The sequence below is a fragment of the Mytilus californianus genome, unplaced genomic scaffold, assembly GCF_021869535.1.
Source record: "Mytilus californianus isolate M0D057914Y unplaced genomic scaffold, xbMytCali1.0.p SCAF_9, whole genome shotgun sequence".
NCBI classification, from domain to species: domain Eukaryota; kingdom Metazoa; phylum Mollusca; class Bivalvia; order Mytilida; family Mytilidae; genus Mytilus; species Mytilus californianus.
The window spans coordinates 22128371-22189318 of NW_026262745.1; the positions used below are offsets into that span (position 1 = coordinate 22128371).

General features: G+C 31.8%; 1 protein-coding gene across 1 annotated transcript; it reads left to right on the plus strand.

Moving 5' to 3' along the window:
* Positions 1–17906: 17906 nt before the first annotated feature.
* On the plus strand, positions 17907–60034 carry LOC127715820 (protein mono-ADP-ribosyltransferase PARP14-like). The gene is made up of 10 exons (XM_052221961.1): positions 17907–18183; positions 22493–22735; positions 23374–23610; positions 28064–28291; positions 28857–29780; positions 33594–34088; positions 42526–42647; positions 47081–47308; positions 59204–59425; positions 59969–60034. Exons 1-10 carry the CDS (start codon positions 18132–18134, stop codon positions 60032–60034), a joined length of 2817 nt encoding a protein of 938 aa, XP_052077921.1. The 5' UTR covers positions 17907–18131.
* Positions 60035–60948: the final 914 nt, after the last annotated feature.

A 60948-nucleotide genomic window follows, 5' to 3' on the forward strand; every position in this document is an offset into this window, starting at 1 on the left:
ATTACGTTTTTAAATAAATTGAAACCCAAAACGTCATTACAGACACGGAGTTAACTAACGAGTAGGGATGTAAACACCGTAAGATGGGATCAAAGGAACATCACCGTTAAAAAAAGTGGAAAATTAACAGTAGGGAACGAAATATCATATCTTGAGTCATATATTTTTGTGTGGAGTGTAAAACTGATTTCTAAAACAGTTATTTTGTTTATAATTCATTTATTTAAAATATTTTTCTTTGGGTAAATTTTGGTATATTTTGAGAATTATTGATTATTTAACAAACAAAAAAATAATCAAGATAACGGTAAGTGTTGTTGAATTTATGAATCAAATAAAATGTAGGAGGATCTTTACTGAATTTGGCCATAATCTGTGATTCATAGCAATCCATGAACATGCCTACAAACTGTCGATACTCTTTATTGGCGGAACGTACATAGATGTTGTCAAGGAGAATATTTAGGGCTTTAATTATCTCAACACAATTGCAGTAAGTATATCTAACATATGTCTCTTTCATTACAGGACATTGCTTTATATGAGTTGCAGCAAATAAAATTGCAATCAGATTTTTCAAACAACCAATTAATCAAATAGGAAAACCTTTGTTTGATAAGGTTGTGTGGAAGTCAGTGTAGAGAGTCGAAAAGTCAAAACTGTAACTAAATAAAATGAACCATCAAAAGCACGTTATTTTTCTTAAACATCTAAAGGATTTTTTACACTCCAAAAATAGTTAATTCTGTTATTTGCATATGCCTTATTGAGATGATAATAAGCTCTTTGACTTTGGTAGTAGTTACCAAACCAGTTAAAAGCACTGAAAGATAAGTTTTAGAACACTTACTAGAGACCAAGATTAAACGATATTTTATGGGATTTTTGTATTATATAGTTTAGGTTCCCAATACATAGAAGCGACCTTCAAATGTTCACAAGAGGCCTTAACCTGAGAAGGGGTAATGATATGATTGGGATTATGATGGTTATGTGTATTATTTACTCTATACAACCACCACATTGTTGGCTGCTTTGTCGGTCGGTACGAACACAAACCGCTCTGCGAGTACTTGATGTTTGTTTCTTATTCTAGAAATAAGCGTATTGTTTACCCTTTTATTTATTTCTATATTATTTTCAAAGTGTGTTATTCGAATATCCAAACTTACTTAAGGTCAAGTTTCAGAAAATGTGCTATGTCACAGATTTTGATAGAACTATACAGAAATTATTTTGGAAGCATTCGATGAGTAATATTTCAGAAAATAAGAGATGGATGCATTTTTTGTTATTTGCAGTAATAGTACAACGAGCCAAAGTTGTATGAAAATGTTTACCAAAATTTGTGACATAGCCCATTTACCATGTTTACTGTTCTTTGACCTTAAGTCAAGAGCCTGTAATTCAGTGGTTGTCGTTGGTTCATGTCTGCCATATTTGTTTTTTGTAAATGAATAGTTATAAATCAGGCCGTAAGTTTTTCTCGTTTGAATTGCTTCACATTTTTCTTGTCGAGGAATTTTATAGCTGACTACAAATGTATATTGTATGGGCATTTCGCATTGACGAAGGCGATACCGTGACTTATAATTGCATTTTAACTCTGGTGGATAGGTGTCTCATTGGCACTCATACCACATCTCCTTATTTTTATATTATCTAGATATATTGTATTAACATGTTTTAGATAGTAAGACCTAAATTGCTGAAGTGCCTTAAAATTTGCGGGCATACCATTCCTAGAGCAAACAGCAGTTGAAAAAACATGCAAAACAACTGCATTCAATGCATAATTTATTTTGAAATATTTTCCTGTAACCTAAAAATCTTTCATTCTCCTGTGTTACTTATTTCCTTTGAAAACACAAAGTTGGTGTACATTTTCCGGAATATGCTGAGTGACGACGAATGCCATGCGATAACTTACCGTCGAACAGACATGTGATAATAACCGGAAGTGGTGAATATATTTTTCATATTAGCTGGCTAAACATCATCGGAAAAAATGATATTTACGTAAATGTAATGCCGTTTACATATATACTGTAAAAATCATATGTTATTTACTCTAAATATATGATGATATAGTGATACCAACTGGCCGTTTCTGTATTGGCCGTGGTACAGATTCGAGGTTAACTGCATTAGTCACGAGACTCGGTCATATAATAACATGAATTATGTTTGTCTAAAAAAAGACATCTACATGATTACACGCTAAGTCGAGATTTTGAACGGACCATTTCATTTTCAATCGACAACAGTCCGCAAGAGATTGTTTCGCCATAACCCGAAAAATTCTATTTAAGCCCAAAATTCTCTTTGTACATGTAACGACGTAAAGCTATGCCACAAATAGCATTTAAACTCCACATTTACCCCCCGTTATAAATAGTATCTTCGCTTACTTCAAGGTCATAAACAAATCAACTATAAAGTGGTTCTACAAAGTAAATAGAAAAACATTAATAACGAAGCCGTGATTTAAATGTCTATAGATACGCTTAAAAAAATGCTTTCAAACACAGAGCTATCTTTTAATAGTATACCTTCAATTTCCAGGGTATTTTTACAGAGTTCAGTTGTTTCGTGCGCTTCTCATAAATAAGTTAAATAAACAGTTACTTCCTATGTGTTTACTGAAAGTAGATAACATCAGTTTAATAATGTTAGTAAACAGATCATTTGTGCTTGTATTTTGTATAAGAATGTATTATATTTTGATGACGAGTACTGATTGTTCCAATTTTCAACATATGAAGCTGACTGCATGGTATAAATCACCAATCCTGTTCTGAAGAAGGATTATGTTGTGTTAAGTTTTTTTATTTTATGTAGAACAAAAATTGGGTCAAATTCCACCTATTTATATCCCCTTTTCACATAGTATTCATTATGAAGGTCGGGCATTTATATTCTATTGAACAACCAGTTAATAATGAGCAAACAAATTTTTTATACATTATGTTAATATATAATGTATTTAATCACCAGTAGATAATGCTTTAATAAGTGCTTGCAATTGTGACCATTGTAAATAATATCTTTTCAAAGTTTACCTGTCGTCGAAGTGTTTGTATCGATTATTTTCCAAACATGTCTAATACTATAGATAATAATAAGACCATAGATAATATTCAAGAACCATTTGTCTTGGAAACTCAAATTTGGTATCTTATTACGTATTATCATGACACATTTTGTAATATATATTTATATATTACATACATAAATATTTTTATCAAATTGAACTAGATTTCCAAAAAAATAATATTTATCAAGAGTACTTTTTCAAAACCTTAAAAATGATTGTCCTATATAGACATCTTGGAAAAATATCATTCCGTGAATTTCTTTTTTCTCAAAAATGAAAATAAATTCCAAGTATTAGACATGCGCATTATATGAAAATGACCTTACATTGTTGCGCGTAGGCCATTTAATGCAGCAGGAGGAATAAAGTATATATGATTCTCCTACCGCACAAGGTATGTAAAATTACTGACATTAACAAAATCATTATATACTCATGAAACAGACATGCTTCTAAAGAGAATTGTTTTAGAATTAAAATGAAAATGCAGGAGCTAAAATTTGACCCAACTTTTGTTTAATATACATTTCCATGTAACGGCGATGAATGACCACCTGAGAGCACAAAATGGCCTCGTACGAAGTTGGCTAGACTTTATCACGAAATAACGTTTGATACAAAATATAGACTTTGCAAAAAAAGGAAAACAACATGTTTAATAATTTTATGCGTTCGAAGCGCTTTTCTGGATTTACCTTTATCAGGAACGCTCCAACCGAATATTTGAAAGCCTAGGCTGTATGAGTACCGAAACAGTTGAAGAGCTTTATGACAAAAAATACCTAAAAAATAGCCAAATCCATCTAAGACCAACTTTGCCTGAGGGAGTTGAAACCTCAGTTTCTTAACAGTTTCAAAATTTATAGACGAGAAATTTTAGAAAGATTTGTTATAAATCATGTCAGTACCGAAGTACTGACTACTGAGAAATTAGAAGGACAAAAAGTGGTATGCTATTTTAAAGGTTATCTTTATTCAGCAGAAATGGTTATATGTTGCCATGATTATTTTTACATTCATGCTGTATTACGTGTATTAAAACAAGCAAGTATACCATCATAACATTTATACAGTACACAACTACTTTAGATCATTCTTTTCTTGATAACAACATCATACTAAAATGATTTTATAAAATATTTTAGAAAAAATTGCCGAATTTTGGACAAAGAAATCCATATATATATTTGTCATTCCAACGATTAATTATGCATTTAGTAGTTATAATATGATCTTTCAAACACGATTAGTTAATATATTTTATGAAGAATCTGACGCCTTTTAAAACTTCCTCGTTCTTTGAAAACTAAAACTAGGACAATAAGTTTACAGATAATAAATTGGTCAACTGATTCAGATTAAACGTTTTGTTGCAGGTCATAAATTATTACAGCCACGTGACCGTCAGTTACTTTCTGTCCTGAAATTGAATATCTATTTGTGCTAAAACTAATTTTGCAACTACCGCACAAAAAGTTGCCGTACAAAGGATTGGTTGTTCTGTTTAGTTCCTTCTCGTTTTTGTTTGTTTGACTTTTTTCTGGCAATCTCGAGCATCACTCATGAAGACTTATCCAGAACAAGTGTCATGCTTACGGTTTTGGTTTTGGTTTTTTGCATTCAAACGAAGCAAATGTGTATTTATTTTACCTCATTATGTTAATACTAAGGTAGTTTGAAACATGTTCTATAACAAAAGGTACTGACCTATTCAGTATTGGTTTTCAAGATTAAATTCGGAAGAAAGTATTATTACTTTGACAGTACAGAGTCAAAATTAAGGAATGATACAAAACCATATAATGACACGAATGGAAGGTGAACGTTGAATGGGTACAGTAGAAAAAACTAGTATTGAACAAATATCGGTCTTGTAAATGGAACTCTTACATGTTCACACTTCTCCAAAAGGACACTATCAATTATGAGTTTACAAAAAAAACGTTCTGGTATGATAAAAAAAAAGTTATAATTAACTAGTTTTTGTATAATGTGTTATTTTTCTTCAAAATATTCCAGATGAGGAGAAAAGCAGGCGATTGTATTTTTGTGAAATTATTCTAAATATTTCTATACAAACCAATTTCTAATGTAGCAAGAACAATTTATGTTTCTTCTGACGCATCCGGTCTCACTATGTTTGGAGTTCATGCGATTCCATAAGTTTTTCTTTGTTTCCTAGATTTGTCTCCTCCTGATCAAATTACTAGATTTGAATATCGATAAGCAACTGTCGCCTTAAGGGCATGCCATACAGTTACAGGGGAGGTAATGACGTTGCTAACGTAAAATGCTTTTTTTTGCGACGTCATACTGCGACATATCGAGAAAATATGCAGTTTTCGAGTGATTTAAATCATTACCTTGAAAACGAGTACATGGACCCCTCATTTTTTAAAATGGCTTTTGACTTGATACTGTATAAAGATTATTTGTTCAAATTTTTATAAAAAAATCATCGATGAATTTTTTTTTAAAGTAGATAAATATGCAGCAAAAAATGCCGTTTTTTTTCTAAAATCATGAAAATTTAATATAAATGAATTATTTACAATGAATTGTTACATAAATTAAAAGTATACTTTTGTAAAGAAGATATTCCAAATCTTTTTACAAAAATTCGCATGTATTTATCTTTTGAAACAAAAATGTTAGGTATGTCTGTCCAAAGGATAGAAATGTACAAGAAACCGAAATTTTAAATAATGTTTAAAATTTCGACCCCATTTATCACTAAATTTAGCAAATGAAGGTATATTTTTTATTATATAATTGAATTGACCAAGTGAAAAATAACTTGTATGCAAATTTTGGTAAAAAAATCACCGTGGGATCAAAACTGTATCGTATGCCTTTAATTTATACTTTTTAGACCAGTTATTTTCCGATGTGCAGTTACCACAACGAATAGACGTTTCATAAGCAAACAGTTGCAGTCTACTTGGAGTCTATCCTATTCTCTTTTAACCATTTTTTCCGACCAAAATCCGGTTATTGATTTAAAATCGTACAGTGGGTTAGCGGACGACTAAATGTAGTCATGCTTGATTTATGTGATTACTCCGGATTTTAAGACGGTGTAGAGTTCTGAATGTTATAAAATGCATATTCATTGCTTCTCTCTGAAAATTATAAAGTCAAACTTACAATAAACTACACCTTCCTTTGAATATTTTTCTTTTCATCCATAACAAATTATTAATTGAAAAAAAATGTTTAGGAAAAACCAATTCGTACTAAATCAGTACACCTACTAAAATTGGAATAATAACAGAATTGGCAGCAAAACTGAGAATTTTTCCATCTTTTGTCATTGGAATAAAATCCAACAGTAAGATTATGAAAATGAAATAACCCTATGCCACCCTACAAGAATTCTTTTGTCAGTGTGATGTAATTTTTATCAAAAGTCAATAAACAATCCTATGAGGATTAAGAAAATAGTTAATGTCTGTTTGAATATAGAAATACCCCTAAATACAACCGCAACCATTTGCAAGTAAATTTAGGGAGACAAGATTTAAATTTTAATACTCTTTATCTTTTAGTTCAACAAGGATAAACGTTTTTAGACGAATCTTCATTTGATAATTGCGTCTGCTTCAAAAACTGTCAACTTAAAACTTTAAACTGTGAAAAACAAAAATATTAAGTTACGGTTTAAAATATTTTTTTATGCAAATGTTAAGATCCTCTGACAATCTCTTTAATTTAAAATTTTTATGTTTCGAGCGTCACTGATGAGTCTTTTGTAGACGAAATACGCGTCTGGCATACAAAATTCTAATCATGGTATTTATGATGAGTTTATTTACAACCACTGGGTCGATGGCAGTGCTGGTGGAGGTTTCCTCCTCGAGGGTATCACCAGTCCAGTAGTCAGCACTTCCGTGTTGACATGAATTATCATTGATAAGATCATACTTAAAGATTAAAGATTAACTGTTTACAAAACTTTGAATGTTTCAAAATACTAAGGATTTTCTACCCCAGGAATAGATTACATTAGCTGTATTTGTCATAACCTTTCGGAATGTCGGGTCCACGATGCTCTTTAACTTGGTACTTTATTTGGCCTTTTAAACTTTTATGATTCGAGCGCCACTTTTGAGTCTTTTTTAGACGAAACGCGAGTTTGGCGTACACAATTTTAATTCTGATAACTATGATGAGTTTATTGGCACGCATTGACTAGCTAAACAACAGATTTGAACACAGCACCAGCGTTTTGATTTATTAAAAGGCGATTGTTTGAACGTGCATATGTCCACTAAGTTCTAATTGGACCTTAATCTTGATGGCATCATCTAACTTAATGTATGACAAGGAGCATAAATCTCTTCAATTAATTGATTTCAATTTCTATTTTTCTTTTTTGTCTTAAGAAGAGGAGAGGTGCAAAAAGTATTTTCTTTCATGAATTCATGTGAGCAGCAAAGCCAATAGGACTAACTCTATAGGGAGTGAAAATGGGGGTGGGGGTATTATGTTTCTTGATCTCTCATACTAGATAAAGCATTTTTATATTCATAAGTAATAATATATGAGTCAACACAACAAGCATAACGAATACTACAGCATAGCAAATTAGAAAACTCTTAATCATGATGGTTTCTGAACTTGTAGATAAATTTATCAATGTCATTAGAACCTATGCAACCAAAGTTACATAAAGAATAGCAAAATTTATACGATTTTTTGTTTTAAGACAGCCGCCAATTTAGTAGTGAGTGGATTTACAGCTCTGCAGTTTTTGGAAATTAAAACAGGTTTTTGAAGAAAATATATTTATGGAAATCATATAATGTTTTGAAATTGACAAACATTTCAGATTTACGATTTTCTTGGTATAGTGTTGAAAGATTGATTTACTATAGTGGAGATATATATTTTGGAATAGAAAGATTTTGTAATTTATTTCTTTTTCTGAGTAGTGTTGTCTTCATTAAAACTATGTTAGGGGACAAAACTCAGAAAGGGGTAAAAAGTGTACAAACAATATTAGCAGCTAAAAAGCCTTTGAACAACGACTCTTCTAAAGACTGCAAAGGAAAACTTGCAAAAACAGAACAAACCACACCATTCAGATGTTGCAAATGTGAGTGAAGAAGGGATTGACCTGACTGATATTCAAAATGATTAAAGATTCTGACCTTAACAGTGTTATGGTTAATATACACCAAATAGGATTCAAACGTTTTGTTAGTGATATTGTTCAGAAATTATTTTGAAGAGAAAACCAACGGTAGGTTTGAGTGTAAAGTAAGGGAGGCAACTGAAAAACGTGAGCCAAGTGATTTGCTAGCCATCCATGGATTATCTGGGAAAAAAGGTAATCAGAAGCCTGTTATTGTGGGTTAGGAATACTGACATTAAATAAAGGCAACAGTAGTATACCGCTGTTCAATAGTCATAATTCGATTAAGCAAAAACAAATCCGGGTAAAAAACTAAAACCGAGGGAAGCACATCAACTAGAAGAGGAAAACAACGGAACAACAGTAACACTGAACTACAACAAAAGTAAACGCCAACATACATAGAAACGGACTATATTAAAACTGAAGGTAGAACCAAAATCAAATCAAATAAGCTTTATTTCAAGTCGGCAAGTTAGATAACAGTACAACAAAATCACAAAGCGAGCTTTTGAACAGACATACATAATAAATTATGGACGTGCATATCACATACAGTGCGAGCAGACACAATAGGACATCACAAGACATACAATAGTCTACACATACACAGTTATCACATAAAAATGAGTTGTCAAGCACAAAAACATGTATAATTAAGTTAAGCAAGCACATAAAATAGCAGCAAGAAACTATAAGCACTTAAAATAAGCAAAACTCAAGAAGTAGAATAAACCACAAAATAACAGCCAATAAAGGAAATACGTTTTTTTGGTACACTGCTGCAGTATACATGTATAGATGATTAGGTCAATATCTGCCGACAACACATGAGTATGATTAAACACTCCAGCATGATATCATAGATTTAGATTTAGTGACATTTGATCACTGTCTGTATCATCGGTTGGAGGGGGGGGGGGGGGGGGGTGTGTAGTTCCAACGAACTGGAGCAGCATACCTAAAAGTTTATTTACCATATCTTGTTGTTATCACTTGTGGTATCTGTAAAAGATTAGAGTATCTGAAATAATATCTTTGGCATTGTTGATTATTGAAGTCATCTAGAATTAAACTCATCTTAATGCTTAATTTTTTTTTGAATCTACAGATCAAGTTATTTTCGGTATGATCAATAATAAAATACAGCTGCTCATTAACTGCCAAAAAAGTGCTCTTCCAACTTGGATGAAAATAGCATATTCAGGTCAAATGGTGGAAACATTTGTTTTCATCCCTTTAGTTAACCATACACAAGCTATAAAAAACGTGTCTCAGATTTGTGCTATATGACTCCAGTTAGAAGATATTTTGATTTTAATTTCTGGATGCCATACATCATTTCATCTTTCATCTTTATAGACCTATAAATTCATTCAGAAACAAATTATCCCAAAACTGGGACACGGTTGTTTAGAAAATACTCCCTTTAATCACATATGTCAAAGCCAAACAAAAAGTTTCTGTTTTCATTTTTGATAGCAATTCTCATGAAAAATTGTTATGAAAAATCACTTAAAACCAAATATTCCCTTATGAACCCCTGTAAATGCAAAATAGCTATAAAAATTCCTCTGGAAACACCACGGAGGTGTTATAACACCATTATTTTATACACTTGAACTGTAAATTTTGCATTATTTGTGCACTGTTCATCCCTTAACAACAATTATTTAGCATTTGGCGGGAGTTATCAAGATCATCCCTGTCTGAAAATAGACTGTTCCGCATGATTTTTGAGGTATTGGAAATAAAACAAATAACACATAAAAACAAAAACTGTTAAAATGCCTAAAATTCCTATAAACAGAAGGCACGTGTACACCTTTATATAGGAGACCAAAGAGAAGAATGTATACAAGTTTAATAAAAAAAAACTCTTTCACTATTGTTTAGGTTATTTGTTAGAGGCTTTCAAAGCCACTCTTACACATTTATATTTATCAATATATGTCTTCACCTTAGATTTTTTCCCTCTTTATTTTATTCCCTTTTTTATTTCTTTGTTTACTTCCATAGTTATATAAATTACTTTTGATTGCAACATAATAAGATAAGACCACATTATTTATCGTGTGGTCAGGGATTACAAGCTGGACACTTGTTATCAACAAATGATTGAAAGATTAGCTCCTCCCATATGCCTTTATATATATATGTATATTATAAGTATTTACCGTGTGCTTTTATATACATAATTCAATTATTATCTTACTCCCTGATGTGACATGATAATGACTCTAGGATTTTTTTTTAATGTTCAGATGGATAAATACTTTAAAATGATGTGGTAAAAAAATTTCACTAAAAAATCCTTACAAGACTGTAGTGCTACCTTAAATGACATATATTTATACCAGTTCTCTTCAAGATATTAAATTGCTGAACAGCTTTTTTACATATTATTTTATTATGGTTATCAAAATTAAGCATACAATCCATATCTACACCTAAAAGCTTGACTGTTTCTTCACAAGATATATCAGTATTTCCAATTTTAAAAGAAGAAGAATTACACGTGACTTTTTAATAACAGCAATAATCTGGAATTTGTTAGAATTTGCTTGCATACGAATGAAATAAAACCAGCCAATCAAAATATTGCTATCAGATTCTTAGACTGTAGTTAGCTCCTTAGAATTCGGAGAAATAAAAGGAAAAGTATTGTCGTAGTTGTATAAGTGACCCGTTTTAATAAACTAAAAATCATCGTTAATGAAAACATTGAAAAATAACGGGCCCAATATTGATCCTTGTGCATACTTATCTGTATATTTGACCAGCTACTTACAATACCTCCTATTTTTATCAGTTGTTTCTACTAAACAATTAAGAAAATAATGAGATAGTAGCAATTTCAAATAAGCCATAGAAGGACAGTTTGCAAATAAAAATGTCAAGGAGTAGGCAGTAAAACGCTTTGGACAGATCCATGAGAGTAGCAGCCAATTATTCATTACGTTCTAACGCAAGTTTCTAAAATTCCAGGATTGTTTAGTAGAGTTGTTTGATAGCTATGTCCTTTCTTGAATGCACATGCGTAGTTATTTTACAGGAAAGTAGCACTCTTCTTAAATGTCGGTTCAACCTGTGCTCCCTTCAACTAATCTAGAAAAGAGCATGCTTCAATAGATAAATTTATCATGTAGGTGATATGTTTAACAACTGCTGGTTGATATAACTGAATAAAAAACTGTCATGCAAGTGGAAGCTTTAGCTAACTATAAAACCAAGTTAAATCTACCATTTTTTTTCTTTCGGAAAATGCCTGTTCCAAGTTAGGAATATGACAGTTGTCGGAAAATGCCTGTTCCAAGTTAGGAATATGACAGTTGTTTTCCATTCGTTCAGTTGGTTGATAAAATCTTACTTATAATTTTGGTTTTATGGACTTCTTTCAGTTTAACTTGGAGTTCGGTTTTTTTGTAAATACTTTTTTAGTACAATATTTCATTAGTTTCACAGAAGGTAGTAGTAGAATAAGATTTGATCTTTTTGACAATATCGAAAAAAAAAATACGAAAAAGTAAGTTAGAAAAGGAAATTATTATTTCAGTCTTTTTTGTATAACCAGCAGCTAAAGGGTTTAAGTTAATTTTTGGTATACAAAAAACTACCCATGAAAAAGATAAATCCAAGCGTAAATAAGTTTTGTATTCAAGTTGTGTATTACATTATCATGTTTATATACCTATATAGAATTATTTTCTTTCAGAACGACAGGTCTTTCTTTTGAAGAATCAACCCGGACGATACCAAGTTTCAATGAAACTTTGCTTCAAGGCATAAAATAAATTATTTTCCTTGATTAAAATGCAAACTATAATTTACTTAAACATTCAATTCGTTTACGAGTTATCGTGTGTGTTGCTGATTAAGGCAGAAACAATCCTGTCTTTCGTTTATTAGACTGAAATACAAAATATCGCACATTTTAATTTTCGAAACAAATAATGTGAAGTTTTGTTAATTTATCGCTACAATAAAGGGACATTATTTGAGATGAATTTAATAGTGCAAAAAACTTTTCATAACACTTTTAAAACAAGCCATATTTAACACATTCGTGTGTAGGATTAATTCACACTGTATATATATTGGAAATCGTACTTTGACCTATGGATATTCGTTTATCGTTTTTACATGTATCACGATTTCGTGCTCTACTCGTGTCTTTTCCTAACTTTTTTACATGTATATATACATTTTACTCTATCAAATGATCAACTGACCAAATATTTCGAATTTCTACAGAATAACAGCTACTTACTTTATGATAGGGTGGGGGAGTATAAAATTTAATTGTGACTAAGTTCTCTGTTTAAAAAAAATGTATTGCCATTCAAAAGTGAAATACACAATTACTCTGAACATTTCGTTCAAAATTGTTTAAAACATCATCTGCTTTTCCGCGATGAAAATGTCATGAAAAAGAAAAAAAAAACATAGCTTCCCCCTTTCATAAACTAAGTTGATACAATAAATTACTTACAACGTGACTTGTATTTTTCATACACCGTAACAATTCATTGGGCCTTGCTTCATGCAGCTACAGTTATATTTCCATTGTCACTAGATAATGATTGCTAACGTTTATATCTAGAATAATTAGTGAGTTTTAGTTCACATTACAAATGAGCCGTAGGGCGTATGAAAACCTGAACGCATCAGAAAAGAATATCCTACTTTAGTCGATTAAATGGGATGCAAATCCTGCAAATCTTTGCAGAAAATAATATTTTTACGGTATATAAGTCAGATAATGCATATTTTAAGGTTTTTCTTGTAGTATAACACACCTCGGGGTATCAGGATTGCCCAAAGAAAGAACTCCCTACTGTCGGTCTTTCATTTGATCAATCCTGACACCCCTCGGTGTGTTATACGACAAGAAAAACCTTACAATATGCATTATCTATAACATATAAATAGTGTGGAGAGTCTAAGAAATATAACGTTTAATAACTTTTTAATGAAATAGAAATTAAACTGTCATTATACATTAAACTAAATACTTAATCTAATCTCATTTTTCAAGACCTTTGCTAGATTTTTTCATAATTATTATATACCATACTGTAAATTATTTTATATGTTCAATGTTGAATGACAAAAACATAAGCCACATCTTATGTTTGTATGTGTGTATGTTTATGTATGGTAAATTTGTTATTATTGCATATTTGTACTTATTAATTTGCTTATATGGTGTACAAGATATTACATTATGTTCACTCATAATCATGGATAATAGTGTAACGATATTATCTATGAATGTAAGGGGTAAATTATCAAATTCCAAAAAGGGTGCAGTTGTATTTGATTGGAGTAGGAGTAAGAATATTCAATAGTATGTTTCCAGGAAACTCATACTAGTAATAAAATTATTGAAAAATACTGCGAGGATGAATGAGCGAAATAAATGCTTTTCAGTTAAAATGACAGTAAGAGTGCAAGTGTCATAGATGAAAATGCTGTGTTTCACAAGAAGTAATTTTGAATAAACTAAAAAATAAATCAAACTGGATAGCTGAAATTAATTTAGTAAAGAAATCAAGAGCAAAAGATTAGGCAGCCATCTTAAAGTCGGAAAATTCTATAAACAGTATTGTTAATATAAAAAGAAACCAATTTATATGGAAAAGTTTACCTATAAAATTATATCGCTATCAAACAAAATTGTATATAAGTCTCTGATAGATAAAAACAAAAAAAGATACAGCTATTGGGCAACAAAAATGGCTGCGTATACTTTATATAGATAATGTGTTTTATCAAAACAATTAATATGCATTTTTATTCAAATAATTGAAAGAAAATAAACTTAAAACTTTGAGGTGGAAATTACAACACATATTCTACCTACAAAGAAACTTTTATTCGGTTTCAATGTCAATGTTTTTTCAATTTTTTAAAATGAATTCAATAGAAGAGTAAATGAGAAAATTCAAAATGATATTGTAGTGACCATAAGAAAATATTTGAACAATGAGTGATATTATTGAATATATATTTGATATAATATGAATTTTACAACTAATTACTGCCCTGAGTGATTAGTGAAATGTAACAGGAAACATCAGGAACTTGGACTCCTGAAGGATATTGTAACTAGCCAGAAATTGAAATAAATATTTAATTATGTTGTTAAAAAAAGAGTGCTAGTGTCATTTTCTTCATAAAGAAATGCCTGTACCAAGTCAGGAATATGACAGTTGTTTTCATTTCGTTTGATGTGTTTGAGCTTTTGATATTGCCATTTGATAAAGGACTTTCTGTTTTGAATTTTTCTTGGAGTCGGTATTTTTGTTATTTTACTTTTTAATGTTGAATGATTTTGTAGTAAACTTGTAAAAGATAATTGAATCTTTGTATAAAACACCGTCGATATTATCATAATTATGTTTTAGAAGACTGGCAGCCGACCTTATTCACAGACTTTTCTTAATGCAGTCTCCATCAGACTGACATGTACTCGATGTCGATGATATCTGATAATTCAGTAATTAAAATTCATAAATGAATACAAGTAGATGAAATAATGTTGTTAAATATATTTAAATGATTCCGATAATTGTGGAAACTAGATGCATTATGTGCTGTGACACAGAACAAATTAAATCAACGTGAAGGGAAATTTTATCCGAAACCTAACAAATACAAATATGTGTTGCAGTATCTTTCTTGATATTGATCGGACAAGTTTACAACATTGTGTTGATGGTGCGATTTGATAGAAAAATCCTTGACCTATATCGCTATAATAACACTACGGAAATTCCTTAAAACTTTTAAAAATGAAGTTTAAGAAGAATGATAGATAAAATAATTGTTCTACTTGCATTTTTAAAAATCTTTTAGTACAACTTCCTAGATGACATCAAAATAATATAAATAAATGCAAATTCCTTTTTATTGTGATAACATAAATATTTGAAAAAAATCTATATTATCTAATCTTTCATTTGAGAATCAATCAGACATTTTGTCATTTAAGATATCCAAGAACATAACTTAGGTGTCTAAATAATAAGTACATGGTCTATAAAGACTTTCATGGTTGCTTATTCTATCAGATTACTCACACAATTAAGATTTTTTTTCAAAAACCATTACTTTTATTTAGAAAAAAATTTAGTGGAGGCAACTGGCGTACATTTCAATTCTTGAACAAAATAATGTAATCACTAATGTGAGAAAAATTATAATATTGAGACGATTTAATCAGTTTCCAAAGGAAAAGGAGATTTCATATATTTTCTTCAGGCTCAAATTTTAATCCTGGTATCTATGATAAGTTTGTTTAGACAGTGTTTTTGTCAATTAAAAGAAGAAAAAAATATATATATATACAATTGTCAAATTTTATCTACAACAGATACAACAATGTCTAAAATGCTACGAGTGTCGAAAATTCCATTAGAGGCAACAGAAGATGCTTTAACGTTCTTCTTTGAAAACACAAGGAAATCAGGAGGTGGCGATGTAAAAGAAGTAGACTATGACGAAAACAATCACACTGCGATAGTCACTTTTGAGGAAGATGATGGTAAAAGCTATTTATAAATAGATAATGTTTCGAAAAAGATAATGTTGAATAAAATAGGACCGTAATTTGATAAATTCAAACATTTTAAGAATCGGAATATAAACTTTTTTCATTATTAACAGATTGAATTTTCTTCTATGTACCTACCTCTCGAAAACTATATCAGAATTATTTCTGATATTATACTTTCATTGGTTTCAAATAAATAAGACATATCTGTTCATCCAAGGCACATTAACAGAGATTATTAACCATTTATATGCTGAAATTTTAATTTTTTAAATTGAATTCTCGTACATATTTATTTGATTCTTATTGACCCAAAAAAAAACAGAAATGGGTTGGCGACTAAATGAAACAAAGAGACGTTAAAGGCGCCTTCTGTGACTGGTACGAAACGAAAATAATGCTTTATTAATTTCATGCGTCCGAAGCGCTGTTGAAAGCCAAGGATTTATAAGTTCTCAACCCGTGAAGAAGTTTGTTAAAAATCATGTAAGCACAAAATCACTGACTACTGAGTTGATGATACCCTCGGGGACTAACAGCCCACCATCCGTAGTATTGACCAAGTGCTGGCAAATGAAAATAACTGTCTAAATCGCTTTTACACCATCTTTGCTAGCCAAGGGTTACGATCCACTTCCCTCCTCTCTACCCTTGGCAGATTAAGCCAACATTTGTGATAACAATGTTGCGCCATCTATCGGTAGATTAAAGTAACGCCCATTCCGAATACATTATTCTTGACCAATGGTAGCTCTTGAACTCTTCAATTTGGAGGTAAAAACACGGTAGCGTCTAGATTCTACACACTTGGTAAAGCAGGAAACGAAAATATACGTTGACATTCATGCATTTGTGCAAGAAACATACACAGGAACTTCTATTAGTTGATTAAAAACATTCAAATTGTCACTAAATATAGTCGTATGTTTATGCATGTAAAGACTTGTTGCACAATAAGCACGTGGCAATTGTTTACATACACTTTCTACATTTACACGTGATCATGTTATAGGCGCTTTCTGATTGGATGCAGCGAGTTTCGACTGCAACCAATGAAAATCATTACCTTGTGTCTCCGAAATTCTGTCTCAATTCGCCAAGGGTGGAGAGGAGGGAAGTGGATCGTAACCCTTGGCTAGCGAAGATGCTTTTACACTGGACGTTCAGCTAACAATCAATCAATCAACAAAGAGATATGATAAGAAGTATTATTTGGTCCCTGATATTTCAAATATGTCAAATTCAATCAAGCCTTCCAGATATTGTAAATTGTGTTGATAAATGTACAGGTAATATACTATTGACACTCTAGTGTAGAAATGTCACATGTGATGTCATAATGATGTCATTAAAATGTTGAAATTGACATACATTTGATTTAATTAGCTATTTTAGTGTTTTGACAAAGTAATTGTAAGCCAATGGTTCGTCTAAAAAGTTATTTTTAATTTATTTGTAAAATACGTCTTGTTGCAAAATGTAGTTTTGGATAAGCGGAAGACCATTTGTTTTTCTAGAGGTTGTCGCAGGAGGATTACTTTCGAATGAAATGTTCATTTATTTTGCGGTCCAAAATTTTTTCCTGCATAGTTTTTCATTTTGTAGGACAGATTATTCATTGTTGTCCTGTCTTTGACCGATTTAGTTATTTATAATTATTACCAGGTCAGAATATTGGTAGAATCATAATACGTTTTGGTTTTAAATTCAAAGGGACAAAAAGTGGCCTTATCATACCTTCTTCTCTAGTATATCGCGTTTGGGTTTTTTTCCGATACAATTACAAAATATTTTAGTGGATCTTTTTTCTTAACCCGCTTTGTTACGATTGTTATGTATGGTTCCTATTACTCACTTCACGTGTAATTATACCGACTTTATACAGTAGTCTTTATTTACTTCATTATTCACCTGGCCAGTATACAGTACTGAGACACAATCTGACAGATAAAAAACATTACTCGATTAGTAAAAATGTTCATATATATTGTTAACATAATAGTAGTTCTACTTAGTTAATAACACAACAGGTTTATTTCCATTTACGTAAAGCTAGACAGTAATTCTTAAATGATTAAGAAACGTCTTATTGAATTATATTTTCAGTTGTCGAGCGAGTGCTCAAGAAAACTCCTTTGCTTTTTCAAGGAAAAGTTATTGAGGTTGAAGCTCATTTGCCAGATGCCTTTGATGATTCACATCCTGAAATTAAGGAAGCAGAAAGTGACGCAAATTCCTTCGCAGTTCATGTTAGCGGTTTTGACACAAAAAAAGTGCCTGCTGAAACTTTGTCACTTTACTTTGAGTCCAGAAGAGGTGCTAATGCTGACGTCATTAGTATGGAAAAAGTAGACGAAAATGCATATATCCTAAAATTCGAGGAAGAAGAAGGTAATACCTTATATTAATATTTTATGTACGTATAGAAAATATGCGACAACCTAGACATGTAAGATGTTCACTGAAATCGATAGGAAGATCAATCAAACAAAAACAATGCTTTGTGTTTCAAAGTCAACGTTTAAGAAATAGTTAAATTACATGGTAGCCTCCATTTTACCATTCCTGTCCTTTTATTAAAAGTGAAACTTTTTTGTCTAAACAGGAATGCTACACAATAAGCATGAAATGAAAACTTTGAATAATGGATCTCAGTCAAGGTTTCTTTGAAGAACTAACTCTGTAGTTTTAGAGAAGAACTTTGAAAATCGACAACTGCCAGTTAAAAAATTACTTCGTTTATAAATGACAAAAGGAATTTTTGTAAAGGATCTTTCAAAAATTCTTCCTAGTTTGGTCCAAATTCTCTATTCAACAGCCGACAAGACGGTTGAAATGACTTATTAGTCAAGAAGTAAAGTCCAATATATTAGCTTAACTGATCACTTTATGGTAAAAACATGTAACTTTACACAGTGTTAGTCATGATGCTATTGAACATTTTGTGGATATAGAGCCACGACAAAAATTTATATGGCCACCAAATTAAAGATGGCCGACATAAGGCTTCTGGATACAACACTATAAACTTGACGATGTCTACCAATATACAAGAGTGCAATACATATTCAAGTGTGGTATCAAATGAAAGCACATGATATTAGTTTTCTAAACATTATCCGGTTTTCACAATTCTTCTCACAATTGAAATATATACACCCACTTCATGAAACATTGATAAAAACACTGAAACAAACATGTATTCGTTGTTACCAAGTACGTAAAACATAGATACTAATTAAAAACTTGATGCATTCTGATAGCGATTGTTTAACCGAATACATTTGGTCTGTTTGGAGCAGTTTCTGCAGTAAGAATAAAAAAAAGATGGAAAATTTTCAGATTGTAGATTTCCAATTTTTTATCTTATTTTGCATCTTTTTTTACCACAAAGTATTTCTTATTATTAATTTAATGGTCAACATTCTACATGTTCTATAGAACACCTAAATCATTTTGATGAACACCATAACTGAATAATTTTAATGGGGCAAAACCTTGAAAAATTGATAATATTTCCCTTACCCAAACATATGTCAACTGAAAACTACATGTATGCATTTCAAACACTGACTGAAAAGATTAAAAGATTCTAGAGACCTTCTCAAAATTCATCGATTTTATTCATTTGAAATAAAAGAAATGTATGTTGTCTCGAAAAGATTTGTATATCATGCATGGAACTATGTATTTGACATCTTGTGAATTCTAGAGATCTGTCATTTTCTTGTACAAAAATTTCGACAATGGGAAATATTACTGCTAATCCTTACAAATTTGACTAAAAACACACATACTTGACAAATGAACGGTTAAAATCACATATCTAAACAATTTGTAGGTCATAACAAATACATGCATAATTAAAACTCTAGATTGTTCTAAGATATTTTGTAGCCACAGATTTGGAAAGAAAGACAATTTCGGTTTTTCAAATGTTTTCATTTTTTGTCATTTCCCGTGTTTATGTAAACTCCAAAACTAATGACTTGTATTCAGTTAGTTGAAAAAAGTATTTGACATAATGTGCACGAACCCTAGCGATCTATTCACACAACTGAACAATAATTTTTTACTAATTTCTTTTACTGCTTTTAAATTTTTTTTTCTATGCAGTCTAGATTTCTCAAAATGATTTCTGCAGATACAGACTTTGATAAATGGACAAATTCTAATTCAGAATTTGTCTATTTATCAAATAATGTCATTATCATCCGTGTGAACTCAAAATGCTGATGTGAACCCCCAAATAATACATGTCGTCAGTGAACATATGCACTCAGCGTCTTATGAGCCTTTGAGATAATATTGTTTTATGTCCAACAAAATCTTATCTAAAAGGGAAACACCGCAACTTCTCCATGCAAATTTGAGCAAAACTGGGTAACCTTAAGCCTGACCGAGAATGCTTTGCAATAAGACTTAGTTTTTATTTGTTTTAGTTTTCACATTGTTATTTATATTCAAAGCATTCCAGATTGTTGTAAGCAATTTCTGGAAAAACAGAACAAAACAAACGGATAATACTAGATTTTTAGAATGTTCAAATTATCCCAAATTTGGACCTTTTCACTTTTTTAGCACTTAATACATTTACATTAACGTATAATGTGATGGTTTCAATGAATGAGTAATTTATTGTATTTCGATAAAACACAAATCTATGATTGATTCTGCAGCGTAAATTAAAACAAAATTGATAATAATACCCTTCTTTCAAATGTTTGATGATTGATTAACATGTATAATAATGTTTGGGGAGGGGTAATCAAACTCCAAGAACCTGCAATGTTATCGGTAGAACTGATCAAAGTTCTGTATTTAAACGAAAGCAAATACATTACAGTATCATTTGAGGCAATCAAACATTATACCATTTTAACTATTCACTTCTCATATTACAGAATCAGGCCTCCTCGGAAAAAATGTGGGAGGAGTGATTATTACATCGTAAATTTGTAATGCGCGTTTGAAGGCATGTCGGGCATTTTTATTGCATATACTTGAGGGAAAAATTTTCTTGCACACTTCTGTGATCGAAATTCTTGGGTTACAATATATAAAGTGTCGTTTTGTTTTTGGGATGTATAAGTACCTGTCCACCCTGTGTTTTGTAATAAATATTTCTATTTGTATTCATTAGGGGCTTCGGTGGCCGAGTGGTATGAGGTTGTGAGTTCGAACCCCGCTCGTGTGGGTACACTCAACTCCAGTCTAAATTGACTAGGGTTGTCAGTTTCCATATCGAAGATCGGTGGTTTTCTCCGGGCAATCTGGCTTCCTCCAACAATAAAAACTGGACACCACGAAATAGCCCAAAAGTGGCGTTAAACACCAACAATCAATCAATCAATATTTGTCTCAATCTGATGAGTTAAACCTTTTTCAACTGATTTTTATTGTTTGTTTTTTTATATTGTACTGTTACACCGCTGTCCCAGGTTAAGGGGGGAGGGGTTGAGCGCTCACAAACATGTTTAACCCCGCCACATTCTTTATGTGCCAGTCCCTGGGGCCTTTTTTAGCCGACCATACTGTACCGATTTTTCCCAACGTTGAAGGTCGTACGGTTGCTTATAATTGCTGACATCAACTTCATTTGAACTTTGGTTGAAATTTTTATATAGTAATTGACAAATCATATTAAAAAGTACGTTTTCTCGTCTTTAGAAGAAACTGTCACGGGTTCGAATCGCTTGTTATTGACAGTATTCATAATCATTGCAACCAGTCTGTTTGTATCTTTAAAGGGTATATTTTTGTCTCTTGTCAAATGGAATTTAGCTCGGACAATGGTACGCAAAACATTTGAGTACCAATATGGTGAATTATTTCCAAAGAGTTTTGAATATAGAATAACAGACCATATAAAGACACTACATGTATTTGCAATGGTTATGCCTCCTATTGTGGCTAACAGATGTGTTAAATAATTGAACCTTGTTGAAATCATCTTAGATAAATACTTACAGTTTAATTTTGTTGTTGCATCCATAAAGAATAAATATTCTAAATTCTCGAATCCAGAAGTATTGGTTTAATAAATATGCAGTTATTTTCTTTTTGAAAAATGACTATAATTTCGATTTTGACAAAATTAGAAAATCGGTTGAAAGGGCGAATACACTAAGAGGGCAGTCAAACATCAACTGAGGATGCATAACACCTTATTTGCAAAATGATAAATGAAATGAAGACAGACAAAAGTTCGATCATAATTTGTACAATCTTCGCTCCATGCTGCGTTAACCTCAGAAAATACAGAACGATAGGGAGCTCTACACACGGCTAAACTACAGATCAAACATCTATTATAATATCTTAAGAAATTATACTGCGAGAAAATATTTCACACGAGTTTAGACAAATCATAATTGGCCGAAAGGTTTCAATGAATTCATAAATATGATAGAAGAACCTACTTTTTATGTTAGAACAATACGACATTGTTGTATTGAGAATATTGCATACCATAAGGTCAAGATGATCAAATTATAAAGTAACGCATCAACGACTGTATGTTTTTACATGTTTTTTCTTATTTGTTGAATATGCAACCAATCTGGATTTCAAACCAAGGGATACCAAACTGTTATATATATATATATTTATATCATTGACCTTCTATGATCTTTTGTAATAAGTTTGTTGTAATATTTATCCATATATTATATTAGTTGATATTCAATTAAATTTACAGCTATCGATAAAATCCTCCAAAAGACACACAAGGTTGGTGGAATGCAACTAACTGTGAAGAAATATATACCTCCTCCGCCTCTTCCGAAGTATGAAGACAAAGTATTTATAAAAGGTGTTAGTTCGTCAACCACTAAAGATTCCCTCTTTAACTTTCTGGAAGCAAAATCAAATGCGGAACCAATTGATATAATTTATGGGGAAGAGGAAGGTACTGCTCTGGTCACATTTGATACAAAACCAGGTGAGCTTATACTGTTATATAAAAACAGATTCAAAATGTTGTATATATATATATATATATATATATATATATACAATTCTAAATTGAAAACAACGTTCAAACCTATGATTGCGTTGGATAAAAACCGCAATTTTTATACGCGTGCATGCAAAACAAATTTCTTATTAGAGGGGTCTAAATACAGCACAAACAACATTTTTCAAAAGTTCAAAAAAGCGAAAAAGTATATTTTAACAAAACGCATTTGACTAACAGGTCGAACAACAAATGTTCTTAAATCCTGCTGACTGCCATTGGCGATTGCTAAATAAACGTATATAGATGTATATGATATTGTGCATTATGCTCTTTTAGAAGAAAATATATTATAGCTTTACATTTTTTTCTCTGTGTATATTTTTTACAGAGATCATAATCGAGAATAAACTGAACTAATATATAAACATATTCAAACATAAGATTATTAGAACTCTGTTTCCACATTTCGTGCCAGTCAAGCCCAATAAGACAAAAACAAACATTTCAATAAACAGTCTTGATATTTTTGTACATAGTGTAGCAAGTATTTTATAAAGAGGGATGAGTAGCTGTATTAACAGAGAAACATATACTTATATCACCTCTATCAACTTTTTCAGACATAGAAAAACTACGACAACAGTGTAAAAAGAGAACATTAGAAGGCAACTATCTAAATATAGATCATGTGACCGTTACCAATACGATAGTTGCTACTGGTTTTAAAGAGACCACGTCTGAGGAGACTTTGGAGTTATATTTTGACAGCAAGAAGAAATGTGGGGTGGATGGTGTTACCAAAGTAAAGATGAACCAGCAGCAGAATCAATGTTTTATTTCTTTTGACGATTATAATTGTGAGTTTGTCAAGTGAGCTTTGTTTTATAATTTGTTAAAATATAGTAACACATTTTAGGTCATCTGATCAAAAGAGTCAAGTGATCTTTTCTCATTAATTGGCGTCGTCCGTTTACTCTTCTCCCCTGAAACTACTGAGCCAACTGAAACTAGAAATCACGATTTTAGTATCTAATTTAAAAAAAGGACTACTTACTGTCTATTTACAACAAAACTGTCTGACGATTCATTGTAAGAGCTATTGCCTTGAACTTACCGATTTTGCGATTTTGTTTTCATTTTTGTGTATCATCTGGAAAACTTGAATAGAAAGAGAGAAACTAAAATGCAAAAAAAAGTGTAGCAAGAGAAGATTTACAATTACGTTAAATAGCCGAAATCGTAGGTCAACTCCTTATAGGAGTTTTTGGTGCTAAATGACGAACTTTTCAAATATTGGGATTTTGGCTTATTATCTTGAGAAAAAAAAAAAAAAAGTAGATTAAGAAAAATTGTAAACAGCAAAAACTATCAACTTATTAAAAAGACAACTGTTTATATAGTCGAGCGAGCTCCTTTTAGGAGTTATTCACCTTCAATGTTTATTTTCCCCATATTACGCAAACACAATCAAAGATAAAGAAAACCAATAGACATACAAAATGACGAGCAAGACAAGATCTACAAATTAATCAACATTTAATATTTGTTGTAGTTGTCACTGAGAATAAATCTTACGAACGTATAAAAATCATCATAACTCGACGTAACTCGCTGTAACGTCAAAAGAGGGATAATTCATTTATCAAATAATGATGGACCATCTGTTCACTTCCATAAGAAATGTCTTTTACATTAAATTATACAGCTTTTTTTTATATCAATTTGATGCATATTTAATATATGATTTATGATTTAATAAACAGTAGAAAATATTGGCAATGAAAAGAAAATATCTAGACCAATCACAGTAATCGTAATTGAGATCTTGAAAAAACATGGCAAAATCATTAGGGTTAAAGTACAACTTTGGGGTGAAAGGGGTCATGCATATTTTTTGAAAACATATCTAGGCTTAAATAAAAGGTAAAAAGTCCGGTTTTAACTTGAGGTAAAAGAATATTAGAATGAACATCGATAGGACAATAAAGTTATAAATTTGAAATAAAATTCGTCGGATCAGTTCAAAATTCCCAACCCAACCTACCAAACCATACCAAATCTTTATGATCACTATATAATCGTAAATGGGTTTAACTGATTAATGTTCTAGCTAAACTGACATACTAAAAATGGAAAATAAAGGAAAATATTGAAACAATGATTTGAAAAAAAAAACAGTTAACTTGTAAGAGATATGCCGTATTGTATCGGGTTAATGTTTTTGTTTGTTTCTTTTTTTTTAATTGCTTTTTTTATACTTTAGATTTAAGTGAATTAAACATGTAAAGAACATTTATTTTAGACATTCATTGTTTCTTTTAAAATTTCCAGTTATCTTATTTTATTATGGTCTTTAATGACATCACACTAACACATGCCTGCTATTTTCCCCTTGACTGGCAGACTGGTTTTCATTTTCATAGAAAATATAGACAAAATGCGAATGAAAAAGTAAACAGACTACACAAGAGCAGGCGTATTTGTTGGGGCCCTTTATAGCTTGCTGTTCGGTGTAGCCAATGCTCCGCGTTGAAGGCCGTACCTTGACCTATAATGGTTTACTTTTATAAATTGTAACTTGGATGGAAAGTTGTCTCATTGGCACTCATACCACATCTTCCTATATCTATGTTTATATAAAACATGTAATTTCTAGTCATTGGTTCGTTGTACCGTCAACCGATATGACAGATTTCCTGTGTTTTAGAACTTTGACCTTGGTTATCAAAAAGACGTGTGAATATATAATAGATGAAACATTTTAGAGTTGTGTCATCTCATTCAGTTTTCAATCCTTTATGAAATGTTAATCTCGTCCTGAATATGCATGAAATATATTTGCCACTGAATAATAAGCATCTAACAATCAATAAATAGATGCCAACCAGATGCGGGGAAAACAGTATTTAACAACTACAGTACAAAACCAAGGTTCTATTTTTTAATCGGATCAAGGACATAAATCGAACGCATTAATGACATGTAAAAAACCGTAATTCAAAGTAAAATTACTCAAATTTCAACATAATAAAATAAATTGCACGAATAATGTTTAGGTTGTACAACTAAAATAAAACAGTGTATTGTTATATTTGAACACACTGCAATATCGGTAGAAAAGTTTTACTGAAAAAAATACTGCTCGCTAACGATACTCTAGGAGAGTTTCATCCGTCCTTCAGATGTTAAGAAACCTCATATAGGCGGGTTTGCCCTTAAATAACGCTTTTATCCTTTTATGTGTAAGTCAAAAACTATAGTAGATAGAGAGACGCTGAAAACAAAAAATATCATCAACACAAGATTAAGAAAAAAGAGATCTTAGTCATGCATTATATTTAAGTATTTAATGTTGGAGACTGGCCATTGTTCAAAATGCACAAAAAATCTAGGTGAACGACACAGTAGAGTCTTTTGTTTCTGATGTAACAATTTCTGCTTTGCTTGGGAATCGAAAAAACGAACGATCAAAAATAGATATTCATATCTCATAAATTGAAGAAGACAAATCAAGGCAAAACACACAAACTGATGAATCGCAGTTACTCAAAAAGGAGCCATACCATGCGGTTCGACAGGGTAAGCGTTTCCTGCTTTGGATTCAATATTCCCCGCCATGCGAATCCACATCGAGTCAATCGTTAATATGACAACACATACTAAAATACACATAAGACGACTATTCCGGAAGATCTAAAACTGGGCAATCACGTCGCTAGTGACTTCAGACACGGACATATCGTCTAGATCATCCAGTTCGCCGTGGTGGTCAAGATATTAAACCGACCTTCTAGTATCAGTAGTATCCTTGATATCAATCACTTCATTTAGATATAAGAAGATGTGGTATGAGTGCCAATGAGACAACTCTCCATCCAAGTCAAATTTTATAAAAGTAAACCATTATAGGTCACAGTACGGTCTTCATTTGTATATATGAGATGCAAGCACTCACTAAATTGAGGATAACTGAGTGACAAGATATCATAAATAAATCTGAGAGTGCAATTAAAGAGCTTTGCAAGATATTTTTTGTCTTGTAGTCTTTAAGAAAGCTTTGAATGAGTTCTGCTTCATATGAGTACAAAAAGTATGGCACTAGGTATGCACATTCAGTGCCCATTGAAATACTGACTGTATGTTGAAATATAAATCCAGCAATCTAAACAAATATGTTGTCCAGAAATTTAATGTCATCAATATTCCGTGTATTTGTTTTTGGAACAAATGGTTCTTCACATATTTTCATGACCTTAATCAAGAGAAATGTGTTCATCAATTCCCATTGTGTAGAAAAACCTGTTTAGTGAGACGATGTACTCGATCTTACAATCGATCATTGGGAATAGTAGTGTAAAGCGTACTTCAAAATTGTAACGATTTTGATTCAAGATTTGCAGTAGATTTTCAAGAATCCACATCTAATGAAACATCTATTCGAGTATACCTCATCACAATATTTCTGAAGACCATCATTAACTGTTGCAAGAGTGGTGATTGAAACTTTATAAATATTTTGTGAAGTTATGTATCCAAGACGGGATATTGGCATCGTCCTTTTATGTTAATGCTAAAGAGAGAAGAACGGATTTATGATTTTCTAAATATCTTCTCTTTCTTGAATGATGTAGTGGAATATCTAAGATTCCACGTTTTGCTGTGAACTCTGATTTCTTAGTTAGTCATTCCAAATAATGATTGTGTTATATTAAAACAATATTGATAGATAATTTGTCATCTGCAACAATAACATATAGTCTCGAAGAGAGAGTAAAGTTTCTACAAACTAAGTCTTCTTGAAAGAATAGAAAGTCGTGATATCATTGTACGTTGTACATTTTGAATATGCTTCTAAAGGCATGTCCAAATAGGTTTGAGTGATTCAGAACTAAATGTCCAGTTTTGTTTCATCTGCGGTATGCTTTATTAATTTTTTGGCATGGTCCTCAATGGCACAGTACCTTAAGTCCTTCAAATTTTTTAGCTTGGAAATGTGGTATTTCGAGCCGCAAACAACTCTTTATAGCTAAGTCGTGTGTTGTTTACGATGCCAAGGTCATTAGTAATAACATAACCAGCGGGGACGATGAAATAAATCAATCGGGAAGTTTGAGTTTTACATCCTTAAGGATAAAGTTCTCTTTCAAAGTTAAACTAATTTAAAACTTAAAAAAAGGGAAACCAGTGCAATAGCAGTAGCTTCAAAAGTAAAGGAGACAAGACAATTATTTATTTAGTAGAAGTTTATTTTATTTTGAATTAAGACACTACATCTAGCATACATAACGAAATTTTATTTATTTGAAACAGCGGTTGATATTGTCTGCAATCGTAAGCACAAGGTTGATGGAGTAGAATTTAAAGTAAGAATCCATCAAGAATGTCTAGGTAATCCAGCCGATGAAAGCCAGAGTTTACAGTTCCAGCAGCCTGACCCTGTACTAATTGAACATGTTGATAAGTGGAAACTTGTCTTTCTTAAGGAATCCCCTGAAAATCAAGAGAAAATGAATGAATATCTTCGACAAACATGCGCGCATTAATTGGTCAACTATGAATAAGGATGAAAAATTAGAAGTTGCTTGTACGCTAGAAGCAACTAATAAAGATTGTAGGAAACTTGCAAAAGCATGGTCAGCGGTTATTCAAAAGGAAATGTCAACATATTTGAGTTGTATAAAAGTGGCCAAACTCAATACAATTAAAGAAGCAATGGATGAAGTTATGAAAGAAATAGAAGGCATGCAGAAAGACAGTGTTATTGTAAGAACTGACCAAGAAAACAACACAATCGTTATTGTTGGTCAGGTTGTTGATACGGAAAAGGTATCAGGAAAAATTTCTTCAATCATAAAAGATATAGAAAAAGAAATTGATGAAAAGAAAAGTCAGATCGAGGACATTTTTCGAATTAAACCTTATGAAACTTCAATCCTACATTGTATTAGTTTTCAAGAGCAGTACAGTAAAAAGGTTGATGGGGTAGAGGTTGTTGTCGATAAAGAAAACAACCTTGTAAAATTCTCAGGAAAAGCTACCGCGATAGCCCTAGCAAAAATGAAAATGTTTGAAAAAACAAGAGAAATAACAGAGCGTTAATTAGACGAAGTAAGCGAAGGTATGATCAGATTTCTAGGAATACCTGAAGTCAAGTCATACCTGGAGAAAAGCTTTTCTGAAAGTGGATTGACAGCAACATGGGCGGTGACAGATGGCAAAAGCTTAAAGATATATTCTTTATCCGACGAAGAGCTTGTAAAAGCGGTTCAGCATTTTAGAAAATTATTAAGCGAGGTTAAAATTGATGTCGAAGATGGCCAATCGAATATACTAAAGACGCAGTCATGGAAAGACTTAATTAAATCAACTCAATGTTTAACTAGCAACAAAGTAGTTAAAATCGATGAGACAAGCAGTAAGATAACAGTCTATACCACTTCCGCTGCAAATATTGGTATGATCAGAGAAACCCTGCAGGACTTTTTGTATAAAAATGCCATAAAACAGCAAAAAATAAACCAATCAGGGGCAGTTTCCCGACTTTTAAAGGAACACTATAGAAAAGAAATAGCATCTATAGAGAGAGATTTGCAAAATGAGCATGTTACCATTCAGATAAATGATTCAGAATTACTTTTAAAAGGTAACAATACTGGTTTATCGAAAGCGAACGCAAGAATTAATCAACTTCTCGCCAGCATTGTGGAAAAGAAGCATGTCATAAATAAGGCCGGAATTGTTCAACACATACAGAGTCTTGAAGGTAAAGCAAAAATAGCACAGGTAGAACGAACCAATGCAGTAGTTTTCACCGTCAACGATAACGATGACCAGTCCATGGATACCAAAATCATCCCCCAGTCATTACTTGCGCAGAGAGAAACCGCAACATGCACAACCGCATCAGGGCAAACTATCGTGACTGTAGTAGGAGACATAACGGAACTTGATTTTGATGTTATTGTAAATGCAGCAAACAAAACTTTGGAACATGTTGGTGGACTAGCAGAAGTAATCGTTACAAAAGGTAAGGTCTTAAAAAGAAATATGTGTAAGTAAGCTTCTCATTTATCTACTAGCATATGAATCATCAGGGGCCTCAGTGTCAATGAGACAACATCAAACAACATATTTAAACAAAAAAGCATCTATCGGTCTACACACGACTTTCAAATTTAAGCAAGTATTTATTCTATATTTCAGATTCGAAATCACCCCGTGTAGTGAATGCATGTATGAATTCAACAGAGTTCAACAAAAATCAACACCATATCTTATGAAAAAAACATTCCCAGACTACGGACAGAAATATTTACATGTGATGGTGTAAAGTAGTTTTGTTAGCACTCAACCCTTTCCTCTTATCATATTGGTAAAGACAAAATGCTATAAGCAAATTATTGATAGTTTCAATGACTAAACCAAAGATACATGGTCAACAATACCAACATTCACTGAAGTTAAATGTAAATAATATCCGGATATTTAACTTTGTCTCTTATACCCTAATATATGCCTTATGTATGACCAATGCAACCTTCTTTGTCAAATATTAAGCAAACCATTAACAGTGGGAAATTTAACAAGCCTATTTTTCGCCATGCTATTAGTATTTTTGAGTTCAATTTCAGAAAAAGAAAAATAATTATCATTTCAGGTAGTATGGTAGTATTTTGCCATCTTTGATCGCAAACAACATGAAATGATTGGTCTTTAATTTTTTAGAATAAGCAAAATTTGATGCAGAAATGCATTTTAGTTGTGAGACTTTTCATTGAAACGAAAAAAATTAAGGGATTGTATTTTATTAAAAAAACTGGTTTTTTTTTGTACAAATACAAAATATTTCATAATTGACTCTAAAGCACTTTGTGTTATAAGGAGGGATAGCTCAGATAATTAATTTTGTAAACTAATGTATTGTAAAAATGTTGTTATATAGCAAGAAAAAAAAGTTTAAGTGACATCATTTTTTTTTTAATTTCTGGTAAGAGTTATATGCTGACATTTTATTTCAAAAGTCTTGACATTTAGTTTTCTTTTGATTCCCGATAAAATGCTTTCTCAATGTATAATCCTTACCAAATGTGTCAATTTTTCATAACCTGTAGCTTGACATCAAACTCAGTGAACTATACTTTATATTATATTTTTGTTAAAGTAGCATTAAATTCACTTTTTTTTAAAAAGTATGAAAAAGTTCTGTCTTACTACCGTCTGTCGTGTTTCATACTGTAATTAATAATCGATATTTAACACCAAAATATATTATACAAGCCAGTAATATTTCGCCAACAGTTTGTACACATTATTGCTGATTACCACGAAGACTGAAGGAGATATACCATTTTCTCCAATTGCATTCCTGTAAGTGGACTCATACTTTCATAATAAGTACATATATTATATTTAAGAGAAAGTTTTGAAAACAATAAGATATCTACGTCCTTGTAAAAACCTTTCAGTAATAAAAATGCATCAACTAAGATATGAGACCTTACTGCAATTTGAATGGATATTAATACAACTGATGGTTTAAGAATCTTGTTTTATATAATAAATTCTAAACACAATCATTCTCCTTTGGATTGAAAAAAAATCATTAAAGATACAAAACTAGTTAAACTGGAACGCAAGACGCACATAGGACTTATCAGTTGTGCTTGGTTCAAAATAGTTTGAAAGCCAAATCAAATACGAAATTGAATGGCATTGAGTAAATCAATTCATTTGAACCGTTATATAGAAGTCCTGAATATCTATGTCACCGTCAAATGACATCATTTAGAAAGTGCAAATTCAAAAAAGGGAAGTCCATAAAAACTGACAAAATCAAACGCTACCAATCAAAGGAAGTGGAAAACAACTTCCATATTCTTGACTTGGTACAGGAATATTCCGAAGAAAATATAGCAGACATAATTTTCATAGTACATGGCTTTCCATGCACTATAAAATGCTATACATGAATGACTTTTTATTGTAGATGAATAAAAAAGTGAACTCTAAATAACTACACTCACAGAGTGTACAATCCCCTGAGGCATTTTATTTTAGGAAATAGCCTACTGATTAAAGATGAAAGAGAAAAGAATTTTAAAAAACATTTTGACTTTTGCAAATATTTATCATGGTATATGTATATGACAAACAAAAAATGAAATGGGGGCAAAGATGTAGGTAAAATAATCTTTTATTCAATTTTTATACCTTACATTCGAGTCAATTATATTATTTTTCTTTCAAGAAAACAATATCATAATGCTGATATATAAAGCAAAGGTTTTTTTTCGAAAACAAAAAAATAAAAAAAAAAAAAAACACAATACATGTACATTCATCAATAAAAAGTAAGCATCTGATGTTAAATGGTCGTAATTCAAATATTTATAGAGTGAGTTTTATAATTATCAAAACATATACAAATTTTAAAAAGCTGATTTATATCACATTGAGTGTTTTTTGAAATCAAGAAACTTAAGGTATATATGTAAGTATTTAATTTTACGTGAAGCAGAAGAAAAACTCAATGTTTGAACAATTTATCCTTTTTATCCTCACAAAACTATGTCAGTGCTATTTCATTCCATCCATTGAAATGATCATTACCTATGTTATACATTCCTTTTATTAACCTAGTTAACACTTCTTTATAAAAAGTGAATTCTTATTAAGGTTTGAATATTACAATGGGAAAGGATAACTTTGTAAGGTCACTCGAATGTGTGAATATGCTCTAAATTGGTCAGACAATACTTGGTCATGTTTTATGAACATTTAAAACCCGCGGCTACGCCTTGGGCTTTTAATCTTCATAAAACATGACCAAGTATTGTCTAACCTATACTTACAAACTTAGAATATTGTAAAGTGCTCAAGGCTTCAATGATCTCTTGATTGGTTGTATTTAAGAATTAGTTTCATTTTCAGTCCAATGTTTGTAATTAATGCATGACTTCCTTCTTAAGCATTTCATTTATCGATTAGTTTTAGTGATGTAAGGACTTTTTTTTATAATTTTGGAAAATATAATAGATTGTGTTTTAGACATTAGATGAAACAACATGAAAATTGAAATGGTTAGAAATGTTTCCTGATTATAAGTATGGATGTAAATCATGTAATATTTTAGCGAGGAATTATCTTTTTGTTTATTTCCAGTTAAAATCAACAAATTCAAAATTTGAGTTACAACTAAATTTTATTTTACAGCCAATATTTAAGTCCAGTCCTTTACATCAAATACTACTTCATTATGTCAGGGAAATGTTCAAATACAATGCATTTAAAAGTTTAAGATATATTCAAAAGTTAAACTAAAATCCTTTTTTTAGAATTTTATCAGAATATTGGAAATTACTATTCTCACCAACCGCGGATCCAGTAATCTGAGTTTTTGAAAGAGTAGACGCTAAAGATTTAGGTTTTATTTAATTTTAAAACTTTTTTTCCCCTTTTGTTCCCATTGCTTTGATATTGTTTATTTTTTTTTTTGTATTTTGAAGTTATTAATATTCTCATAACGTTAACGGTACCAGTAAACTTCATCTTATTTTGATTTTTTTGTTTGTTTCAAAATTCAACATTTAGTCAGTTTTAATCACAAAATCTTTCAAGGTGATAAATGTGCGTCAGGACATTTGTAACTCGTTTATAGAAACTCTTTGTTTTGAACTGTAAGTAGGCCTAAACAATAGGATAATCCCTTACTAAGATCATGATTTCATTCATTTTTTCAGAATTAAGAAACACCAAATCCTATAATTTCATTGGTCGAGAGCACTTTACTATATTCTAAATGTAGATACTATAGATATGTGACGCCATATATTTATTGAAGGAGGACAAAGCATACAGCAGGAATGTAGTGAATATATTCGTAGACGACTCGGTGAAAAAGAACTATTGCCTGGTGAGATTTTCTGTAGCAAAGCAGGTAATCTGAAATGTAAGTTGGTTATTCATGCTGTCGGACCACCATACCAAGATGGCTTTCACAATGAAGACGAATATCTGTCCGAATGTATCGAACAATCTCTAAAAGAGACTGCACAAAGAAAATTAAAATCTATAGCAATTCCAGCAATTGGAACGGGAAATTTTGGATATCCACTACATGATGCCTGTAAAGTAATAGTGGATTCCATCAAAAGATTTTTCAAGTCAAACAAATCGACATCGATCCAGAAAGTTTTTCTATGTGATTTAAAAGAAAATACACTGAAGAACTTTGTTACTGTTCTACAGACGAAATTTGATCGAACAAACGTGAAAGTAATCGGACAAAGCACACCTCACAGATTAAGACAACATAGGTTTGAAGAAGCTAGTGCCAGTATGTATAATGTAATATGATTGATAATTGATTATGAATGTTTGGCAAAAAATGATAACATAAGTCACAAGTAGTCCCAATAAGCCACTGATCAATGATACCAAAATTTCACATTTCGATTTTCATATCACCAATACCACTCACATTACAATTCTATAGTTTCATCTTTGTTGGTATAATAACATAGAAAAGAGTTATTTGTAAAGATTTTAGAATTGAAAAAAATATTTACCCCTATGATGGGTAAAATTTAATACAATAGTTAATTTATTTTGCTTTATGACATTTAACTTTTCAAAATATAGAACACACCATTTGCATTCTATTGTTAAACTGACTGAGGAAAGTGCAAAGTTTATCGACATCAAATTGTGTATTCATCACTCTCAATTTTTTATTGAATTTTAAAATATTTTGGTGACCTAGAGCATCACTGAAGAGACATTAATTGTCGAAATGCGCATAGGGTGCAGTAAAATTTGTACCGTCTATGTTTAAATTTCAGTTACATAGGATTCAGTTAATTAGGTCTTTCCACTTTTCGGTGGAAAGACCTATTGTATTTGTTCTGATAAGGCCTTTCCACTTTTCTGTGGAAAGACCTATTGGTTTTCTTCTGATTATTAGGTCTTTCCACTTTTCTGTGGAAAGACCTATTGGTTTTCTTCTGATTATTAGGTCTTTCCACTTTTCTGTGGAAAGACGTATTGGTTTTCTTCTGATTATTATTTTTTTTTTCTTCCGCCTAATTTTGTTCTTGCGATAAATATTTGTTTCGCAATATGTCGCTTAGATATTTAGTAAATGATATCGAACAGTTTATGCGCCTTTGAAATTTACCCTGCGTAACCAAATATTTTTCTCCCCCAACACTGTTTTCCTTGTGCACACATCTCCTCCGTAACCGTAAAAGAAAGCGACAAATTTATTTTACCAAATTGCTCGTTATATCCTCAGGATGTTTGGTCCAATTTTGACCGAAGCGATACGTAAACTCCATATGAGAGTTATTTCCCCTTCTGTATTTGACATAAGGGATATATAAATGTATAGCATGAATGGTAAGTGATAGAGACCTAAGGTATATTGATTTGAGTTTCTTGGTTCATTTGAATGAAATTGAGGCCAAGGTCAAAGGTCAAGGTCATATTCTAAATTTTGACTTTTCCTTGTTATTTGATCTCCTCTGTCACTTTTAAAATTACAAATTAAAGAACTAGTGCAAAATGTTTGCCTCATTGTGATTAAGATATGATACATTTGGTCTGAAACAATCCAATGATATCTTATAGGAGTTATTGCCCCTGAAATGATTCAATTTAAGGTTAATTGATTATTACTCCAACTTGGTACATGATAAAGCCATAGGGTCTTTTGCAAACTGTTGATTGACATATGACCTTCAAAAAAATAAACCGGAAGTGACCTTGAGTGAACCGGAAGTAGTCATTTTTGCACTTATTTCATGTAAAAGTACATAGAAACCATATATTTTTTATTGGTCATACATTAATCTATCATTTGAGACCGGAAGTGACATTTTCTAAACCGGAAGTAGCCAATTATCTCCCTTTTTACAGGCAAAAGTATATATAAACCATATATTTTTGGAATCAGTGTAAATAAGGCTATCTTATGAGACCGAAAATGACATTTTCTAAACCGGAAGTTGGCAATTATCTCCCTTATTTCAGGCAAAAGACTATAGAAACCATATGTTTATTGAATCAGTATGAAGAAACCTATGATTGGAGGCAATTAGTAGCTTTGAGTAAACCAGAATTAGCTTCTCATCAATTATTTAGAAAATTGATGTGGAAAGACCTTCAATTGTTCTTTGAACAATTGGTTTTTAATTTTTTTTTTTTTTCTTCCTCCAAATATTTTTCTTGCGATATATTTTTGTTTCGGAAGATGTCGCTTAGATGTTTCGTATATGATATCGAACAGTTTATGCGCCTTTGAAATTGATCCTGCTTAACCGAATATTTTTCTTTGTAGGAGTTATCTCCCCGAACACTGTTTTCCTTGTGCATGCATCTCCTCCGTAACCGTAAAAGAAAGCGACAAATTTATTTTACCAAATTGCTCGTTATATCCTCAGGATGTTTTGTCGAATTTTGACCGAAGCAATACGTAAACTCCATATGAGGGTTATTTCCCCTTCTGTATTTGACATAAGGGATATATAAATGTATAGCATGAATGGTAAGTGATAGAGACCTAAGGTATATTGATTTGAGTTCCTTGGTTCATTTAAATGAAATTGAGGCCTAGGTCAAAGGTCAAGGTCATATTCTAAATTTTGACTTTTCCTTGTTATTTGATCTCCTCTGTCACTTTTAAAATTACAAATTAAAGAACTAGTGCAAAATGTTTGCTTAATTGTGATTAAGATATGATACATTTGGTCTGAAACAATCCAATGATGTCTTATAGGAGTTATTGTCCCTGAAATGATTCAATTTAATGTTAATTGATTATTACTCCAACTTGGTACATGATAAAGCCATAGGGTCTTTTGCAAACTGTTGGTTGACATATGACCTTGAACAATATCAACCGGAAGTGACCTTGAGTAAACCGGAAGTAGCCATTTTTGCACTTATTTCATGGAAAAGTACCTAGAAACCATATATTTTTTGAATGGACATACATTAACCTTTCATTTGAGACCGGAAGTAGCATATTATCTCCCTTATTACAGGCATAAGTATATACAAACTATATATTTTTGGAATCAGTGTGAATAAAGCTATCATATTAGACCGGAAGTGACATTTTCTAAACCGGAAGTAGCTAATTATCTCCTTTTTGCATGCAAAAGTATATATAAACCATATATTTTTGGAATCAGTGTAAATAAAGCTATCATATGAGACCGGAAGTGACATTTTCTAAACCGGAAGTTGGCAATAATCTCCCTTATTTCAGGCAAAAGTATATAGAAACCATATATTAATTGAATCAGAATGAAGAAACCAAAGCTTGGACACCAATAGTAACTTTGAGTAAACTGGAAGTAGCTTCTCATCAATGATTTAGATAATTGATGTGGAAAGACCTTCAATTGTTCTCTGAACAATTGGTTTTTATTTTTTTTTTCTTTCGCCTAATTTTGTTCTTGCGATAAATATTTGTTTCGCAATATGTCACTTAGATATTTGGTATATGATATCGAACAGTTTATGCGCCTTTGAAATTTAGCCTGCGAAACCAAATAATTTTCTTTGTAGGAGCTATCTCCCCCAACACTGTTTTCCTTGTGCACACATCTCCTCCGTAACCGTAAAAGAAAGCGACAAATTTATTTTACCAAATTGCTCGTTATATCCTCAGGATGTTTTGTCCAATTTTGACCGAAGCGATACGTAAACTCCATATGAGAGTTATTTCCCCTTCTGTATTTGACATAAGGGATATATAAATGTATAGCATGAATGGTAAGTGATAGAGACCTAAGGTATATTGATTTGAGTTTCTTGGTTCATTTAAATGAAATTGAGGCCAAGGACAAAGGTCAAGGTCATATTCTAAATTTTGACTTTTCCTTGTTATTTGATCTCCTCTGTCACTTTTAAAATTACAAATTAAAGAACTAGTGCATAATGTTTGCTTAATTGTGATTAAGATATGATACATTTGGTCTGAAATAATCCAATGATATCTTATATGAGTTATTGTCCCTGAAATGATTCAATTTAAGGTTAATTTATTATTACTCCAACTTGGTACACGATAAAGCCATAAGATCTTTTGCAAAATGTTGGGTGACATATGACCTTGAAAAATGTCAACCGGAAGTGACCTTGAGTGAACCGGAAGTAGTCATTTTTGCACTAATTTCATGTAGAAGTACATAGAAACCATAAATTTTTTGAATGGTCATACATTAATCTATCATTTGAGACTGGAAGTAATATTTTATAAACCGGAAGTAGCCAATTATCTCCCTTTTTACAGGCAAAAGTATATATAAACCATATATTTTTGGAATCAGTGTAAATATAGCTATCATATGAGACCGAAAGTGACATTTTCTAAACCGGAAGTAGCCAATTATCTCCCTTTTTACAGGCAAAAGTATATATAAACCATATATTTTTGGAATCAGTGTAAATAAAGCTATCATATGAGACCGGAAGTGACATTGTCTAAACCGGAAGTTGACAATCATCTCCCTTATTTCAGGCAAAAGTGCATAGAAACCATATGTTTATTGAAACAGTATGAAGAAACCTATGATTGGACGCCAATAGTAGCTTTGAGTAAACCAGAATTAGCTTCTCATCAATTATTTAGAAAATTGATGTGATAATACCTTCAATTGTTCTTTGAACAATTGGTTTTTAATTTTTCTTTTTTTCTTCCGCCAAATTTTGTTCTTGTGATAAATTTTTGTTTCGCAAGATGTCGCTTAGATGTTTCGTATATGATATCGAACAGTTTATGCGCCTTTGAAATTGACCCTGCTTAACCGAATACTTTTCTTTGTAGGAGTTATCTCCCCGAACATTGTTTTCCTTGTGTGTGCATCTCCTCCGTAACCGTAAAAGAAAGCGACAAATTTATTTTACCAAATTGCTCGTTATATCCTCAGGATGTTTTGTCGAATTTTGACCGAAGCAATACGTAAACTCCATATGAGAGTTATTCCCCCTTCTGTATTTGACATAAGGGATATATAAATGTATAGAATGAATGGTAAGTGATAGAGACCTAAGGTATATTGATTTGAGTTCCTTGGTTCATTTAAATGAAATTGAGGCCAAGGTCATATGTCAAGGTCATATTCTAAATTTTGACTTTTCCTTGTTATTTGATCTCCTCTGTCACTTTTAAAATTACAAATTAAAGAACTAGTGCAAAATGTTTGCTTAATTGTGATTAAGATATGATACATTTGGTCTGAAACAATCCAATAATATCTTGTAGGAGTTATTGTCCCTGAAATGATTCAATTTAAGGTTAATTGATTATTACTCCAACTTGGTACATGATAAAGCCATAGGGTCTTTTGCAAACTGTTGGTTGACATATGACCTTGAAAAAAGTAAACCGATAATGACCTTGAGTGAACCGGAAGTAGTTTTTTTGCACTTATGTCATGGAAAAGTACCTAGAAATCATATATTTTTTGAATGATCATAGGTTAACCTATCATTTGAGACCGGAAAATAGCCGACCGTGCGAGGGATGTATATCCAGTCAAAGTAGTTAAAAACTTCCATTTGTTGTAGACCGGAAGTGACATTGTATATACCGGAAGTAGCATATTATCTTCCTTATTACAGGCATAAGTATATACAAACTATATATTTTTGGAATCAGTGTGAATAAAGCTATCATATGAGACCGGAAGTGACATTTTCTAAACCGGAAGTTGGCAATTATCACCCTTATTTCAGGCAAAAGTATATAGAAACCATTTATTTATTGAATCAGTATGAAGAAATCTATACTTTGACGCTATTAATAACTTTGAGTAAACCAGAAGTAGCTTCCTATCAATTATTTAGAAAATTGATGTGGAAAGACCTTCAATTGTTCTTTGAACAATTGGTTTTTAATTTTTCTTAAATTGGTTTAAGGAAAATAAATGTGAACCGTACTGACAAAACAAATTGACCAACTGATCTATCATGTGTTGACAAATCACCAGTAAGAAAATAGTAATTGGCAGATTTTGATAGACATATGCTTTTTTGTATTAAAAAATAGTAGTTGATTAAACTTGGAGTAAACGGAGGGGCGAGACTAGTTGAGAGTTTTGAACATATTGAATATAACAAAATTTGAAAAGAAAGTTGAAAGGCAATTCTTTATTTTCTGAAAAATTCTTAACTATTTTTACATATAGAGGGCGACATAGTTTTTCCAACCACTGTCGATAGAAGTGAGGGGTTGGGGGAAATGTCCCTTGTCCACTCATCAGACGCCCATGTTCACCAAAAAGTTATAAGAATTTGAATCACAATTGTTTTTTATCCATATTAGTGCATAAAGTGTATTCACAAAAAATACTTTATACTTATGTGTTCTGTTAAATTGACGAAATAAAAGCGACTTAAGGTTGATAAAAATTAACAAAGCTATATTTATAAAGTTCAATTAAACTATTTTACTTATAGCCAATTTTCCCTTAGTCTTTATTCTTTTTTCTTACACATGTGCTTGTATGCTTATTTTCCCTTAAGCTTTCCAGATTATTCTATATTATTTCAGTGAAGAAATAAGCGCATGATTTTAAATGAAGAAAAGATTTACATTTCAAAACCAAATCAATTATTCCAATTATCTAATATGTTTTACTAGTAAAGCCTTCTGTATTAAAAATAAAATCCCCCTGTTTTAAAGGTGAATTAGCTACGATACATATAAAAAATAAGATAGGATTTTTTTTTTGTGCGATCATTAATGAAAGTGAAATAATGAAATAATAATTCGCTTCTAGCAGCCAGTTTGGTTCAATTTTGTCAAAATAAGCTAAGAAACATCGCTGATGAATAATTTACTTGCAAGTGAATAATTCGACCTCATTGAATCAGTATTTATGTGACCCTCAATTTAACCCCTTAGCTGGAGATTGGTTACTCATGTATTCAGCAATTAAAAGGAAAATAATGTCAAAATTGTAAGTGAAACAAGGATCAACCATTTGGTTGACTGATTCAATCCATAAAAAATCATTCTTATACAGGTAAAAACGATGATAAACATACTTTTGAACCGACAATATGAAATCAAACAGACTTGGAAAAATCCATTTGTACGTGGTCGCTATCTATTTCTATTTCTATTTATGTTTATTTCGGGTTATATGACCGTCAGCAGTCTTCGGAGGTCATCATGATGGTTAATTAGATTACGTCTAAACAAAAATACACACGAAATGCTGATATATATTTTCGAGTCCAAGCATTGGTTATTTTTTATTTTAGACTTTTTGTAATTTGGATATGCGTTTGAGTATGTTATTCATCAAATATAAGAATTTTAGTCAAATCGGTGAACATGAATTTGACAGTTAATGCCCCTTCAACATGTACTTAATGAGATTTATATATCATTTTACTTTTAATGAGAATTATAAATGTTGCATTTATAAAAGTTTTTGATATATAAGTTTTTTACACAGTTTTAATTTGTTATATGATCCATTTTTTTTTACATCCAAATTATTAGGGTAAAGAGTATACTAGTTAAACTGTGTCGGTAATTTATATTTTATTCAACAATTTTGATTGGATGAATCTGATAGTTTGCCTCTCCAAAATTACCTTATTACTTTGTGGGAAAAGTGCATTGTTATATATTTGAAAAAATGTTTCAGTTTTTTCTCTTGGTACATGACAATAATTGACAGATGAAATTAGTATTCAAAATCAATAAGATTCAGTCTAAGGCTACGATATAATTGTTAATTGGTTATTAAATGCTATGATTTTTGTTATATTTTGGTTGACAATTTCACGATAGTATCATTCATTTTTCATATTGTTATTAGTTAAACCTCGAATGGATTTATACAAAAAACAATTTTCAGACTGCTTATAGACATGGCATAAACTTTTTTTCCCATAATCGATGTTACTTTTAAGGGTTTTACCAGACCAAAATGGTAGGAATTCAATTTTGTTTTGCTTTACATTTTGTCCTTTGTGGTTTTATTAGTTCTTCAATGTTTGTTTCAGGTTTTGTATGTCCAAATATTTAGACATTCCGCTTCACTGAAGAGACAATAAATGTCAAAAATGCGCATTTGGTGCAGTGAAATTGGCACCGTTTATGATTTTCAGGTACCATAAACAGAATTGTGATAGTTTTGTAATGCATTGAAATAAGCTAAACAGATGAAATACCCCTACCTAAGTTCCGATCTTCTAGTAATAAATTTTTGGAAAAGCCTTTGTCAAATTTAAACGCAAAAATAAGCAAAAATAATATAACATTTATTAATATTTTATATATATAATATATAATATTTGTTATTCAAGCCGATATATAAACTGTCAAATTTAAGTATCGATGAAAATAAAGGGTTTACTATGTATTTTAACAATAACATCAAAATGACCTTAGTTCAGATACAATAATTGGTAACTAATGAGTTAAATGTAGACAAAACGCTTGTCTGGCGTACAAAATTATAAGCCTAGTATCTATGAAGAGCGTTTGTAGATAGAAATGTAATTTAAAATGGTTTTGATGATACAACAATAGTCATCAACGTATACATATGTCAAAGTAGTATATCAAATACAACACCATTGTAAAAAAAAAATTCTATCACAGATTATCAGAACATCTAAAAGAATAATAACATATGTAAAATTTTGTATTTCTATTATTATTTGATTAACATGCATTTGCATTTATCGGGTTTATGGTAGTTAATATATTTCATATTATAACTTATGATGTTCATTGTTTAAAGTGGCGCTGTCTGATGACGACTTTGATGATGATTATGATGATGATGATGATGACGATATGAGCCAGCCATCGTCGGGTCCAATAGCAATCACTGTTCTTCGGGGCCAGGTAGCTTTACAGGAGGTAATAGTTAATCTTAAATTTGTAAGGCTAAATAATGAAAGAAATCATAAATAGTTTCGATTTAAATGTTTTTATAACTGAAGGCAAAACTTGGCCGTACTTCTCACCAAATCATTGTGACATATATAATTTTAAATACAGAAAGAACGCCTTGATATGTAATGAAATTAGTTTTGCTATTGTATACATTTTTATATTATCAAAAGTCATGAAATTTCCATATTCATCTAACAAATCAGCCAAACCCCTTTTTGAGTCCAATCTTTATATAAAACTGATTGATTTATTTATTTCATCATTCTTCATATATTGCATGTGTTAATTTGAGATTTATCTTGTGTGTTTTTAAGATCCTTTAAAGCATCAAATACTTCTTTCCAAAATGGATTTTTCAGCTTTTTATAAGGGTAAAGAAATTACATTTCCATAAAATTCAAATTTTCTGAAAAGAGGAATAGTTTCGCAAGTTTTGAATTATTTCTATTACCTCTTCTTATCCAGGTTAGTTTTGAACCTTTCCTTTAGTTTTCAATGTTTATCATTTTTAGACCTCCTGCACAATGTGGTTTGAATAAAGTGTCTCTTTTAACTTTATCTGGTTTGTTATCCCTGATAAAGGAAAATATTTTGTCAGTAAAATTTTCAAGCTTTGTACTATTTGGACTAGGTATATACTGGAATAAATGGTTCAATTTTGATATTATAAGTGTTATATTACAATTATTTTTCCAATTGGGCTGACAGTATTTGGTTTGTCCATTGTTTTATAGTATTTTCGATTTCTTTCATCTTGGGATCATAGTCTAAATTTTCAATTTCATTAAGATCCATGGAGTTATAAGAAGTGTAAATCTGCTAAAATCCCATTCTAATCCCCATGTTACACACATAGTTTCTTGGCTAAACTTTTTCTTTCTAATCCACAACTTTGGTCTTGTCTAAATTCATATTAAGGCCTGATAAACCTGCATATTTGTCTAGAGTACGGAGAGATGCATCCAAAGACTCTGACAAGAGAAGTATCATATGCATATTGTGAAATGAGATACTCTGAGTCATCTATAGTGATTCCTTTAATTTGGTCATTATTTGGTATATCTCTGTACACAGTACAAACATATATGGTGACAAAGGATCACCTTGTCTACAACCTCTCTGAATGTCAAAATATTCTAAGAGATGGCAAATTTGAGTTACTGCAGATTGAATTTTGGTATTATATATGTTTTTTTTTATGACGTTTTATTATGATTATTTGTAATTAACAGTAATGAAAACTATACAATACAGTTTCAAAAGATCTCATTAAGAATAAATATAAGATTGAGATGCAGTTTTTTCGATTTGGATAGAGTTAGATATATAATAAAACATGCAATTATTGAATATTAGATTTGTAATTATGTCCAGTTAATATATAAAGGCAACAGTAGTATACCGCTGTTCGAAACTCATAAATCGATAGAGATAAAAACAAATCCGGGTTACAAACTAAAACTGAGGGAAACGCATCAAATAATGGTGACAAAGGATCATCAAATTGAACTAGAAAACACATTACTGTGGGAATTTTTCAAAACTGTGAAAATTATATCAAGGGCATTTTACCTTAGGGAAAAAATAGTCCAGTTTCTTTATAATGACATATTCGCAAAGTTTGCGCAGTCACAGTAACAAATGCATCTGTACTCATTCTAGGGCAAATTGAATAGGTGTCTTGCATTTATATTTAGAAAAATACATGCCATATTATTTTTAGAGTGTTTCGCTGTCAAGACCGGATATATTGTTAATCATATTAATCTTCATTACATTGGCAAATTTTCGCTCATTTCAAATTCTAACGCCTTTATTAATTACATCATTATAAAAGCTTTAAGAATGCCATTTTGTTTCGGTTGTATTAATGGAATATCTGTGTCACAGATGACAACGGCAATGCTTAATTTGTCGTTGTCCCAATCCCATCTCACATTGAATGCGAATGTCACTAATTTTTATTTCCCATAAGTAACACGATAAGTGCCACTAGTGAAACAGGAACTGCTTTTTTGATAGCACGTGAGTACAACCCCAGTTTTTGAAGAAGACCAAGTTGCTCTGCAATTAATTTTGTGTATGGTGTTTTGCAAACTGTTCTATGTCTTTCCTTTGTTTTCTTAGCCGATGTTTTTAATGTTTTATTTTCAGGTTACAATTTTCGATTGCCCCTTGGTAGCATCCGTGAATTTATTGATGATTATTGGATCAATGATTGATGCAATAAGTACTAATATTTACTAAATAATATCATCAATAAAGTTAAAAACACACTCAGTTGTTGTTTCGTTTAAACAATGTTGCAAGTTTTACGGTAGCTTGATAGATTAGTATTGAATGTCCATGTTACATATATTTACCAATTATTTTTTATATTACACAATGGTGAATTAAGGCGACAGTAGTTTACCGATGTTTAAATCTCGTAAATAGATTAGGAAGTGTCAAATCAAGGTAATATCTGCGATGTATTTGTGGTGGGATATAAGCTCATCATAGATACCAGATTAAAATAGTACGCCTGACGCGCGTTTCGTCTTTAAAAGGCTCATCAGTGACACTCGAATCAAAAAAATTATCAATGCCAAGTAGAGTCAAAGTTCAAGAGCATTGAGGGCCAAGATTTCAGAATGGTTTTGCCATATACAGCTAATGTAATCTATTCCGGATAAATGTGGTTCTTCACGAAATAAAATTTGTCGTGATGTAAAACGGGAAATGTGTATCTAATCTCTGCTTAATGAGACGATGTAGTCGATCTTTCAATTGAACACGGCGAATAATAGTGTAAAGCGTAGAAAGATCAAATATTTTTATATTATTGCAAAATTGTAAAGATTGTGATTGAAGATATTGGAGCACTGACACCACTGGTTGAATATACCTCATCACACACAATACGTCTGACCGCCATCTTTTATTGTAGAAAGAATGGTTGTTAGAACTTTAGAAAGATGGTTAGTCGAACATATTGACGACCCAGATATATATCGTTATTAATAAGGATTTTTGTGACGTTTAAATATCCAGTATAAAGACGGGCGATTTTCATCGTCCTTTTTTATGTGAATACCATAAGAGATATGGACGAATCTAAAATTATCCTTTTAAAAAATTTAGTAATTTAGGTTTCAAATCGTTGACCGTAGATGAATTTGGCTATTTTTTTTATAGCTCTTCAACTGGTAAGGTTTTTATTCTTCATTGGCTTCCAAATACTAGGCTTTGAGCGTTTTTGATGTAAGGTGAATCCAGAAAAGCGCTTTAGACTCATAAAATTTATAAAATTGTTGTTTTCATTTTTAAAGTGCTTGGTCGATATCGCTGTTAGTGGACTATTAGTCCCGATGGTATCATCAGCTCAGTAGTCAGTATTTCGGTACTGACATGATTTATAACAAACTTTTCTAAATTTGTCGGTTTATAAAGTTAGAAATTATAAAGAAACTAAGGTTTCAATTTCTTCAGGCAAAGTTGACCTAAGATTGATTTGGCTTTTGATTTTAGGTCCTTTTGGTTGTATAACTCTTCAACTGTTTTGGCATGTTCGGTTCTAATAAATCCTTGGCTTCCAAATATTCGGCTTTGGGCGTTCCTGATGAAAGTTAATCCAGAAAATTTCTTCGGACGCATGAAATTTATAAAGTGTTGTTTTAGTTTTACAGCACTGGGTCGATACCGCTGCTGGTCGATTATCAGTCCTCCAGGGTATCATCAGCTCAGAAGTCAGTACTTTGGTCCTTACATGATTTATAACAAAACTAAATTTTGACATTAGATGGATTTGGCTATTATAGTTTGTTTTTTGGTCATATAGCTCTTCAACTATTTCGGTTCTTTGGCTTCCAATTGCAAATATTCGGCTTTGAGTGTCCCTGATGAAGGTAAATCCAGAAAAGCGCTTTGGACGCATGATATTTTTTTTCATTTAGCCAAAGCCGGGCAAAGACTCAGAGCTTTACCCGAGGTAGATTAATTCCTTAATCTAAAGTAATTAATTCAAAATTTTGTAACGGCAAATTTCAATGACAAGTGTCGTGCGCACTGAAATCGATATCCAACAATTAATAAATAAACGGAAATGTTTTATTTTACGCAGTCATAATCTTTATATAATATAATCCTCAATCAACGTTTTACTTATCACTGGATTTGCAAATGTATTACAAGTGCTACGACTGAAACTAGTTGGACAAGTTTTTTTTATCTGTATTATACACTTGGCGATGAGCACATCCTCCTTTGTCAGATGGTTTTTCTGTTTCTAAATGTTTAGTTTTTTCGGTGTTCTGATATTTAGGGGATATAGTTTGTTTCCTTAGTATGTTTTGATTGGCTATGTGTTCTTCAATTGATGTTTTAATTTCTAATTAACCTTCTTATTTATACTGTAGGTTGATGCTATAGTCAATTCGACATCCAAAGACCTTCAGTTGACACACGGCGCAGTTTCACAATCCCTTCTGAATGCTGGTGGAAAAACATTACAGTCAGAGTGCACCAAAAAATATCCCAATGGTGTAAATCCTGGAGAAATAGCTGTGACAAATGGGGGAAAGTTAGAATGCAAAAGCGTTTATCATGGAGCTCTCACTGGATGGTCTCCGACGGAAGCACCAAAGGTTTGATTTTTAATATCGATATTTAAAAAGATTTGTTGCTGGTTAAACTGTTTCCTGAAGCCTCAGAAAGTTTTTGAAAATCTTGAATACTACGTTTCTTAGCAGTAAAGTTTTATTATTTATTATTTTATTTATGAATTCTCTTGTCTGTCTGATTATTCTACCACAAAATGTTATCACACACAATTTTTTTTATTAGTAAACTGTTCTTTCGATAAAAACAAGTATGTGTTTATATTTGTTACAGTTCTGTTAAATCCTTATTTAGTTACAAAACTTGCATTGTACATTAAAACCTGTAGAAGACTTATTACAAACGGGACAGCACATCCTAAATTTTACGGTGATGTTGTTTACCGAGCCCGTAAATCTAGATACGATCCGCTTCAACTGATCAATCCTTTAAATAAACTTATTCTAAAATGTTACCAATTCAACATTGTGATTAGATCTTGAATATTGTTTTATCGAAATAAATATTGATTTTGTTATCGGTAAATTTAAACCGATCTAAATATTATTGTTCTACACATATGATTATTCACGGTTCTTAAATATGTCGATACCTATATTTTGGCATTGCACATGGTCATGTTCGTCCATGACTTCTTTGCGTCTTAACACTTAATGCATTGTATGTTGGATATGATTGATATTTATGTCTTAGACACATAATTTTTTATTAGTTGTTATTGTTGGCTTTAAACTAGCTTTCAGTAACTGCGAGTACTTTCATATCTGTACTTTGTGTGTTTTGTGTTTGTTCTAGGGTTTTTATGTGCTTTGTATCGATCTGATGAGTTAAGCCTTTTCAACTGATTTTTATATAAAAATAAGGAGATGAGGTATGATTGCCAAAGAGACAACTATCCACCAAAGTTGATGTAAGCAATTATAGGCAACCGTACGGCCTTCAACAATGAGAAAACACAAACCGTATAGTCGGCTATAAAAGGCCCCGACATGAAAAATATGAAACAACTCAATTGAGGAAGCTAACGGCCTCATTTATTACAAAACAATTTACGAAAAACAAATATGACAGACATGAACCAACGTCAACCACTGAACTACAGACTCCTGACTTGGGACAGGCACATAAAGAATATGGCGGGGTTAAACATGTTTGTGAGCGCTCAACCCTCCCCCTAACCTGGGACAGCACAACTTAAGACAAACTATGAAAATCAGTTGAAAAAGGCTCAACTCATCAGATAGATACAAAGCAGAAAAACATCAAACAAATACACAGACCGTTTGTGGCAGGGTATTTATCCATCCCTCATCGTTAACAACAAAAAGGACACTAAGTACAGATCTGAGAGTACTCGCAGTTACTGACAGCTAGTTCAAAGCTAATAACATCTAATAAAAAAAATTATGTATCTTAATAGTTTGTTCTACTGTCGTGCTGTTCGCCACTGTCCCATGTTAGCGGGAGGATTCGACGCCAGCAAATATGTTTAACCCCGTCACATTATGTATGCGTCTGTCCAAAGTCAGGAGCATGTAACTCAGTGGTTGACGTTTGTTGCTGTATATCATATTTTGTTTTCGTTTATTGTTTTGTACCTAAACCAGGCCATTAGTTTTCTCGTTTGAATTGTTTTAAATATGTCCTTTCGATGACTTTTATAGCTTGCTATATATATATGCAGTATGGGTTTTGCTCACTGTTGGAGGACATATGGTGACATTTAGTTGTTAATTTCTATGTCATTTAGTCTCTGGTGGCGAGTGGTCTCATTGGTAATCATACCACATATACAACTTCTTATTTATACATGTATAAAGCAATTAGTTGTTTGCTAATTAATACTGATGTTTGTTTTTATACGCCTGTTTACGGGACGTATTATTGTATACCATTGACCGTCTGTCCGTCCGTCGTCAACACTTAGGACTAAAAAAAAAGCCACAAATTTTCATGAAATTTTGGTGAATTGGTTATATCTATTGACGTAAGCCTCCTTTCGATTTTCATATATTCTACATTTTACGTTTTCGAGTTTTGGGATTTTATTTATAAAAAATGGTTGATTTTCCAGTTTTCTGACTATAACCCAAAAATGCATTGAGCAATTTCATGAAGCTATGCTGAATTGTTAATATATATTGAAATAAGTTCCCTTCTTATTTTTGAAAATTTCTGATTTTACGTTTTTGAGTACTGGGACTTTACTCATAAAAAGGGGAGAATTTCCAATTTTCTGACAATAACTCAAAAACGCTTTAAGCAGTTTTCGTGAAACTTTGGTGGTTTGTTTACCGATTATATCTTTTGAAATAAGCTCTCTTTTGTTTTTTATATATATCTGATTTGACAGTGCGCAGTTATGGAACTTTTATAGTTGAATAAAAGTCGAAAACTGTCCAATTTTTTTACACTTTGGACGCTATAGAATTTTATTCATTCAAAAATCATGCCACAAACTAAGTTAAACTTGAGGTAGCCTTAGTAGTGCCAAATTATTTATATTTTGTATCAATGGGTGCCACTGTGTGTGCGTTTCTTAAAAAAATTTTCGGGGGGGGATTGTCTATTTTAGCAATGATATTTGTGAGAGAGCATCGCGCAGGGATCTACTTTCCTTTTCACAAATACAGCACGTGATTTTTTTCAGCAGATAGCACGGGTGTTTTTGTGAATGCAATTTTGTCATTGTTTCAATTAAATTTGTGTGGCTTCTTAAAAGCGGTATTGTCAGAATGGTGTGCACATGTACGGACAATTTGAATCTGATTGAATTTCGTCGAATTTATGTCGACATCCGCAGGGTGTTTTATTGCTCACCTTACTATATCAATCTAAGTTTTCATCTATAAGTTGAAATGTTAAATGATCTGGTGCTGCTTCGATGTGTTTTTGTATGTATTGAGAAAAATTTGTTAAATATGTTAATCCGTAAAAAGTGTTACAATTCATATTCAAACGCAACACATCATAGTTACCTGAAAGGTGCCACAATTGCTTCAGAGATGATGCAACAAAAATAATTAATGTACACACATTCGATAACTCTTGTGGGACTACCTGTACCATATGAAAATTAATATATGTGGTATGACTACCAATGAGACAACTATTCATAGTTTTTTTTGTTTTCGATTTGACGTAATCGCGTTATAAGAGGCTTTCGGGTCACCCGATATTTTACCGTGATAAAGTCAGTATCGAACACAAAAATTCTAACATACTCTATCCAACTCAAATAATGGTCATTGTGATATAATAATTTCTTATGATAATCTTTTTGCGGTATTTAATGACAAACGGGACGACCTTTTCTCTCCTATTGTTGATTATTCTTTCCAGGTATATAAATATCAGAATTTGGTAAAAGGTTTGAACACATTTATCACAAATAAAGAGACTCATGGAAATTGAAAATGATTACAACGGTTATTTATAATGCATGGCAGGGTTTACTTTTAAATCTTTCGATTTAGCTGTAAAAATAAATACATCTTTCAATAAATGTTATAATATAATATTTTTGTCCTTTGTGGATAACATTCATTCACTGACTTATAGTTTTTGTCTCGCCTTGACGGAGTCAAAAAGCGAGACATAGGTATGCTGTTTCCGGCGTCGGCGACGGCGGCGGCGACGGCGTCAACAATGTATTAGTTTGTGATTAGGTCTAGTTCATGATGAACCACTAGTGGTAGGTCAATGATATTCGGTATGCAGTTGTGTTAGCATTTGCACATCTCATTACTATGGAGATTATTTGGCCCCGCCCCCTCAGTCAAGGTCTATTGACTTTGAAACTTTTCATAGTTTACATGTATTAGTTTGTGATAAGGTCAATTTATGGGGAACCACTAGTGGTAGGTCAATGATATTTGGTATGCAGTTGTATAAGCATTGGCATATCTCATTTCCATGGAGATTATTTGGCTCTGCCCCTTTAGTCATTGTCTATAGACTTTGAAAATTTTGCTAAGTTAACATGTATTAGTTTGTGATTAGGTCAGTTCAAGGGGAACCATTAGTGGTAGGCCAATGTTAATTGGTGTTCAGTTGTATAAGCATTAGCGCATCTCATTTCCATGGAGAATATTTGGCCCCGCCCCCTCAGTCATTGTCTATTTACTTTGAAACTTTTGCTTAGTTTACATGTATTAGTTTGTGATTAGATCAGTTTAAGATGAACTGCTAATGTTAAGTCAATGATATTTGGTATGCAAATTTTTTGGCATTTGCAAGTATCGTTTCCATGGAGATTATAAAGCCCCAACTCTGATAATGGTTCATTGACTTTGAAACTTTTACATAGTTTACAAGTTAATGTTGGTGTTCAGGTTTGTTTAAAGGGATCGACTTATAATAAGTCAATGGTATTTGGTATGCAGTTGTATTAGCATTGGCACATCTCATTCCATTGAGATTGTTTAGCCATGTACCTTCAGTCATGGTTCATCGACTTTGAATATTTGCATAACTTACATGATAAAGTATTGCTATTTTAATTTCAACATTTGCATTATCAAAATTACAAAAAGGCGAGGTATATCTCTGTGATAACAGTTTATGAATTACAGCGCACGATCGCATGATGTCATATCAACAGGACTGTTTTTCTTTGTTGAAATAGTTATTTGTTATAGTGATTAAGATTATATCACAAAGTTGCCTGCTGTACCCCAATTTTTGACATTTTTACCTATTATGTTTATTTGTTTTACTCACACATTGTTGTCAATATAATGGAATTCTATGCGACTGTCATACAAGTGAGAGGTTTAGCTAGCTATAAAACCAGGTTTAATCCACCATTTTCTACATAAGGAAATGCCTGTTCCGAGTCAGGATAATGACCGTTGTTTTACATTCGTTTGATGTATTTGAGCTTTTGATTTTGTCATTTGATAAAGGACTTTCCGTTTTCAATGTTCCTTGGTGTTCGGTATTTTTGTTATTTTACTTTTTTCAGTTAAATCTCTGCACACCTTTTCTGGACTTCGGTCGATTTTTAGCCTACATTATTGTATAGATAATGTGTTGAACTTAAGATGACGTTTTTGAGTCGTTTGTTGACATATTATTAACGTAATCCTCCATCTCCTTTTATGATATTTTATCCCCGATTCTTATTTTCAGTAAAGATAAATTGAATACTCTAAGTTATACAAATTGTTTTTAACTTCTAGCTGAAAATACCATAAAGTACAATGTAGAGTTCGGAAATCACGAATTCACCAACATTCCAACTGACTTCATTTTCAGAAAACGATATCTGTAACAAACATAAACTATTAGCTACTTCTTTACAAGCAGAACCAAATACAATGAAAGTCCCAACTATGTACTGGCTTCCGAAGCTACACAAATCCCCTTACAAATATAGATTTATTTCGTCCTTAAGTCATTGTTCCACTACTAAATTGTCTATTCTACTTACTAGTACACTTGGTACAATCAAAAACCTGATAATAAATTGTTCAAATAAGGCCTTTGAAAATAGTGGAATTAACTACTTTTGGAGTGTCAAAAACTCGTTGGAAGTACTTGATAAATTACATGCATATATTGGTGATTTTGAATCTGTTCAAAGTTTTGATTTTTCTACCCTATATACCACTTTGCCTCATATTCTTATTTAGAAAAAATTCACACACCTAAATAAATGGGCATTTAAGAAGTCGGAATGCGAATACATATGTTCAAACTCTTTTAGGTCATTTTTTAGTAGCAACAAACTAAAGAGCTATGTCAATTGGACATGCTTTGATACTATATCTGCCCTTGAATTTTTACTTGATAACATTTTTGTTCGCTTTGGAGATTCCGTATATCGTCAAGTTATCGGAATTCCAATGGGGACTAACTGTGCACCACTTATTGCGGACCTGCTTTGGTATTGTTATGAGTTACAATTTATGACTAAAATCAGCAAAGACCCATCAAAACAACATCTGATACAAAAATTTAACAATACTTTTAGATATTTGGATGATATATTGGCTCTGAATAATGACGACTTCAGTATGTATACTAAAGACATTTATCCTGTTGAACTTACTTTAAATAAAGCTAATACTAACAATCACCACTGTCCTTTCCTCGATCTTGATATCTATATCATTAACGGGAAGCTTAATACAAAAATTTATGAAAAAAGAGATGATTTTTCATTTCCTATCGTTAATTATCCATTTTTAGATGGTGACGTTCCCTTGTCACCATCTTATGGTGTTTATATATCTCAACTTGTACGATTCGCTCGTGTATGTAACAACGTATTAGATTTTAGCGAGAGAAATTTATGTAGTACTGAAAAATTATTATTGTTGTTAAAAAAAAAAAAAAATATTGAATTGTACATTTAAAAAAAAAAAAAAAAAAAAAATTATTACACCAGGGATTTCGATATCATAAACTAGTCAAAACATTTACTAAATTTTATCATCGGTATAAGGACATCATTCGTAAATATAACTCAACATGCAGACATCTTATACGTTCGGGTATTTCACATCCAATCTTTTATGATAATATTCTTTACAAAGCACAAAAATGTCAGTATTCACCTCAAAAGCTAACAAAACCTTTAAACAGACTTATTAAGAAGGGATATAGTTACGATACTGTTGTCAGGTCATTAAAGATTGCATATTTTAGCTTTAATATTGATTCACTTATAGGGTCTTTGCATCGGAATTAAACATATTTATTCTAAAACCAGTTGTTGGCATGACACGGGTAATGTTCTTCTCATATATTTTATGATAGTATGATACTAAACCCCTAACAGGAGGGATTGTGCCTGATATTCATATGATGAAGACATAATCTTTAAATCAGTTTAATTGAGGTCTGGAGCTGGCATGTCAGTAACTGCTAGTAGTCTGTTGTTATTTATGTATTATTGTCATTTTGTTTATTTTCTTTTGTTTCCTATTCTGACATCGGACTCGGACTTCTCTTTAACTGAGTTTTACTGTGCGTACTGTTGTACGTTTGTTTTTTCTACATTGGCTAGAGGTATAGGGGGAGGGTTGAGATCTCAAAAAAACATGTTTAACCCCGCCGCATTTTTGCGCCTGTCCCAAGTCAGGAGCCGCTGGCCTTTGTTAGTCTTGTATCATTTTTAATTTTAGTTTCTTGTGTATAATTTGGAGTTTAGTATGACGTCCATCATCACTGAACTAGCTAGTTTACATATTTGTTTAGGGGACAGCTGAAGGACGCCTCCGGGTGCGGGAGTTTCTCGCTGCATTGAAGACCCATTGGTGGCCTTCGGCTGTTGTCCTCTCTATGGGCGGGTTGTTGTCTCTTTGACACATTCCCTATTTCCATTCTCAATTTTATTCTAAAAGAGAGGAGAAAGGTATCAAAGTGATAATCAAACTCATAAGTCGAAAACGAACTGACAATGCTATGGCGAAAAAACGAAAAACGACCAAAAGGCAAACAATACAAAAATACGAAATAAAAAAAATTAAAACTGGGCAACACGAACTCCACCAAAACTCAAATGCTCGGGAAGGGAAAGCAGATCCTGCTTATATTTGGAACCAGTCTGGTTGGTCATGTTAGTACAAATGGCGATAAGTCTAATAGGCTATTTCTTGAACCATGTCTTTCACCGGAGAAGATCGTCAATTATGAACTCCCTTATGACGTCATTTACCTGATTGAAGGCGAACCTTTATTCCTGCACCTGCATTAAAGTTTCAAGCATCTTCAGGATCGTCATTCTGCAGGATAGTCTAGAAATAATTTATATTCCGTAGGTACATGATCTCAATGTCTCGTACGATTACGGGAGGGTTACCAGGTAATTAGATTTTTATTTCCCGAATATTTCGTGCAGTCATATCCAACTATCGCGGTCATCACGTGACTTTTACTAGTCAATTGTTTATCATTAATAGCCTATCGTTTTATCAATGAAAATGAATGGGCTACATAGAATAAACGATCGTAACTTTTTTTTTATACATTGTGTATTTTACCTTTCAACCCCGCGTTATAAAGATTTTTCTTATTTACAATTAAATATGCTCAATTTCAGTTCAAAAATATGATTTCTTGCTTCAAATAAAGTTTGAAAATCAAGGTGCCATAACCTCACAGCCTATGTTAACTTCTTCGATAACACTCGATAAAATTGCAATGGGACCTTTTTATATCTTCAATTTTCTCAACTTATTTGTTTTAAATAATATCCTTCCAACCCCTAAACAGGTCGACAATACATTTAATGCGAAGAATCCAAATCCAAATCAGTTTAGGTAAAAAACTTTTTGCTTCAAAATTTGATTGAAAAGTTCACATTTTGGAATTTGTTTGCAATATTTGAAAAAGTGGCGGCCGCTGTCGGAAGTAAACAACGACACGACGGGCTATGTATTCATTTAGTTATTAATTTTAAAGTTATATTTGAAATATTTTAAGTGTGTCTTATTGCTTTTGAGAAATTACTTATTCCACCTTCACTTTAGTATATTTATTAGAAAAACTCTCTCGCACACAAAATAAAGATTTATATCATCGATCCTGCATTGTTTACACTGACATCGTAACTCGACTTGTGAAAAGATATTTTGTAATATTTTTACGATGAAAATCAAATAACTTATGGATGCAAACGATTTCAGCCATTGCCTTACCTTTAAGCAGCATAAATTCAAACATTGTTTTCTTTTTGAGAGAATGGACACATTTTGTATGTTTTGATAAAATTTCGAAATTGCGATAAAAAAAATGGCGACTAATTAATTTTTAAACGTAGACGATCTTCGACATTTGTCTATGCAATAATTTAATTCAATTCCATTTTTTTCATTGCAATTAAATTTGACACCTAATTGTCATTCTTACAATACCCTTGTGCATAGCTAGATTAAGGAGATATAAAGTCATAGCACCGTCGTGATCAAAGAAAACAAACATGGCACCTGATCACGGTGTATGTTTTGACAAGACCTATGTAGTTTAGTTTTGTCCGATTCTTAATGAAATTATTTCATGATTTTATTTTAAATTGATAAAAGATAACCTCAAATGGATGTAAATAAAGGCAACAGTAGTATACCGCTGTTCGAAACTCATAAATCGATAGAGATAAAAACAAATCCGGGTTACAAACTAAAACTGAGGGAAACGCCTCAAATATAAGAGGAGAACAACGACACAACAAAAACACAACATTAAAATGTAACACACACACAGAAACGAACTATAATATAAAAATGGCCATTTTCCTGACTTGGTACAGGACATTTTAAGAAAAAAATGTTGGGTTGAACCTGGTTTTGTGGCATGCCAAACCTCCCGCTTTAATGGCAACGTCAAACACAACACCAAAACGACAACATCACATGACAGGATCACAATACAAATAAATGGGAGAACATATAGGACAAAGAAACACACGAATAATAGCTAACAAAAGGTACTAGGCTTAAAATTCAATACGCCAGACGTGCGTCTCGTCCGCACAGTGACGCTCAGATGAAAAAAGCTTGAAAGCCAAAACAAGTACAAAGCCGAAGAGCACCGAGGACCAAAACTTCCAAAATGTTGCGCCTAACACGGCCAGGGTTTTCTGCCTGGGACAAAAACATCCTTATTATTTAGAATAATTTATAATTTTGCAAACAGTAAATTTTATAAAATGACTATATAATAGATATAAATGATAAAACCGAAGTGGGGACTAACGACAGAATAAAAACGGATACATTACATAAAACAACTTAATCCAACATATAAAAATACACAGCCGAGTTAGCCAAAGCATCAACGCACAAAGTGACGTCACATTTGAAATTCTAAAAAAACACACAAAGTGACGTCACATCTGAATTTGTAAAAATATTTCCCAAAAATAAGATAGGATTAGGATTGATTCAAGATTAGATTTGTAATACTGACATTACATTTATTAATAAAAATGAAAATTACAATACTTATTAATATCAAATTGTGGTATTAATTAGATAATTAATTGTATTATCTAGCTATGTTGGTGTAAACTGAGGTCAAATGTATATACATTTTGATCACGTGGTGATGAAAGTCACATGACAGATATAACTAACTACCGTATCTCGGAACTGGCGTATTCGGTTGGTTACATTTGAGGAAAAGAGGGTGGGACTGTGATTAAGTCACTTGGAACATATCCGTCGTCATTTCGTGATGGCGTTCGGAAATTTTTCGAAGCAATGGTTTCAACTTATATAGGAACTCTCGGTTTAAGAGCTTCATTGTAAGCAGCAACCCTATATTAAGGAAATCGTGATAAAATATGCATTCTCTAGAAATCGAGAATATAATCCATATGCAGGCGCTGCTGGAATGATGCTTCATAAAAATGGAAAGTTTACAATTGGGAAGCTGAAATCATCTGTTTTGTTGTAAAGTTTAGTTCTCAACCGACCCTCATTATCAATTTCTAGATTAAGCCAAGATGTGAGGTTGACTTATCTAATACAGACACAAATAATAGTTCTTTTTCTATATTTGGATATTTCAGTATTACACGGGAAACTCTATACAAAATGTTACGACAAAAGAGTCGATTTTTCTTTCCCGATTGTTAACTTTTTCTTTTTGGAATGTGAGTTTCCTTTAGCACTTCTTACCGTGTGTTTATTTCACATATTGTTCGCTATGCCCGTGTTTGTAGTCGCGTTTTAGATTTCAGTGAACGTAATGTACATGTATGTATAACTGATAAAATATTAAGTCAGGGATTTCGTTAACACATATGAATTTAAACCTTTACCAAATTCTTTCATAGATACAAGATTTGGTTAGGAAGTTTGGCTGTACATGTACAAAAATTGGATATCACATCCTAAGCCCGCAAATTTAGATACGATCCATGTTAACTAATTTATCCTTTGCATAAACTTATTCTTAAAGGTTATCAATTTAATACAGTAGTATAATCTTTAAATATTGTTTTTATTGGTACTAACATTGATTTTGTTTCTGAAAAAATAAAACATAACTTAACATATATTGCTATATATGTACAGTCATGAGAACTCGTTATCCTACATCCTGTCGATAATGTTTACTTAAAGTTTGGCATTGCACAAGGTCATGCGTTTCTCAGACTGTTTATCACGTCTTACACTCAATCCGTTGCATGTGTACTGATTGGTACTTTAGTCGTGAAGAATATGATTTATTTACTAGATGTAATTGGCGTTGAATAAGCTTTCAGTAACTGCGAGTACTCTTATTTCGGTGCTTTGTGTCTGTTGTTTTTATGTTAGTTGTTTTTGTGCCTCGTACTGATATTTTGAGTTAAGCCAACTGCTACTGATTTTTTCAGTTTGTTCTTATGGTGTGCTGTTACACCACTCTCCCAGGTTAAAGGGAGGGTTGAGTGCTCACAAACATGTTTAACCCCGCCACATCCTTTATGTGCCTGTTGTATGTCAGGAGCCTGTAGTTCAGTGGTTGTCGTTGATTCAAGTATGTCATGTTTGTTTTTCGTGAATTGATTTGGTAAACATTAGGCATTTAGTTTTTCTCGTGAATTGTTTAACATTTTTCATGTCGGTGCCTTTCATAACCGACATTACAATAGTTTTTTCTCATTGATTAAGGCTGTACGGTTGACTATAATTGCTAAGATCCACTTTATTGGAACTTTGGTGGATTGTTTTTTCATTGGCAAGCATACGATCTCCTTATTTTTATATTAACTGTGTCTGTTGTATTGTTTATTTTCCCGAAAGTGACAAACTTAATTTTGTGTTTGTTATGTAACCGAAAATCAATTGTTATATAATCCTACGGTTGATTTTTTTTTTCAAATGACAACTCTATTTTGTCTTTTATGTCTTAATCTTTCGCCGTTTATGATTTCAAATGTATGAATTTAACGGTTTTTGCATAATGATCCATCTGTTGATTCATAGGAATTAGAGATGTTTATGACAAACTGCTTGGCAGCAGCCACTAAATCTGGTTTTAGTTCTATTGCTTTTCCTGCTTTGGGAACTGGAAACCTTGGGTATCCTAAGTCAGAGGTTGCACGAATGATGTTTTCCAACGTGGAAATGTTTGGACGCAATAATCCAAGTACTTCAATCACAGACGTTAGATTTGTAATTTACGAAAAGGACACTGAAGTTTTGAAGGTAATTCAAATTATCACAATACACGTTCAGTTGTAATTGAGTAGAATTATGAAAGAAACTTGTTGTTAAGCTGATGCCTTGGTTTCGAGTAAATAATGCATATCCGCGCTAAGATCATAGCTAACGTAAGTGTTTGTAAGCAATGTGTATGTCTATTCAAAATTAAAAAAAAAAGTTATTTAATAGTGGTAGGAATCATAAATTATGATTTAAGCAAACATATTGATGAACAAAATATAAAATAGTACATTCAAACTAACTTTCTTTGGCATTGGTGTTTACTTGAAGTCGAGATACATTATAGTACGTCTCCGATGTTATTATCTGCTTTACCACTGATATTGACTGGTTAAAAAGTATTTCAATGATTTGTTTTGTAATTTGCTAAGCCCTTGAGGAATTTGATTTTCATTTGATCTGAAACTCATAACAGTTGCTGATGAAAATCAAGAAACCAAATAAAGCAAAAATTAATAAAAAGGAATTTAAACGAATATTAAATTCCTTTCCAACAGTTACTTTACATTTAATTCATCGTTTCAGGCATTTGAAGATGAAAAACGGAATGGGAATCGTAGAAAGGACAAAAGCAAGAGTATGAATTTTTAAAAGTTATGATGTTATTTAGATCAATATATCTAAAAGATTTATATTTAAATTATTTCGGATGTTACACTTTTTTCATTTAATTGTTTTCCCTGTAGTTAAAGTGTTGTCTGTCCTTCTTTGACAACATTATTTCGACTTCTCATTTGGTGTTTTCTGTTTTATTATTTTTATTAAATATAATAAGTTACAAGCAATGATTCATTTTGTGCATTCATTGTATTCCTATGATCGTTTTACAAAAAAAAAATGTCACGTCGTTTATGAAAAGAAAAACTATCGCAACAAATATTTTCCTATTCACAGAATTTAGTACCTTTATACTAATATTGACCATGCTCAAATAAAAGATAGGCCACATAATCTCACTAAACTGGGCTTTTTTTTCAACAAGAATGGGAGTCGTAAATACGTACTCTTTGTTTTAATGAATGAAAAATCTCACTTTTATATATTACTATAACGTACGGTATTGGTTTTTCTCATTCTTTCATATTGTTAAGAGTTACACTGATTCAATTAACAAATACATCGAAGATGATATCAAAATGCTCGACTTTTTGATCGACAGCATAATTGTTGAATATTGTGGACCTATATTTCAACAGACAGTCGGTATTTCAATGGGATCTAATTGTAAACCCCCCTGCTGAACGACATGGTTTTGTACTCGCATAAAGCAAAATGCATACAGAACCATCTCAACGATGATAAAAAAAACATTTTGCAAGGTTCTTTTATTTCACTTTTAGATATATAAATTATATCCTGTCACTCAATAAGCAACGTTTCAGTGAGTGCTTGCATCTCATATATCCAAGTGCGATTAAGGATACTACCGAAAATAGAAGGTCTGCTTTATATCTTGATTTTTTTCCACGATGTTGGATGACGTCTTCAAACTAGGTAGTAAAGTA

Excerpts from the sequence above, each read along its gene's own strand:
- LOC127715820 (XM_052221961.1), top strand. The coding sequence starts at position 18,132 with ATGGAAAAAGTAGACGAAAATGCATATATCCTAAAATTCGAGGAAGAA. Across the intron at positions 22,736-23,373 it reads CACATTTGATACAAAACCAG|ACATAGAAAAACTACGACAA; the intron begins GTGAGCTTATAC and ends CAACTTTTTCAG. Across the intron at positions 47,309-59,203 it reads CTCCGACGGAAGCACCAAAG|GAATTAGAGATGTTTATGAC; the intron begins GTTTGATTTTTA and ends GTTGATTCATAG.